At 58.0% G+C, this 65,350-nt stretch overlaps 6 protein-coding genes and 1 long non-coding RNA gene across 18 annotated transcripts; 3 read left to right on the plus strand and 4 right to left on the minus strand.

The window, feature by feature from the left end:
• Window positions 1-4,010: 4,010 nt before the first annotated feature.
• On the minus strand, window positions 4,011-16,199 carry EPHB4 (EPH receptor B4). Of its 2 annotated transcripts, none has more exons than XM_059717829.1 (18): window positions 16,123-16,199; window positions 13,520-13,612; window positions 13,081-13,151; window positions 12,236-12,610; window positions 11,478-11,814; window positions 11,225-11,380; window positions 10,568-10,897; window positions 10,325-10,443; window positions 9,475-9,643; window positions 9,280-9,382; window positions 9,111-9,178; window positions 8,764-8,877; window positions 8,156-8,403; window positions 6,784-7,002; window positions 6,405-6,554; window positions 6,050-6,243; window positions 5,755-5,916; window positions 4,011-5,599 (listed from the first exon to the last, which is right to left on the minus strand). In XM_059717829.1, exons 2-18 carry the CDS (start codon window positions 13,569-13,571, stop codon window positions 5,476-5,478), a joined length of 2,991 nt encoding a protein of 996 aa, XP_059573812.1. In that variant the 5' UTR covers window positions 13,572-13,612; window positions 16,123-16,199; the 3' UTR covers window positions 4,011-5,475. The 2 variants fall into 2 exon arrangements, with proteins under 2 accessions (XP_059573812.1, XP_014464024.1); XM_014608538.3 differs by having other exon boundaries at window positions 11,478-11,850.
• A 2,524-nt stretch (window positions 16,200-18,723) lies between these two features.
• Window positions 18,724-20,191, plus strand: LOC102574501 (stress-associated endoplasmic reticulum protein 1). 4 transcript variants are annotated; one of them, XM_059717901.1, is made up of 3 exons: window positions 18,724-19,162; window positions 19,269-19,341; window positions 19,966-20,050. In XM_059717901.1, the coding sequence occupies exons 1-3, from the start codon at window positions 18,829-18,831 to the stop codon at window positions 19,973-19,975; spliced, it is 417 nt and encodes a 138-aa protein (XP_059573884.1). In that variant the 5' UTR covers window positions 18,724-18,828; the 3' UTR covers window positions 19,976-20,050. The 4 variants fall into 4 exon arrangements, with proteins under 4 accessions (XP_059573884.1, XP_019354340.2, XP_059573885.1 ...); XM_019498795.2 differs by having other exon boundaries at window positions 18,733-19,162; window positions 19,266-19,341; XM_059717902.1 differs by having other exon boundaries at window positions 18,907-19,098; window positions 20,018-20,191.
• Window positions 20,192-20,898: 707 nt separating this feature from the next.
• On the minus strand, window positions 20,899-36,586 carry SRRT (serrate, RNA effector molecule). Of its 6 annotated transcripts, none has more exons than XM_059717847.1 (20): window positions 36,511-36,586; window positions 35,821-35,948; window positions 35,400-35,528; window positions 35,174-35,320; window positions 34,896-35,084; window positions 31,498-31,667; window positions 30,350-30,522; window positions 30,014-30,115; window positions 29,440-29,554; window positions 28,744-28,907; window positions 28,551-28,612; window positions 25,858-25,936; window positions 25,349-25,540; window positions 24,723-24,890; window positions 24,086-24,239; window positions 23,485-23,678; window positions 22,592-22,748; window positions 22,392-22,481; window positions 21,200-21,296; window positions 20,899-21,077 (listed from the first exon to the last, which is right to left on the minus strand). In XM_059717847.1, the coding sequence occupies exons 2-20, from the start codon at window positions 35,937-35,939 to the stop codon at window positions 21,002-21,004; spliced, it is 2,577 nt and encodes an 858-aa protein (XP_059573830.1). In that variant the 5' UTR covers window positions 35,940-35,948; window positions 36,511-36,586; the 3' UTR covers window positions 20,899-21,001. The 6 variants fall into 6 exon arrangements, with proteins under 6 accessions (XP_059573830.1, XP_059573831.1, XP_059573829.1 ...); XM_059717848.1 differs by lacking the exon at window positions 36,511-36,586 and adding an exon at window positions 36,482-36,500; XM_059717846.1 differs by lacking the exon at window positions 36,511-36,586 and adding an exon at window positions 36,175-36,284.
• An 894-nt stretch (window positions 36,587-37,480) lies between these two features.
• Window positions 37,481-43,517, plus strand: ACTL6B (actin like 6B). The gene is made up of 14 exons (XM_019498797.2): window positions 37,481-37,587; window positions 37,781-37,857; window positions 38,212-38,377; window positions 38,853-38,953; window positions 39,594-39,691; window positions 40,219-40,313; window positions 40,516-40,622; window positions 41,025-41,114; window positions 41,216-41,277; window positions 41,344-41,458; window positions 41,795-41,875; window positions 42,175-42,270; window positions 42,726-42,812; window positions 42,916-43,517. Exons 1-14 carry the CDS (start codon window positions 37,563-37,565, stop codon window positions 42,994-42,996), a joined length of 1,281 nt encoding a protein of 426 aa, XP_019354342.1. The 5' UTR covers window positions 37,481-37,562; the 3' UTR covers window positions 42,997-43,517.
• A 1,875-nt stretch (window positions 43,518-45,392) lies between these two features.
• LOC102558763 (zinc finger protein 154-like) lies at window positions 45,393-53,408 on the minus strand. Of its 2 annotated transcripts, none has more exons than XM_059717868.1 (7): window positions 53,112-53,408; window positions 51,980-52,172; window positions 51,661-51,833; window positions 51,089-51,215; window positions 47,579-47,695; window positions 46,876-47,057; window positions 45,393-46,186 (listed from the first exon to the last, which is right to left on the minus strand). In XM_059717868.1, the coding sequence occupies exons 1-7, from the start codon at window positions 53,391-53,393 to the stop codon at window positions 45,539-45,541; spliced, it is 1,722 nt and encodes a 573-aa protein (XP_059573851.1). In that variant the 5' UTR covers window positions 53,394-53,408; the 3' UTR covers window positions 45,393-45,538. The 2 variants fall into 2 exon arrangements, with proteins under 2 accessions (XP_059573851.1, XP_059573850.1); XM_059717867.1 differs by having other exon boundaries at window positions 45,580-46,373.
• LOC132245497 (uncharacterized) lies at window positions 53,277-56,616 on the plus strand. Of its 2 annotated transcripts, XR_009457226.1 has the most exons (3): window positions 53,287-53,361; window positions 54,597-54,771; window positions 56,008-56,616. It is a non-coding gene; the product is annotated as an uncharacterized LOC132245497 (long non-coding RNA). The 2 variants fall into 2 exon arrangements; XR_009457225.1 differs by lacking the exon at window positions 54,597-54,771 and having other exon boundaries at window positions 53,277-53,361.
• A 1,115-nt stretch (window positions 56,617-57,731) lies between these two features.
• LOC132245494 (nipped-B-like protein A) lies at window positions 57,732-59,967 on the minus strand. Its single transcript, XM_059717899.1, has 3 exons — window positions 59,354-59,967; window positions 59,015-59,180; window positions 57,732-57,881 (listed from the first exon to the last, which is right to left on the minus strand). Exons 1-3 carry the CDS (start codon window positions 59,658-59,660, stop codon window positions 57,860-57,862), a joined length of 495 nt encoding a protein of 164 aa, XP_059573882.1. The 5' UTR covers window positions 59,661-59,967; the 3' UTR covers window positions 57,732-57,859.
• Window positions 59,968-65,350: the final 5,383 nt, after the last annotated feature.

Consider the following 65,350-nt stretch of genomic DNA (forward strand, 5'->3'; position numbering starts at 1 on the left):
CCGAAGAGCAGACTGTGATTGTGAAAGCTGAAGCCTTCAGATGATGAACTGGGAGCTGGGATGATGTCCCCTTAGCTGGGGGCAACATTAGCCAGTGCCTTGCTCAAGTCTAAGTGAACCATGTGTACTCTCCACCCCCTCTGTACCAGGCACGGGGTACCCGAAGGCACCACGGGGGGGGGGGGGGGGGGTGTTGGGCATGACCGGGCCTGGGGGGGGGTTCCAGTCCCCTCTCCCCAAAAGGCCTAGGCAAGGCTCCCTTTGGCCCTCCCTGTGGCAGCCCTGGGTGCTGGGCCAGGCCCTGGGACCTCCAGTTCCCAGGCTCGTCCTAGTTACCAACACTTGCTGGTCCCAGTTGCCCCCAGCATGTTTGGCTCAGTTTCCAAAGCTTGCTGGTCTCAGTTCCCTGTCCAAATGTGTCAGTTTCTGCTCAGAAAGATCCTAGTTGCCAACCCCTACTGGTCCCTGGTGCCAGGCCAGACTGGGCCCAGTTAGCAACCCTTATTGGTTCCCAGTTCTGCAGCTGTAATAGTCCCAGTACCCAGGCATACCCTACTGATGACATTCAATACAGATAAATGCAAGGTACTCCACCTTGACAGGGGGTGGGAAACCCGTCTCATGCTTATAGGCTCGGCAATGCTACACTTGCTAGCACCACGGGCAAAAGGGACTTGGGGGCTATGATTGACCACAAGGTGAACATGAGCCACCAATGCAATGTCACTGCTGGCAAACAAAACCCTGGCTTGCCTCTATAGCTGCTTCTCGAGTAAATCTCAGGATGTCATCCTCCCACTGTACTCAGCCTTGGTGAGGCTGCAGCTGGAGTACTGCGTCCAATTCTGGGCTCCGCAATTCAAGAAAGATATAGAGAAGCTTGAGAGAGTCTAGAGGAGAGCCACACGCATGATCAGAGGGCAGGAGAACAGGCCTTATGAAGAGAAGCTGAGGTATGGGCCTCTTCAGCCTGGAAAAGTGCAGGTTCAGGGGTGACTTGGTAGCAGCCTATAAGTACACCAGAGGTGTGCATCAGGATCTGGGGGGATGCCTGTTCACCAGAGCACCCCAAGGGAGGACAAGGTCAAACGGTCACAAATTTCTCCAAGACCATTTTAGGCTGGACATAAGGAAAAATTTCTTTACTGGCCAACCCCCAAGGGCTGGAATAGACTCCCCCCAGAGATGGTGCAAGCACCTCTTCTGGACTCCTTTAAGAAGCGTTTGGACGCTTATCTTGCTGTGATCCTTTGACCAGCTGACTCCCTGACCCCGGGGCAGGAGACTGGACTCGATGATCATCGGAGGTTTCCTTCCAGCCCTAATGTCTATGAAAGTCTATCCTGCCTCCCAGTCCCTCCATCCCAACTCCCAGTCCATCCATCATGCCTCCCAGTGCCTCATCCTACCTCCCAGTCCCTCCATCTCACCCAGCCTCCCTTGGCTGTAACTGCACCCAACACTTTGCTCAAGTCAAGGTGAGCCACATCCACTGCTCTGCACATACCCCCTGCATGAGGTGCTCAGTCCCTAAGGGCCCTGGGGGGGGGGGGGGGCGTTGGGCACGACTGGCCTCGTGGGGGGGGGGGCGGATCCCAGTCCCCTCCTGCCCCGCCCCCTGGCAAAGATGTGGCTCTGGTCCCCACTGCCTGCCCCCCATCCCAGCAGCCCCCAAGTGCCTGCATTATGTGGGCATCACCATGACAACTATCACCGCCAGCTTTGCTGGGCCAGGAGCAGGGGGCGAGGATCATGTGGGGACCTGGCTGGCCCCCAGCACTCTCTAGACAAATCCAATATACTGGGAGTAGTGATGGGGGCGGGGAGGAACTGGGACTAGTATGGCCGGGGAATGGGGACCGGTAATGGTTGGGAACTAGAACTAGTATGGCTGGGGAAATGGGAGCAGTAAGGGGTGGGAACTGGATCAGTATGGCCAGGGAACTGGGACCAGCATGGGCTGATAACTGAAGCAATTAAGGGTTGGAAACTGGGCCTAGTATGGCTGGGGAACTGGGACCATTATGGCTGTGGAACTGGGAGCAGTAAGGGGAGCAGGAACTGGGCTAGTATGGCCAGGGAACTGAGACCTAGATCACCTGGTAACTGGACCAATTAAGGGTTGGTAACTGGGACTAGTATGGCTGGGGAACTGGGACCAGCAAGGGGTGGGAACTGGAACCAGTCTGGCCCAGGTCCTGGGACCAGTAACAGGTGTAATCTGGGACAATGATGCTGGTGCAAGTGGGACCAGTGAGGGTTGTTAAATGGGACCAGATGGGCCTTAGAACAGAGACCAGTAAAGGATTCCTACCCTTTCCCTGCCCCCCCCCCACACCAATGGTGCCCCTCACTCCTGACCTGCAGCCCCCGCCCTGCTCTGCCCGGACTCCTGGGTTCTCTCCTTTGTCTCCTTCCCGTCAGGCCCTTTATGACCCTTTGTGGCTCAGCCCTGCCCCCCCCACCAATAGGGGATGAGGCCAGTTATTAACTGCCCCCCCATCCACTAAGTAACCTAATTAATTGGCACCCTGCCCTCCCCCAACCCAGGAGTCCGGGCTGCAGCCGCTCCTCCCAAAAAATCCAGCCACCCCCCACCCCAGACACCCCAAGCATCCGCCCCCCCCCGCTGCACCCAGGCGGTCTCTGGGGTAACGGGTGCCCCAGGCCAGGCATGGGATGTTTCCCAGCTTAGGCGGGTTTCCCCGTGTGATATGGGGGGCTGCAGGTCAGGAGTGAGGGGCACCATGCAGAGGGGCTGCAGGTTGGGAGTGAGGGGCCCCATCCTGGCAGCTGACAATGCAGGAGGAGGGGGGTGCTGGGACGCCTGGGATCCCTCCCCGCCCACATCTCCCCGACAACCCTCCTGAATGGGGCACAAAAGACCCCCCCCCCACCAAGAACCCAGGCATCCAGGGAGCGGAGGGGGGGGGCTGAGAACCCAGGCGTCTGGGCTGGTTGCCGGGGCGACGAGGGGCTATAAAGCCAGGTCTGGGGCCTGAGTCGGTGGCGCCCAGAGCCAGGACCCTGGGACCCCCCAGCCATGGGCCCCCCTGCCGCCCTGCTCAGCCTCCTGCTGCTGCCCCTCCTGGCCCAGCCGCGGCCCCCCCAGGTAGGCAGAACCCAGGCGTGGGAACCCCCAGAGCCAGGAGAAGCCCCCACCCCCCTCCTAAAACGAGGAGAGAACCCAGGCTTCAGGATCAGCCCAAACCTAGGAAGGAGCCGGGGAGTCTCAGCCGCCCCGCCAGGAGGGGACCCAGGTGTCCAGGATGCCCCCATTCCCTTCCAAGGCCAGGAGGGGACCCAGGCGTCCAGGAGTGGTCCCCCCCCTACCTAGGAGAGGACCCAGGCCCGCCCCCCGTCCCACTCCCCCTTCTAAGACGAGGAGAGGACCCAGGCCTCCGGGTCCTCATCACCTTTCCACCCCCAGGGCCGCCGGAACCCACCCGCCCCGACCCTCCCCAGCCGCCCCCCAGCCGCCGCCGCCGCCGCCCCCCGCCCCTTCCCGGCAGCCCCCGAGCCACGCCGGCCCCGCCCCCGCCCAGCCCCGGCCCCCGCCCAGGGCTGCTTCGGCCTCAAGCTGGACCGGATCGGGACCCTCAGTGGGCTGGGCTGCTAGGCCCCGCCCCCCGCCAGGTAAGTCCCGCCCCTTCCACCCCTTGACTCCTCGCACCATACCCCGCCCCTTCCTCTTTCGGGGCGGGGTCCCATTGTAAGCCCCGCCCTTCCTCACGCTCTTTCCCCAATAGAAGTGAAGCCCCGCCCCAAGACGAAGCCCCGCCCCTGGTGGCTGAAGGACACGCCCCCAAGACGAAGCCCCACCCCAGGGACTGAAGGACACGCCCCCTGCTGGACGCGGCCCCACCCCCCACCCTGGAGTGCGGGCGGGGCCCAGAAGACACCCGCCCCCGGCTCCAAATCGCGGGATTTTGCCTTAATTTATACCAATAAAGGGCCGGCCTCAACCAGCCTCGTAGCTCCGGCAGAACCCAGCCCAGCCCAGCCCCTCGTCCATTCCTCGTTATTTTATTATACAAAAAAAGGCGTTTTTATAATTTAACAGAAAACAGGAGACTTCCCAGCAAACAGGGTGGGGGAGGGGCTCCAGCAGGCCTCACCCCTGCCCCCACCCCCTTTCCCTGGGGTGCCCCATAGGGGCGGTTTGGGAGGCAGGGGGGCTGTGGCTGGCGGCAGGAGTGAGGGGCACAGGCAGGGCTGAGGGGGCGGGAGTGAGGGGCACCAGGGGGTGGGGGTCCCCATGTCCCCCCCTCCGATACAGAGGAAACGGGGGACAACCCACAAAACGCCGATTATTTCAACAAAGAATGTAACTCGCCTTCAATATGAAGGCTTAAAGGTGCTGCTCTGTGATGACATCACTAGATTGCACCCATGATATCACACCCCAGGGGGGGCTGGCACAGCAGGGCCACCCCCCAGTGATGACCTCATTGTCCCTAGACAGCCAGAGTTCCTGGGTTACCCAGGCAATGATGTCACAGCTAGGGATGAGGTCGGTGCCTGATGACATCATTGCCCAGCACCCCGCATAGGGGCGGCTCTTGTGACATCACTGCAGCATGCTGGTGTTCTCCTGCTGATGTCAGGAGTGATGACACCATACGCAGGAGTGGCAGTGTCTTTATGTCCCAGCCCAGTGCTTATGACATCATTGGCATGAACGGGGGATAACATCACAGGTCCCCTCCCCCGGTGACATCATCCGGTGCCCGGAGGGGATCGCAAGACATCATACCTGGGTGTTCCACGTGTGTCACATCACAGAGCAGTGATGACCTCACTGCCACGAGGTCACTCTTTGGCTTTAAGGCAGGGGGTGGAGTCTTAGGTCCATAATAATAAAGCTCCTGCCCCAGGTTTCAAGTAGGTAACATCACTGATGACTGACCAGGTGACATCACTGCCCACCCCCAACCAGGGTGGGGGCCAATAAGGCTTCTGGTGTATGTATGTGGGGGGGAACCCCCACAAGGCAACAGGAAGAGGGCGGCCATCTTGGTGTTCCCAGTGGAGTCCAGCACCATGGTGGCCAATGGGAAGGCCCGAGCACACAGCGGCCATCTTTGGAGATGGGATAAGGGCAGCCATCTTGGACCCCATCTGAGCAGCCATCTTGGGGGCCTTCACCCCCCATAGCAGCCATCTTGGCTGGCCCCAATTGGATGGGGGGGCCAAACAGCGGATGCGGGGTGGCAGACCCAGCCATGCAGGTGGCCATCTTGGTAGTTGATGATGGTGCGGCCATAGTGGACGTCCCCTTCAACCAGCGCTCATCTTGAAAAGATCACCCAAAAGCCATCTTCAATGTCCCTCTGCAATTGGTGAAGGGGAGGGCAGCCATCTTGGGTCCCATTGGAGACTGGCCATCTTGGCAGTTGAAAGAAGGGCATCCATCATGGTTTCCCTCAGGTGGCAACCATTTTAGAGGGGGGCAACAGGGATTTTGGGGGGGGGTCAGAAGCCCCCCCCCGTGGACTCCCCGGCTGGATCTGGCTTGGCCTGGCCCTGCAGGCTCTGGGCACTGGACAGGATCTTCTTCTGGTGCCCAGGCAGGGTCACCCCGACCCGCACCAGGTCCCTGGGGGTGGGGAGAGAGGTCAGGGGGGGATAGAGGGACCCCCAGTGCCCCTCACTTCCACCCGCAGCTCCTGCCCCCCCATGCCCCTCACTTCCACTCGCAGCCCCTGCCCTCCCATGCCCCTCACTCCCGACCCGCAACCCTGCCCCACGCACTGGGCCGACGCCTGGGCCACCATCTCCAGGGACCGTAGGCCACCACGGGCAAAGTCGTCCTCATAGCGCCCGAGCCCCAGCGCCCGCAGCCACTCGCCCACTGAGCCGGGGCCCGGGGCAGGGGCGGGGGGGCTGCGCTGCTCCAGGAGGGGCTGGGATGAGCTGAGGGGAAAGGACGGGGAGAGGGTCAGTGTGGGGGAGTGAGATACAGACCCCAGGCCCAGCCCAAGTCCTCCCCGAGAACCCAGGTGTCTGGGCCCGCCCCAGCACAGACGACCCAGGCACCCGGACTCACGCAGGGCCCTCGGGGGTGGTGACGCGCAGGGCGGCCGGGTGCCGCATCAGCTTGTCGAGGGCGCGGACCAGGTGGGCGAAGCGGGGCCGGGCGCTGCGCTCGCGCTGCCAGCAGTCCAGCATTAGGCGGTGCAGTGCTGCGGGGCAGGCGGGTGGCGGTGGCAGGCGGTAATCCTGCTCGACTGCATTGATCACCTGCGGGGGGTGGGCAGCAGTGTGGGACAGGGCCCAGTGCACCCAGCTCTAGGAGGCCGGGCTGGGTGTAATGGGGTCCGGATGCACGCAGCTCTGGGGGGTTAGGCTGGGTGTAACAGGCCCGGATGTGTGCAGCTCTGGGGGGGTTGGGGGTTACTCACATCCTGGTTGGACATGTCCCAGTAGGGGCGCTCCCCGTATGACATCACCTCCCACATGACGATCCCGTAGCTCCAAACATCACTTGCCGACGTGAACTTGCGGAAAGCGATGGCCTCGGGTGCTGTCCACCGGATCGGGATCTTGCCTCCCTGGGGGGAACGGGGGGGGGGGAGGAGGGGGTGGTCAGGGAGGACCCTGAAATCCGGGCTCCCAGCCCCCCTTGCTCTCACCCACCATCCTCTCCTCTCCCGGAGAGCCCAGGTGTCCAGACTCCCAGAACTGCTCCCCCACCCCGTTTTAGCCCACTGACTCCAGAGAACCCAGGTCCCCTGGCTTGGCGGGGGGAGAAGAGCCCAGGTGTCTAGGGCGGAGGCTCACCAGGGTGCTGGTGTATGTGGGGTCAGCCGAGCTGTCGTCCTCCAGGAAGCGGCTGAGTCCAAAGTCGCTGACCTTGCAGACCAGCTGGGCGCTGAGCAGTACGTTGCGTGCTGCCAGGTCCCGGTGCACATAGCCAGTCTCGGCCAGGTAGCACATGCCAGCCCCGATGCCACGCAGCATCCCCACCAGCTGTAGCGGGCGGAACCGCCCTGCATTGCCCTGTGGGTACAGAGGGGTTAATCCTGGTGTTGGGGGTGCACCCACCTGGGGGGGGGGGTGCAGGGCTGACGGCAACAGCCCTCCAGATGCAGCTGGCTCAGGGTAGGTCATGGCTGAGTGTAACAGCCCCAGGATGCGCCCAGCTCGGGTGTGAGATGTGACTGAGGATAACTGCACCCAGCTCTGGGGTGGGCCATGGCCGAGTGTAACAGCCCCTGGGTCTGGGGTGACTCAAGGCTGAGCGTAACGTCTCCAGGATGTGCCCAACTCTGTGGTGAGTGTAGCTGAGCATAGCAGCCCCCAGGATGCACCCAGCTCTGGGGACAACCCACTGAGTGTAACAACCCCTAGATGTGCCCAGCTGAGGGGTGGAACATGACTCAGTATAACAGCCCCCAGCTCTAGGGAGGACCCAGCTGACTGTAACACCCCCAGGCTACACTCAGCTCTGGGGTGGGTCTGGCTATAATAGCCCTCAGGATGCTCCCAGTTTTGGGGTAGATCACAGCTAAATGTAACAACACCCCCAGATGAGCCCAGTTCTGGGGTGGGTCACAATTGAGTATAACACCCCACAGCCTGCACCTAGCTCTGAGGGGCACCTAGCTAAGCATAATGCTTCCAGGCTGCACCCAGCTCTGGGGTGACTCATGGTTGAGGGTAATGCCCCCAGGTGCACCCAGCTCGGAGGAGGGTCTGGCTATAACAGCTCCCAAGCTGCACCCACCTCTAGGGAAGATCACAGCTAAGTGTAACGCCCCCAGATGCACCCAACTCTGGGAGTCACAGCCAGGGCCATCCCTAGTGGGAGGTGATTGCTTTGGGCCCTGCGGTTTGGGGAGCCACCGCAACTCTGTGCTGCTGCCAGTTTTCTTTATGTCCAGTTGCTTGGCACCCCTCCCCCCCGAATCCAACGCTGAATCTGGGACGTCCAGCTGCTCACCACCCTGCCCTGCTGCTGAATCTGTCACTGGCTTCCTCGCATCCAGGGATGGGCCCCACACAGGCTGATTTGCCCTGGGCCCTGCTCAGATCGTCTCTGGTCACAGGTGAGTGTAACGCCCCCAGGCTGCACCCAGCTCTAGGATAACTTCCAGCTGAGCCTAACACCCCCAGCTGCGCCCAGCTCTGGTGCAGCCCCGCAGCACCGTACCCGCAGGAAGGCGTCGAGGGCGCCATGCTCCATGAACTCAGTGAGGATCATGGCAGGCGCACTGGCCGTCACGACGCCCTCCAGCCGGATGATGTTGGGGTGCTCGAACTGCCCCATGATGGAGGCCTCAGCCAGGAAGTCACGGCGCTGCCGCTCTGTGTAGCCACCCTTCAGCGTTTTGATGGCCACACGCGTCTCACGTCGGCCCGGCGCCCGCAGCCGACCCCGGCACACCTCACCGAACTCACCTGCAGCCAGGGCAAAGGTCATCATGGGGCTGGGGACAGGTTGAGGAGGCAGGGGGCAGGTGCCTGGGGGGCCAGGGGTCAGACGTCAAAGGGTTGGTTCAGGGTTTGTGGGGGATAGGTCCAGGGGTCAGGGGTTGGGAAGGGTGATTCAGGATTCCTGGGAGAACAAGGCAAGGGGGCAGGGGTGATGTTCAGGGTGCCTGGGAGGATAGGTCAAGGGATCAGAGGTCATGGGGGGTGTTGGGGAAAGCAAGCTCACAGATCAGGGTGACAACCCTGGGTACGGGGGGTGGGGAGACATCAAGGTTCCAAGCAGGTCAGAGACCGAGACAGGAGCAGGAGGGGGGGGTCAGGGCTCACCGGCGCCGATGACTTCCTCGATCTTGACGCAGGCCACATCTATCTCTTTGGCAAAGGCACGCACGGCTACACTCGGGTCCTCGTAGGTGAATGGGTCGATGTAGACCTTGGTGCCTGCAGCGGGTGGGGCTCAGACCCAGGCCCCGCCCCCTGGCCCAGGCCCCACCCCCAGCAGCATAGCCATGCCCCCACAGGGTAGGGATCAGACCCAATACTCCCAGCATAGACCATGTCCCATGAACTCATAACACACCCCCGCCCCCGCACAACCAACCCCTGCCCTGGACTCAGGCCCTGCCCACAAACAGTAGGCCACGGCCAGCACCAAGCCACACAGCAGCACTCACCCTGTCCAATGAGCAGCTGCCCTGGCTTGTCCGAGTCCTCAGGGTCGCGACCCCCAGAGCCATGACGCCTGGGAGGGGGTGGAGCCTCCACTCAGCCCCATCCCTAACCCCCCCACCCATAACTGTCCCCCAGCCCCTCCCTCCTGCCCCAGGGGTGTGTGGGGGGTACCTGACACAGATGACAGCCACCACGACCACGGCCACGACTAGGAGCCCCCCCACAGCCGCCGCCCCTGCAATGGCACCCAGGGGCTCTGCCTGCCCGGGGGGGTCTGCAGGGGGGGAAGACAGCGTCAGTGGGGAGGGGGCAGGGGCTGTGTCAGGAGTAAGGGGCACTGGCAGAGCTGAGAGGGGTGTTACTCACCAGTGCCAGGTGTGGCCAGGGGGGTCTCGGCTCCGAAGTCGCCATATCCGGCCTCCGATCGGGCCCGAACCTGCACCCCGTAAAGTCCCCCCCGGCGCAGCCCCCCCAGCTCCGCCCCCGGTGCTGCTGTCTTCACAAACAGGTGGGGCCCACTGGCCCCCCCTGCGCTCTGCACAGAGAAGAGAAAGGCATCTGAGACCCCGAGTGCCCCTCACTCCCGACCCACAGTCCCCTGCCTCCCAGTGCTACCAGTGCCCCTCACTCCCGACCCGCAGCCCCCTGCCTCCCAGTGCTACCAGTGCCCCTCACTCACGACCCACAGCCCCCTGCCTCCCAGTGCTACCAGTGCCCCTCACTCCCGACCCGCAGCCCCCTGCCTCCCAGTACTACCAGTGCCCCTCACTCACGACCCGCAGCCCCCTGCCTCCCAGTGCTACCAGTGCCCCTCACTCCGGACCCACAGCCCCCTGCCTCCCAGTGCTACCAGTGCCCCTCACTCACGACCCACAGCCCCCTGCCTCCCAGTGCTACCAGTGCCCCTCACTCCCGACCCGCAGCCCCCTGCCTCCCAGTGCTACCAGTGCCCCTCACTCCCGACCCGCAGCCCCCTGCCTCCCAGTGCTACCAGTGCCCCTCACTCCCGACCCGCAGCCCCCTGCCTCCCAGTGCTACCAGTGCCCCTCACTCCCGACCCGCAGCCCCCTGCCTCCCAGTACTACCAGTGCCCCTCACTCACGACCCGCAGCCCCCTGCCTCCCAGTGCTACCAGTGCCCCTCACTCCGGACCCACAGCCCCCTGCCTCCCAGTGCTACCAGTGCCCCTCACTCCCGACCCACAGCCCCCACTCACCTTCTCGTAGTACTTCACCTCATAGTCCAGCACACGGGCTCCGGGCGGCACGGCCCACGCCAGGGTCATGGATGTGGGGGAGGCTGAGACTTGTGTCACAGGGTAGACAGGCAGCGGCACTGGGGGGGGAGAGGAGGGATGGGATATCAGCCTGCGCAGGGGCTGCGTGTCGGGAGTAGCATGGCTGGGGGGGCAGGGGGCTGCAGGTTGGAAGCAAGGGGCACTGCGGGGTGGGGGTCTCACCGTCCTGCCCGCTGGTGACGTTGATGGCCTCACCATGGGGGGCACCGGGGCTGAGGCCGGACACACCGTTGGTGGCCTCCACCACAAAGGCATAGGTGAGGTGTGGGTGCAGGCCCAGTGCGGTGACACGGGTCTGTGCCAGGTCACGGGCGCCCGGTAGCAGGCGCAGGCGGCAGGGCCGGCAGGGCGCCCCCCCAGGCGGGCACTCACGGCAGGTCACAGTGTAGCGCAGGTCCTGGCGGCCCCCGCTCTCCAACGGCTCGCTCCACTCCAGCGCTGCCGCCGACCCATTAGAGCGTGCCACCAGGCTACGTGGGGCCGAGGGCGGTGCTGTGGGCGGGGAGGAGGGGGCATCAGGGGACCCGGCCGCCAGGGATGCCTCTTGTGCCCTCCTGGGGAGGACAATTATGTGCCCTTCAGGGGACTCCAACTACATGCCCTTGTGGGGACGTCAGCCCTGTGCAGACCCAGGGATGTCTGCCTTGTGCCCTCCCAGGGACACTGCCCATTCCCTGCCGGGGACGCCGCCTCTGTGCCCTCCCGGGGATGCCGCCTCTGTGCCCTCCAGGGGATGCCAACCATGTACCCTCCCAGGGATGCCAACTATGTGTCCTCCTGAGACGCCAGCCCCACACCCTCCCGGGGACGCCAGCTCACTGGTGCAGGGTTCAGCCGGCAGGTCTGCAGGGGCGCGGTAGTAGCCATTGCGGCAGGCGCAAACTGTGGCCCCGGGTGCCGGTGCATGGCTGAAGGGGGGGCAGGGCAGGCAGGGCCCCTCCCCCGGTGCCGCCTTGAATGTGTCGGCAGGACAGGCTGCGGGGAGGGCAAGGCAGGCATGGAATCCAGGTGTCCAGGGTCCCATTGCTCCTCCCCTCTCCCCCAGAGCCCAGATGCCCCCCCAGCCCCAGACCTGCACAGCGAGTGGCGGCGTCGGCGGCATGGTGACCAGCATGGCAGGCGCAGGCAGGTGCAGGGGGCTCGGCCCAGCGCCCATCCTCCTGGCAATAGAGGGTGGGAGCTGCGCTGGGGCGGGCTGGGGCAGCCTGGTCCACGCAATGCCCAGCAGCCGGCGTCACCAGCCCACGTGGCAGTGTTTCGGGGAAGGCAGCCAGGCCCCGCACAGCACCCGGGCACTTCTTGTGGTAGAGCCGCACGGCCAGCAGCGCCAAGCAGGCCCCCTGGTCCTGGAAAGCCACGTACAGCCCAGCCTTGCTCAGCGGGCCCAGCCGCAGCGTCTTCACGTTCACCTGAGGGGGGGACACGGCCTTGAAAGGCAGCCGGCTCTGGGGTGGAGCGCAGCGAAGTATAACATGAGCTCAACAGGCAGCCAGCTCTGGGGTTAGGGTAGAATGGGGCTTGGATGCGCCCAGCTCTGGGGGAGTCAGGCTGGGTATAAAAGGCTCAGAGGCATCCAGCTCTGGGGTAGAGCATGGGGAAGTATAACACAACCCCAACATGCAGCCAGATCTGGGGTTATGGTAGAACAGGCCTGGATGCACTCAGCTCAGGGGGCTGGGCTGGGCTGGGCTGGGCTGGGTGTAACAGGGCCCAGATGCGTTTGGGTCTAAGGGGTTGGGCTGGGTTGAACAGGCCAGGATGCGCCCAGCTGAGGAGGCCAAGCCGAGTGTAATGAGGCCCTTCACTCCCACCCTGCAGCCCCCAGCTCACCTTGCCAGAAGGCTCGGCACCAGGCCGCTTGCGGGAGAGGTGGTCAGCGGCCACGGTGTCCACCTTGACATAGGGGTTCTCCATCCAGGCGGGGCTGCGCGCTGTGGCTGTGTCACCCTCACTCTCATAGTAGAAGACGGTGAAGGTCTCCTTGCAGGGCCGGGCTGGGCCGGCGCCGCGGGGCAGTGAGGCGCACTCCAGCATGCTGAAGCGCAGCTCCAAGTAGGCCTGCACCGCTCCGCGCCGTGCCACGTAGGTGCTGCGCAGCCAGCTGTTCTGGGGGGGGCCGCCGGGCTGGCCCAGTGGGCCCCCACACACCTCGAAGGTGCGGGCCGAGGCTTGGCGCTCCCGGTCCAGCATGCTCACCTCCTCCCACTGCCAGGGATACGGGGGGTAGGGGGAGGGAAGGTGTCATGGGGCTTCGATGTGCCCAGATCTGGGGGGCTGGGCTGGGTGTAATGGGCTTTGGATGTGCTCAGCTCTGGGCTAGGTACAACGGAGAAGCAACCAGTTCTGGGGTGGGACACAGTGGGGTAGAACAGGCCTGGATGCAGCCAGCTCTGGGGTAGAGCACAAAAAAGTATAACATGGCCCCAACATGCAGCCAGCTCTGGGGTTAGAATAGAAGAGGGCCAGATGTGCACAGCTCTGGGGGACTGGGTTGGGTGTAGCAGGGCCCATATGCGCCGAGCTCTGCTGGGGCCAGGCTGGATGTAACGGGGCCTGGATGTGTCCAGCTCTGGGGGGGCTGGGCTGGGTGTAAAGGGGCCTGGATGCACCCAGCTCTGCGGAGGGGCTGGGTAGAACAGAGGGCCCTGACTCCCGACCCGCAGCCCCCCGCTCACCTGCCCTTCCCCCTCAGGATACACCGTCCACTTCAGGTCTGAGGTCTCCAGCTGCGTGTCCAGCAGTGTCTCTGCGAGGAGAAGGGCAAAGTGAGGCCCTCTGGGAAGGGAGGAGGGTGAGAGTGGGGGGCTTGGGAGCCCAGAGACTCCCCCCGCAGGGGCTGTACAGGGTCTAGGACAGGCGGCGGGTGCGGTTCCAAGGCCGGTTGGAGGGGGGGGGGGGGGGGGAATCGACCAGGGGAGGAAATGGGCGGGTGTGCCAGGTCGCGGCAGGAAGGGCGGGGGCCAGGGGTCGCGGACCCAGGCGTCCGGGCTCCCAGCCCCCTCCTCCTCTCCCAGAAAACCCAGGCATCCTGCGCCAAGATGTGCCTTTAAGACTAAAAACCACTACTTTCAGAAAAACCCAAAATGGCCCGAATTGGCCCCATTCCACACTCACCTTCCAAAGCCAGGATAGCACGGACACAGAGGAAGACAACCCACGGCGCCATCGGCCCGGGGGGGGGAAACTGAGGCAGGCACCAGCCGAGGGCTGTGGAGAGGAGGGGAAAGTCCCCCAAAACCCTCTTTTTCAGCCCAAAAACATCACCCAGATCCAAACCAACCCAATCCCTTTGGGGCCCTTGGGAGAGGGGGATGGATTCATTTCACACCGGAATAATGGGGAGAAAAGTATTTTTTCCAGGAAAATCCCTCCAAAATACTTTTTTTTTTTTAAAGGACCCAGCCCAAAACTGCCCTTTTTCTCCCCAAAATCATTGCCCTGTCACATAAGCCACAGAGCAGCCAGGAATGGGTTAACCCCCCCCCCCTTGCAAAGTACTGGGAAGAGAAAATGTCCCTAAAAGGCTAGTATTCACCCCGAAAAAGGCCCCAAAACCGCCAAGATCATGTGAAATAAACCCCAAATTAGCCTGTATCACATGAGCAAGACCCAAAACACCAAGCAATCACCCCAAATTTCACCTTCTCCTCCAAAAACGGCAAGAACCAGCCCGCCAGGAGAGAAAAGTGGCAGAACCCCCTACCCCAAATATTCTTAATACCTCTCTAAAAAGCCAAAAGCGCATTAACTCACCCCCAAAAATGAAGCCTGCAACAGTATAAAGACCCAGAAAGCCCAGAAATGGCCCCAAAATTCACCTTCTGTCCCCAAAACCACAAGATTTAATGCTTCTAAAAACTAAATCTGGCATCAAAAGTCCCCAATAATATAATTTATAGGCCTCAAAAAGCCAAAATCCCAGTAAATCAACCCAAGAATTGAGGAACTGAATTAAACGGGAAAGCACCAAAGAGCTGAGAAATTACCCCATAATGCACCTTTTCCTCCAAAAACTGCAAGAATCAACCCCTGCAGAGAATCAACCTGACATCAAAAGCCCCCAAAATGTCATAAATTGCTCCCCAAAACCCCAAATCCCAAGAATTAAACCCAAAAAATTAATAGGTATAAAAAATACCAAGTCCTAAAAGGTGAAGAAATCCTGAAATCCACACCCTGCCTTGAAAACCTTGATATTCAACACCTCCACAGTCCACAAAATTTCCCTTAAAAAAGCCCAAATCCCAATAAAATAACACCTGAAAAATAGCAGTCCCAAAAAGTGGAGAATTCACCCCTAAAATTCACATCCTGCTCCAAAAAGTGCAACTTTTTGTGGCTCCAAAATATAAATCTGACATCAAATGACCCCTAAATTACAAGAATAGTCCAAAAATCCCCAAATCCCAATAATTCAATGCCCCAAAATTAATATTTGAATAATAAAAACAGTTCCAAAAAGTGGGAAAAATCTCCCCAAAATTCACATCTTGCTCCAAAAACTGCAATATTTAATGCGTTTAACATACATGTGACATCAGAAGACCCCAAAATGTCATAAATTGCCCTAAAAAAGCCAAAATCCCAATAAGTAAACCCAAAAAATAATACCTGAAAAATAGCAGTCCCCAAAAGTGGAGAAATCACCCCAAAATTCACATCCTGCCCTGAAAAGCTCAATAGCTGGCACCTCCAAAAAATAAACCTAACATCAAAAGTCCCCAAAATGTCATAAATATCCCCCAAATCACGAGAATTAAACCCCCAAACCCTGAAAAATATAAACATCCCCCAAAAGTGGAGAAATCACCTCAAAATTCACATCCAGCTCCAAAAACTAGAATCATTAGTGCCTCTGAACTATTAATCTGACACACAAAGCCCCCCAAATGGTATAATTTGTCCCCAAAATTCTGATAATTAAACCCAAAAATTGAACACCTGAAAAACACAAGCAGGCCACAAAAGGGGAGAAATCTCCCCCAAAAGTTAACAGCCTGGTCCAAAAACTGTGCCTCCAAGTATAAATCTGACTTCAAAAGCCTCAAAATGTCATAAATTGCCCCCAAAACCCAAAATCCCAATAACTGAACCCAAACCTGGAGTCCTGCCAACAGACCACAAACCAGCCCGTTGCCCCCCCAAACTTGGAGCCGAACTTCATGCTCTGGCCCTGAAAGAGCCCCTGAAACCTGGAACTGGCCTCATATCCCCTCCCAGCTGCCAAAAATCCCTACTTTTAGAAAACCTGATTTTGGGCAAAAGGGCTTTTCTCTCGCCATGTCGAAGCTGGAAAAGGCCCTGGAATGTGGGATTTTCCTGGAAAAAAGTAAGGGGAAAAACCCCCTTTCCTTCCTTCTTGGGGAAGGCTCTGGCTTTACCAAAAATCACCACTTTTGGGGGATTTTTTTTTACCGGATTTCACCCCAAATCTGTGTAGGGATTCCTGGGGAGGTTAACCCCTGCCTGGCCACCCCTGGCTCTGGGGAGGGGGACCCCCCCCCAATAGAGGGGTCTGGGGGTGGGTTTGGGGGCAAAAAAGGGATTTTGGGGGGCTGGGAGGGGAGGGGGGGGTCCTTGCCCGGGACGCCTGCGTTCCCTCCTGGCTCCAGGCAGGACAAAGGAGGCTGGGGGGGAGGGGGGGGGCTGGGGTGGCAGGGGGACCCCAACCCCCACCCCCAGGGGATCCAGGAGTCCGGGCCCCTGCAGGCACTTACCCCGGCCGGGCTGGGAAGTTTGTGCAGAGGGGATGGGGGGGCGGGGCGGACGCCTGGGTTCTCCCACCCCTGGCAGAGCCCTCCCACCCTGGGGCTGTGGGTGGGGAGTGAGGGGCACCATTGCAGGGGCGGGGGGAGGGAAAGAGTAGGAAGCCTTTACTGGTCCCAGTTCCCAGGTGAGACTGGTCCCATTTAACAACCCCAACCGGTCCCAGTTGCAACAGCCTAACTAGCAGTTCACAACTGTTGCTGGTCCCAGGTCCTGGAGCAGACTGGTCCCAGTTTCCATTCCTTACTGAGCCCCAGTTCCCAACCATTCATTGGCCCAGTTACCAGTTGATACTGGCCCCAGCTCCCTGGCCATACTGGTCCAGGTCCCACCCATTCTGGTCTCATTTCCCAGTCCTTAATTGGCCCAATTACTAGCCCATACCGGTCCCAGTTTCCGCCCCTTACCGCTCCCAGTTCCAGAACCATACTAGGTCCAATTCTCAACCATTCCTGGTCCCAATTCTCAACTCTTAATTGGTCCAGTTACCAGCCCATACGGTTCCCAGTCCTCTGGCCACACTGCTCCTAGTTCTCCAGCCATAGTAGTTCCAATTCCCAGCCATTACTGGTTCCAGTTCCCTGGCCATACTGCTCCCAGTTCCCACCCCTTATGGCTCCTAGTTCCCCAGACATACTAGTTCTAGTTTCCAACCTTTACTGGTCCCAGTTCCCTGGGCATACTAGTTCTAGTTACCACCCCTTACTGGTCCCAGTTACAGGGTGCTGCAGGTTGGGAGTGAGGGGTACTGGCAGGGCTGGGCAGGGGGGTGGGGCTTGTGGTCCTCACATCTGTCCAGATGTTCCTCATCACTTGCTTGTGCAGGGGAAAGCAAGGAGGGGGGGACTGGGCATCCCTAATTGAACCCAGAGAACCCAGGCGTCCGGGCCCCCCCTCGCCTGCCCCCTCCCCCAAGAGCAGGAGAGAACCCAGGCGGCGCCTCCCAGAGCTGGAGGGAACCCAGGCGTCGGGGCGGGCAGGTCCCTGTGAGGCAGGAAGTGGCTTTGTTCAGCATTTCCCTGGGCGGGGCGGGGGGTCGGGGCAGGATGTGACTTGGTTTCCCGCCCCACCATTGTCTGCCGGGGGCCCGGGCTGGCCCCAAACCACCAGGCGCCACCCCAGAGCTGGGCACATCTGGGACTGTTACACTCAGACTGGTCCCCCAGAGCTGGAAGCATCTGGGCCTGTTACACTCCGTCAGCCCCTCACCAGAGCTGGGCGCAACCAGGCCTGTTACCCCCAGCCTGACCCCCCATAGCTGGACACACCTAGGCCCGTTACACTCAGTCAGGCCTCCCAGAGCAGGACACATCCAGTCCTGCTATACTCAGGCACCCCTCAACAGTGTTGGGCACAACCGGGTCTGTTATACCCAACCTGGCCCCCCAGAGCTGGGCGCACCCAGGGCCTGTTACACCCAGCTCGGCCCCCTGCAGAGCTAGGTGCATCTGGGCCTGTTGGTCGCCCCTGCCCCAAGCTGGGTGCATCCAGGCCCCATTACACCCAGCCTTTAACTCCCTGCAGGGAGGCTCCAAAGAGGATGGAGCTGGGCTGTTCTCAGGTGACAGACAAGGAGCAGTGGACTCAGGCTGACTCCAGGTAAGTTGAGACTGGATATTAGGAAGCCCTTTCTCCACAGCAAAGGGATGAAGCTGGGGCTGGTCCCACTTGGAGCAGGGGGTGGGACTGGATGTGACCCTGCTCCTTCCCTACAATTTGCCACTGCTTCATTACCTTGGTGTCACTAACGAGGACATTCATCCCACGCAGCCTCAGGTGGGGCATCAGGGCCAATTTCACAGTGAGCCCCAATATCGACCCCTCCAGGCTTAACGAATGGGACCCCAGGGCTTTGGTAGTACGGGAGGGCTCGGCTCGGGGCTTCTGTGTGGGGCTGGGGGTGAGACTTTTGAGGGATTTTCAGGGTCTTTTGCAGGGTTTTTATCTCAAGAGGCCTATTCTACCCAGCCTGCCCCCCCAGAACTGGGCGCATCTAATCCCTGTTACACTCAGCCCGGCCCCCCCCAGAGCTGGGCGCATGCAGGGGCTGTTACACCCAGCCTGGCCCCAAAGCTGGGCGCATGTTGGATCACGGCATGGCGAGGTTGCAGGGTCGGGCTGCAGCCTGTGTGGGGTCCGGGTGGGGATTTCCTGGAAGCTGGAAAACAACAGTAGCAACTGGGATGGATCCTGCTGACTCAGGGGCTGGACGTGGGGGATGGGAGGACACCTGGGTTCTCTGGAGGGTGGCAGGGGGGGCTGGGGTCCAGGAAACCTGGGCTCCCTGGAGGCTTGGGGGCCAGGATGCCTGGGAGGGGGTGGGGGCTGGGGTCCTGGAAATCTGGGCTCCTTGGGGGGAGGGGGGGGTTTGCCACAAGTTTGGGATCACGTGACAAGCCAGGGCAGGCTGGGTAGGGCAGGGAAAGATGGCCGCCCCTAGGGAGGCTTCAGGAAGCAGGGAAACCAGAATGGCGGCTGTCACCAGTGCCTCAGAGTCGTGCGCATGCGTATTGAGGGAGAATTTGCACATGCGCCGTAAAGAGAAGGCGGCCTTGCAGCACATGTGCTGGTCGCATATGTGACGTACTCCTCCCCATCAGTGAAAAATATAAACACCCCCAACCCCAAGGGGGGGGAGCTTATTCTACGCAGGCGGAATGAAGAGCCGCTGCTCTGCGCGCCTCGCTTTCAGCCCCGGCGCATGCGCTTTAGCTGGCACTGGCGCAGAGGTAGCCCGGCGCGCGGCCGCAGGCGCATGCGCTGCGAAGGGCTCGCGACCTTCTTCAGGCGTACGCCCCCCCTTCCACACCCACGCATGCGCGGCAGACGGGCGGGCGGCCGTCATGTCCGGGGTGCAGCGTATGAAAGTAGCCAACGAGCGGCACAGCAAGAGCATCACCCAGCGCGGGGCGCCCCACCGCGCCCCGGTACCGCCGCGGGGGGGCGGATACGGAGCCCCAACGGGGCTGGTGGGGGGCGGCCATCGTAAAGGTCCAGTGTCAATGTAGGGGCTGCGGGTCGGGAGTGCGGAACACCATCAGGAACGGGGGCAGCCCTGGTTATGTCCCAGCGTGAACACCCCTCTTCCCCGCAGAAGGCCCCGCCGGAGGAGAAGGCTCCCGTCGGTCCCTGGCTCCTGGCGCTCTTTGTATTTGTGGTGTGCGGCTCAGGTACGGCGCGTTCACCCTGGAACCTAATGGTGGGGCTGGGGGCTAAGCCAGTGGGGGGACCCCGTCCAGCAGCGGGGCAGGCTCTCCCACCCATACCCGGGTGCATGGGGGGGGGCAGGGCTCCGCCAAGGCGACGTTCACTCTGAACCCTAATGGTGGGGGCGCTCGCTCTGGGTGCCGCGCATTGGGAGCCTAGTGGTACTGGGACCATTCACTCTGGAGCTTAACGACTGTGGCGGGGGCCTTTACTCCCACACCTGCTCCTTACAGGACACTGACTGGAACCTAACAGCTGGGGTGGCGGGGGTGTTCGGTCCAAACCGCATCAATTCTTGGTGTGTGCTCACTCTGAAACGCACACCAGTGATTTCTGCACTTTTCAGGTCTAAAAGCCAATAAGGGAGGGGCAGGTGTTGATCCTGGAAGCTAATAATTAGGTGATGGTTTACCCTGGAGCCTAACAAGGACCTGGGTTATGAGCTTGTTGTCCCTCTGTAGGGATAGGGGCTGGCAGGGGTCTCTGCTGGGCATTTACTCTGGAGCCTCTTAATAGTGATAAGCAGACTGGCCTGAGAGTAAAGGGGGGCTCTAGGGGCTATTAACTCTGAAATTTACTGATAACAGTGATGCCTAAAGTGGTGGGGCAGAACTGAGCTCCTAAGCTCTGCCCCCACAGCCATCTTCCAGATCATCCAGAGCATCCGCCTCGGGGGATGAGGGGAGCCCACCACTGGGAGCTGCTCTTCTCAGGGAACTCTGGGATACATCCTGGACCTCCGGCCATCCACGCCCCCCCCCCCGACATAGGTTTGCCGATGGAATAAATGTTTTGTTTGCTTTGTTTTGCTAATGAGCTGGTCTCTCTGGGCGGGGTGGGGAGGGGACCCATGTGTCCAGGCTCCCAGCCCACAGCAGGGAAGGAACCCAGGAGTCCCAGCCAGGATCCCCACCATCCCCAAACCCCCTGCTCAGCCCCCCGGCTCCTCCAGCACCATAGGTTCTTGCCTTGCCTAGAACCTCCAGAGGGGTTGATCCCCTCTAAGCTCTCCCCCAGGCTTGAGCATCACCATGAAGACCATAGAGCATCAGTCCTCCACAAGCCAAAGCACCATAGAGAAGAGGGTGATTTCCCCCAATGCTTGAGCCCTAACTGAGAGACCATAAAGTTTCAGTCCTTGAAAGTGCAAGGACAAACATAAGGGGGTAGAAATAGCCCTAGGGATGGGGACAACTGGAGCCAATGCCCCCCCCCCCAGGGTCCCCTGCTCCTTCATATGCTAGCAGCCATCATTAGGCCCCAGGGTTAACACCCCACAGCCCATTGCATGGCAGCTGCGGGGCTGGTTGAGGCCTGTCTGCTACAGGGGGATCCTAGAGGGATGGTAGGGGGGCATTCACTCTGAACCCTACTGCCAACGAAGTACATCAATCACCCTTAGAAGCCACCCAGGGCAGGGACATTTGCAGGGGGAGACCATCAATCACTCCTCCCCACCCCCTTAGTACCTGATGATAGGCCCTGGCCCCTGACTACCCCCACCCCCTGTCAGCCATTGGTCCGATGGACATAGTTTATTCAAATCCATGACACTGAAATGTACAAAAGAAACCAGGGAAAGAGCAAGGGCATAAAAAAAAAAGGGGGCGGGGTCTGGCTCACTCAGAAGAAGTCCACGTCTTCCGGGGCATCCAGGTCGCGGTACTCAATGATGGCGCGGGGATCGCCACGGACCAGCCTGTGGGGAGAGGGGTTGTTAGGAGTGGGGTTGATGGCTCCCATCCCCAAGCTCTGATTACCCCACCACCGCACACTAGCTGTACCCCCCCCTCCAGAGAACCCAGGTGTCCGGGGGCCCACCTGTTGCGCGGCTTGTTGAGGTACCCGCCTTGCCCTCGGAAGGTGTCGTAGTTGCCCCGCCCGGCAGCGTAGGGGCCAGGGGGGTACGGGGGACCGCCTGGGGGGGGGGGACAGAGGGAGGGTCAGGCACAGGCCACACCACCCCATGGGGCCAAATTCACTCTGAACCCTACTGATAGCTGATGGGGGGGCATGGCCACCAATCCCCAGCCACTTGATAAAAGCACATGGGGGTGTTCACTCTGAACTCTACAGATGGAGTGAGGTAATCAACCCCACCCCCCAAAAAAAGTATTTGAGGTCATTCGCTCTGAGCCCTACTGATGTCAAGAGCTGTCAATCAATCCCATCCAGCCTCCCCTGCCTATAGGAGCACACAGGCCTGTTCACTCTGAGCCCTACTGATGACAGGATGTGGCAGGCACTCCCCCTTCCTATATACGCATGGAGACTTGTTCAGTCTGAGCCCTACTGATGGCAGATGGGTTGTGCAGGACACCCCCGCGACTCCTATAAGGAGATGGGCTTGTTCACGCAGAACCGTACTGATTACAGGATGTGCCCATCAATGCCCCCGTCCCCCTCCTGCACTCCCCTGCCCACAAAAGCAGGTACATTTGTTCACTCTGAGCCCTACTGTTGACAAGAGGTGTCAGTTGATGCCACTGGCCTCCCCTACCTATGTAGGCTTGCTGGTCTGTTCACTCTGAACCTTACTGATGGCAGATGGCCTATGTCATTCCCCTCCCTGCCTAAAAGTCATATAAACTTGTTCACTCTGAATCACGATGTGTCTGCCACACCCCCTTCCCCCTGCCTATATAAGACATGTTCACTTTGAACCCTACTAATGGCAGACAGGCTGTGTCAGTCACCTTCCTGCCCATAAAAGCAGATAAGGTTGTTCACTCTGAACCCTCCTGACAACAGGATGGGTCGTTCACATCCCACCCCTACATAAGCAGAGACTCGTTCACTCTGAACCCTACTGATGGCAAGCAGGCTGTATCTGTGCCCTGTCCATAGAAAAGATGAGCATGTTCAGTCTGAATATGCTCATCACTACTGATGGCAGGAGAGCTGTGCAAGACCTGCCCTGCTCCTATAAGCAGATGGGTTTGTTCATTCTGAACCCTACTGATGACAAGCCAAAGATGTGGGTCTACAGACCCCCTGCTCCCCCACCACTCACCTCCATAGCCCAGGATGGGGGGCCGTGGCTGCCCGTATGGCATCATGCCCTGCGGCGTCTGGGGCGGGTAGGGCAGCCCGGGAGCCAGACCTGGGGACACAGAAGGGGTGACGTTGACCCCCCCGAGGCCCCGGCCAGCCATACCGGTACCCAAAGCTCCTAGGCCCAGCTCCAATCCCCAGCCCCAGGCCCGCACTCACCCTGGCCAGGCCCCGGGGGCTGGTTGGGCTTGAGCTCAGGCAGTGCCGGGCGCTTGGCATCCAGCAGAAAGTTGTTGAAAAAGGCAACTTCTTTCTTCACCTCCTCAATCTTCTCCGCGTGCTTGTTGAAGATGTGCTTGCGCACAAACTCAGGGCCCTGTGGGGGGGTGGAGGAGAATTAGAGGGCATAAAATAAGGTGGAGGGAGAGAAGTAAATAGAGGAGAAAGAGGAAGGAGAAATAATGAACCAGGAAAAGGGAGGGGTAACAACAGGGAGAAGAGGGAGGGGGAATAAGAGGGAAATAATTAGCAAAGGAGGTAATTGGGCAGGACTAGGAGAAAAGTAATTAGGGGGTATAATTAGGTGAAAAGAGGGGATTAATTAGAGTGAGATGGGTTATTAGAACAAGGAGACAAATTAGAGCCATTTGTTTAAAACCAATGGACTCATTAGAGTCAGGGGGTTAATTAGAGCCAGCAGTTTAATTAATGTCAGTGGGTTAGAGTAATTTCCTTAATTAAAACCTATGGATTAATTAGAACTAGGGAGTCAGTTAGAACCAATAGTTTAATTAGAGCCTTAGAGCCAGTGATTTATAGCCAATACTTTAATTAAAACCAATGAGTTAATTAGAACCAATATTTTAATTAAAACCAACAGGTTTATTAGAGCCAATAGTTTAATTAGAGCCAGTGGGTTAATTAGAACCATTTGTTTAATTAGAATTAACAGGTTAATTGTAGCCAATGGTTCAGAGCCCATGGGTTGGAGCCAATGATTTAATCACAGTCAACAGGTTAATCCAAGCAGATCGTTTAATTAGAGAAGAAAATCAGGGGAGAGAAAAGGGTAATTAGCATTGAGCCCTGCCCCTGGAGGAAACCCCACCCACCTTGAACTTCTTGCCGCTGAGGGGACAGAGCCACTTGTCCTTGCCCAGTTCCTGTGTGTTGGCCGTGACAAACTTCTCCACCTCCTGCTCAGGGTCCTTGCGCCCCATCTTCTGCGCTTCCTCCTCTGCCAGTGTTTCACGCACGCTCAGCAGCGGTGCTAGCTTCTCCTCGAACGTCTTCTGCCACTCTGCCACTGCCCCCCCACCATGGTCAGCACAGGATCCAGGTGTCCGTCAGCCCCGCTCTCACCCCCCCCCCCCCAAGGCCCCACTTCCCTGGAGCGCCCAGGCATCCTAACACGCAGGGCCCACGCTGCTACCCACAGGACCCAGGACAGCCTCAGAAGCCCTGCTCTCACACCCCAGCCCCACTCCCCACTGGAGAACCTGGGCAGCCAAACCCCCCATCCCAGAACTAAGCCTCCACCCCTCTCGAAGAACCCAGGCATCCAGGCTCCCCACCCACCCCTGCTGTCACCCTGAACCCTGGGCACCAGCCCCCAGCCACCTACTCCCTGCCCAGAGAACCTGGGCTCCCAGCGCCCCCTGCTCTCCTACCCCAGACTCCCCAGGAGGACCCTGGTGTCCAGGTGTGGCCTACCTTCGCCATGCGTGACGCGGTTAGGTGGCAGAGGCCCGCGCACGTGCACAATGCCACAGCGATTGGGCATCTCATCCTCATTGACGTACTCGGCTGTGTTGTAGTAGTCGACTGAGTGAACGATGCGCAGGTAGAGCAGCAGCCGGTCCAGCACCTGCCCGCAGGGAGGGGGGGATGGGGGTGTGTGTCAGGGCAGGGACCCAGGTGTCTGGGCTCCCCACCCTCTCCGCCCAGCAGCCTGCTTGTGTGGGGAGAGAACCCCAGTGTCCGGGCTCCCAGCCCCCTCCACGTCCTCAGCCCATCTGAACAGGGAGAACCCAGGAGTCTGGACCGCCCCTCCTCTCACCCACCAGCCTCCCCACAACAGAACCCAGGTGTCTGAGCTAACTCTGATCCACCAGCCCATGAAAGTGCAGAAAGAACCCAGGCCTCTGGCATCCATTCCCCACACCCCCTCAGGTACCTGCAGACCCAGGCATCTGAGCCTGCCTCGATGGGGACAGAACCTAGGCGTCCGGGCTCCTCGTACCACATCTTTTCCCCCCTGCCCCGGGAGGACCTGGGTGTCCAGGCCCAGCCCCGCGCGCGCATGCACGCACGCACGCACGCACGCACGCACGCACACCCCCCCCCCTACCTTAAGCAGCTTCTCATCACGCTCCACCGTAACCTCAGCAGGGTTCCCCTCCTTGGGTGGGTCGTCGGGGGCATGGCCTTGGCCCAGGAGCTCCTCCTCCTCTGCGCTCACCTCCTCAATCAGGTAGTCAGTGATGTTCTTCAGGATGGGGTTCTGTGCTGGCAGCGCCTGTGCGGGCGGCAGGGGGGGTGGGGGGGCATGGCTCAGTGCGCCCAGCTCTGGGAGCCAGACTGGGTGGAACGGGACCCTCATGCACCCAGTTGGGGGGGGGGCAGGCGGCGGCTGTGCTGGGTAGAACAGTCCTGGATGCACCCACGGGGGAGGGGGGGGGGGGGTAGAACAGGGCCTAGATGTGCCCAGCTCTGGAGGGCTGGGCTGGGTCAAACAGGGGCCAGGTATGCCCAGCTCTGGAGGGGTAAGCTGGGTAGAACAGGGCCGGATGCAGCCAGCTCTAGGGGGCTAGCCAGGGTGTAACAGTGTCTGGATGTGCCAGGCTGGGTACAATTGCCTTGGATATGCCCAGCTCTGGGGGGCTGGATGGAACAGGCCCAGATGCACCCAGCTCTGTGGGGCCAGTCTGCATGTAAGGGAGCCAGCTGTGCCCAGCTCTAGGGGGCAGCACTCACCGCGCCGGAGGGGCTGTCGCGTGGGGGGCTGGCACCCCACAGCTGGGTGCGGTCGTCCAGGACGTGGATGAGCTTTGCTGCCAGCTTGATATCATTGCGCACAATGGCTTTGTGCTGCGTGATGCCGTTCACATTGCGCACCCGGCGTGTCAGGTCCCGGTTCACTCCGGGGCTCAGCTCGCACTCCCGCAGCTGTGGGGACACAGGCAGCTGCTGCTGGGGTAGGCAGGACAGGGCCCCAGGTGCAGCCAACTCTGGGTGGGCTGGGCTGGGTAGAACAGTCAGACACGGATGCACCCAGCTCTGGGGGGCTGGGCAAGGTCAAAGAGGCCTGGATACACCCAGCTTCGGTTGGGGGGGGGGGGGGGGGGGGGGGGGGGGGGCAGGCGGGCGGGCGCGGGGCAGGCTGTGTTGTGTAAAACAGCCCAGGATGCAGTCAGCTCTGAGAGGCCAGGCTGTGTGTAACATGCCCCAGATGCGCCCAGCTCTGGGGGACACCAAACACTCACCCGGATGTTCTGGAGGCTCCAGCAGATCTCCTTGATGTTGACGCTGCGGTCGAAGGTCACCCAGCCACGGCGGAAGAACCTGAGGGAGGAACAGAACGGGCTCCTTCAGGTCCCCCTGGGGTACCCCTAACCCCTCTCCCCCCACCCAGTCACAGGGCCCTGAAGCCCTGCAGGGTCCCTCCATGCAAGACAGTGGCTGGGGCCAAACTGGGTTGTGGCAACAAATCTGCCACAAACAAAATTAAACCCCACTATGGGCTACAACCCACACAGGCGTCGAGACAGCGGAGCTCATAGCACCCCAGCACCACCGACCCTGATGCCCTCAAATAATAAAAGTGACAGTTTCTCTAAAGGAAAATTGTTGCCTAAGACCCGACACATTAGCTCACATACGTGTGTGATGAGTGTAACTAGAGAAGGCAAGGAAATGACATAAGGGATCCAAACTCGCGGCAGAGGTGATATAATTTATTAAGCCCATGAGAAACTTGCAAAAAATCCCGATTTCTTTTTATTGCAAAAAATTCTTTTAATTACTTTTCTTACATAGCCCATCTGCTGTCCTTGCAAGCTTCTGGGCATATGCACCCTTCTTCGGGCATAATGAGACAAGATTTAGTTCTTGTTATGCCTGAGGAAGGGCACATGTGCCTGAAAGCTTGTAATGGTGGCAAACAGGCTAGGCAAGAACAGCAATTTTTGCAATTAAAAGAAACTAAAAGCAGTTTTTGCATTTTAAAGCAATTAAAAGCAATTTTTGCAATTAAAAGGAATTAAAAAGAATTTTTTGCAATTAAAAGCAATATTTTTTTTGCATGCAACTCGGTGTGGTAACTCATGACAAAGGTGATATCTTTTATCACGCCAATGATATACATAAAAAAAACATGCTTAATTGCAAAAATTGCTTTTAATTACTTTTCTTGCATGATCTGTCCGCCATCTTTGCAAGCTTACGGGCACAGACACCCTTCCTCGGGCATAGCAAGAACATGATATTTTTTCGTTATGCCCAAAGGTGCACGTGCCCAAAAGCTTGCAACAACGGCAGACGGGTTATGCAAGAAACATAATTTTTTTTAATTAAAAGCAATTAAAATATGTTTTTGCAATGGAAAATTATTAAAAGCAATATTTTTTGCACATATCTCGTTGGCGTGAGAAAAGGTGTCACCTCTGCCACAAGCTTGGATGCCTTTTGCCTCTGAACCCAGACGCTGCACCCTGGATACTGGGGAACAACGTATCGTTTTCAAGTGAACGAGTAACTAACAACAACAAAAGAGGAAATATATGTTTCAAGCCAAATCACAAAAAGACTAGTTGAATGCAGGAAAGGTGTTGTGTGTGAGATAAATATAACAACACAGCCTCATGGTTTTTAAAACAGGCCTACGATGTTGAAGTTGTGACAAACGTCTCAATCGTTTCGTGTTTTTAGGGGTGTCGGTTGTAGCCGTGGTGGTCTGAGGACATGGGCAGATGAGGTTCTTTGGGTAAATGCAAGATCTTTTATTAGACCAACGCAAATAGTTTGAAAAACTGATTTTTTCCAAAATTTCTCCAACTATTTGAATTGGTTTAATAAAAGATGTCACCATGCACCCTGGGCACTTGGGCTGTGTATATATGCATGTGTCCCAGGGTGTCGGTTGCAGCCATGGTGGTCTGAGGACATGGGCAGACAAAGTTCTTCAGGTAAATCCCATATCTTTTATTAAACCTACTCAGATAACTGGAAAAACTGAGTTTTTCAAAAAAACATTTCCAATGATTTGACTTGATTTAATAAGAAAGATGGGATTTACCCAAAAAACCTCATCTGCCTATCTGATATCTTTTATTAGACCAACTAAACAGTCAGGGAAATTGAGTTTTTCAAAAAATGTCCAACTATCTGACCTGGTTTCATAAAAAAATTAAGATTTACCAATCTGATATCTTTTATTAGACCAACACAAATAACTGGAAAAATTGAGTTTTTCAAAAAAAATTCCAACCATTTTCCCTGGCTTAATAAAGAAAAGATGATTTACTACTCTGATATATTTTATTAGACCAACTTAAATAGTCAGAAAAGGTGAGGTTTAAAAAAAAAAAAAAAAATCAACTACTTGATTTAGTTTAATAAAAAGCCTTGCCTGCCTACCTGAAACTTTTATTAGACCACATACAGAGTCAGAAAAATTGACTTTTTCAAAATCTTTTCCAACTATTTAATTTGGTTGAACAAAAAAGATCAGCTTTACCCAAAAACTTGTCCTCATCACACACTGTCTGTAAAGCGATCACCCCTGCTACAAGCTACTGCAAATTTCTGCCCTATTGGTGAGCCTGGTTGGGTAGTTGGTGCCTCTGGGCATCCACTCGAGACCTGCTGCATTTAATTGACCTCTAATTTTAGTTGCTGCGAGAAACGCACATTTTCACAACTGAACAAATGCAAGAATAAGGAAAAATGTCTTTTTCCATCATTTAGTCTTGTAGTTTTTTGGTTGCTATTAAATCAAAACTTCCTGCTGCTTGTCAACCAAGGGCTATGTTAGTTTTCAAACCTAGTTCTTGAAAACTTGAGTTTATAAGTGCAACACTGGAGGGTCCCGGGTCAGGGGGGGCTGGGGTGGTAGCTGTTTGGGGAGATGTCCCAGCCCTGAATCGGGGGGGGGGGGGGGAACCATGCCTCGACTTACCTCCTCTCAGGCTGGGGGTCCGACAAGGCAACGCGCATGAAGCCGGGGTAGCGCTTGCAGAGCTGGGGGGGGGGGGGGGAAAGAGAGTGAGACCCTGCAGAGACCCCCCAGATCTAGACCCTTCTGTTCTCAGCCATAAGATGCACCCAGCTCTGGGGGGCCTGCCGCCCCCCCCCCCCGCACCACCACTCACCGCTACAATCTCAGCCTGGGAGATGTTGGGTGCGATGTTGCGCATGAAGAGAGAACATGTCTTGTGCAGGGGGCGGGGCTTGGGCTCACCCTCCTTGGCCTTTGGTCCCGCCCCTGCCCCCTCCTCCTCCTCTCGCCCCTTCTTCTCCTCCATCACCTTCTCTTCTGGGGGGGCGGGGGGGGGGGGGAGGGTGTTAGCAGGAGCAGGCTTGGGCCCCTGGAGTACCCTCAAGCCTGCACCTAGTCCTGGCTGCAAAAGCAAGCCCCACCTCCAGCCCATCCCCCCAGAACTGGGCCCCTAGTTGGCCTCCACCCTCCCAGACGCTACCCGAGTCTCCCCGCCCAGAATCAGACCCTCAGAGTCCCCATCCCTATGATAGTGCCTTCAGAGGCACCGCCCCCAGCTCCCACCAGGATTCAGGAGCCAGAAGCCCTGCCCCCTCCCCTCAGGCCCCACCCCTAGCTCTTCCCCACAGGATCAGGCCACCAGAAGCTCTGCCCTCTTTTCCCAGGCCCTGCCCACCCCAAAAGCCCCGTCTCCACCCAGAACCCGGCTCCCTCAGGCCCCTCCCCCACCCAGGACCAGGCTCCCCGCAGGCCCTGCCCATCTCTCAAGCCCCACCCCCAGCATGGGGCACCTGCTGCCTTCTACCCCCCATCTGGCCACTTGGGGAGCCCCAGAGGCCCCAGGGCTCACCCTCCTTCGGGTCGTCACCAGGGCCGCTGTCATCACCAGAGTCAGACTCAGAGACGCTGCCATCATCATCGCCGCTGTCCTCACCGCTGCGCTTCCGCTTCCGCTTCTTGCTTGCCTGGCGGGGGTGGGGGGCACATCAGGGTGGGTGGACCAAGTCAGGGGGTGGGGCCTGGAAAAGGCTGTAGGGGAGGGGGAAGAGCCTAGCAGAGCAGGGCAGGGCCAAAGGGGTGGGGCTTATGAAATCAAGGGGTGGGGCCAAGTGCAAAGGGGCAGGGCATGGATGGAAGGGGTGGGGCCTAGCAAATCAAGGGGTGCATTTAAGTGGGAGGTTGAGTCTTGGGGGCAGGAGCTGGAGAGGAGGGGTGGGGCCAAGCATATCACAGAGGTGGTGCTGAGTCTAAAGGGCCAGGGCTATCTCAAGGGGTCAGGGCCTGGGTGGGGATAGGCAGAGCCCAGTACATCAAGGGGCAGAGCATGGAGCAGAAGGGCAGCCAGGGGGCAGGGCTGCAGGAAAGGGGCGCAGCCCAGCATTGTGGTGGAGGTAGGGCTAAGGGACAGTGGGGGCAGGACCCACCTTCTTGGGCTCTGCCTCAGGCTCCTCCTCCTTCTTGGGCAGCTGCTCCTCGGGCTCTTCCCCCTTCTTGACCTTGTCCTCCACAGGCTCCTCCTCCTCCACCTGCAAAGAGGGGTGTGGGCAGGGCTTTCAGTGCTGATGCAAGCAGGGTCCACCCCCCATTAACCTCTTCCCTGCCACCACACTCCTCCCTACCCCCTGCCCATTTCCTGAGTCCTAGGGGGGAAACTGAGGCATGTTGCCCAAAACAAAACCCCTTGAAGGGGGCAGGGCCTGGTCTCCTGGGTCCCTGCCTTTGTCCCCATCCCCTCCATTAATCCTGCCCCTGCTGCCAACCTTTTTGGCCTCGTCCTTCTTGGCCTCATGCTCTGGGCCCTTGCGCTCGGGCTCAGGGGGGCGGGGCTCCTCCTTTTTGGCCGCCTCCCCCTTCTCTGTCCGCCCTTCCTCCTCCTCCTCCTGGTCCAGGATCTTCAGGTCATTCTCCGTGCCACCCTCCATCTTGATGACAGCTGCAGGGCAGCGGGATGAAGGGATCAGATGTGGCCAGTATGAAGCCAAGAATTTGCCCCATTTCCACCCCCCCCCCCCCGCAATATCCCAGGAAAAAGCAAAACTATAGAGGATAAAAGCCCTAATACTGCTGCTGCTAGGTGGGTATCCCCCTTCATAGCTAGATGGATGCCTCTGGAGTTTCCACTCCCAGGGGCAGATAAGGCTGGGGTTTTGTCCCCCCTGCAGAAGTACCCCAAAAGGGGTAAAAATTAGGCTAAAATATGGAGGATAAAAGCCCTACTACTCCTGCCAACGGAGAATCACCCCCTGTAGCTCCCAGCTCTGGGTTGGATGGTGATGGGCACCTCTAAAACTGGCCCCTGTGGTGGACAGAGCTGGGTTTCTCCCCCTAAATTCCCCAGAAAAGGGCAAAACAACTGGATCAAAGCCCTACTACTGCTGGAAATACAAAATCACACCCTGTAGCTCCCAGCTCTAGATTGGGTGGTGAATGGACACCTCTAAAGCTGTCCCTAGGGTAGATGGAGCTGCGTTTCTGCCCTAAATACTCCAGAAAATGGCAAAATGACCTGGATAAAAGCCCTACTACTGTTGTTGTATAAAGGAACAGCCCCTGTAGCTCCTAGCTCTGGATCTGATGGTGATGGATGCCTATGAAACTGCCCAAGGATGGAGAAAGCTGAGTTTCTGCCCCTAAACACCCCAAAAGAGAGTAAAACAATCAGGATAAAAGCCCTACTACTGCTTCTGATAGAAAATCACCCCCTGTAGCTCCCTGCTCTCCATCAGATGTTGAGAGATGCCTCTGAAACTGCCCCCAAGAGCTGGGCTCCTGCCCCCAAATCCCCCAGGAGGGGGCAAGGCCACCTGGATAAAAGCCCTACTGCTGCTGCTAAAGGTTCAGAGCTCTGCCCCCACATTTTCAGAGTCCTAGGTGGAAAAACTGAGGCTGCCCCCAGCCCCCCCAGTACCAGCGTCAAGGGTCTTGATGATGGCGCTGGCCTTGTCCATGTCCAGCAGTAGCGTGTCAAACCAGGCGTTGTCCAGCAGGTACAGGAAGACGCGGAGTCGGTTCTGCAGTGCCCCCTGCGCGTCCTGCTTGCGCCGCCCTGCCTCGTCTGGGTGGTATTTGGACCGGAACCTTCCAGGAGGGCGGGGGAGGGAGGGCAGAAAGAAAGAGAGGCTGTCAGCAGCGGGGCAGGGGCACGGGGCTTCAGACATGCAAATAAGGACTGGGGGGATCCCACTGGATGGGATGGAAGAGGGGTCGGGGCTTTGGAGAGGGGGAGCCCCTCTGCAGGGAGGAGGGTTGCCTGGATGCCTGGCTTTTTCTGTTCCCCAAGGGGGGGGCGTGAGGAAAGGACCCAGGCGTCCGGGCTCCCAACTCCCCCCCCCCTCTCTGAAGGGGGGAGAGGACCCAGGCGTCCGGGCTCCCAGCCCCCCCCCCCCGCCCCCTCCCAGAGAGGCCCCCAGACGCCTGGGCTCTCTATCCTTGTCTCCTCCCAGCTCCTCTACACCCCTACAGCTCCCAGATGCCTGGGTTCTCTCCCTCTAGAGCCCTTCTCTTGCCTCCCACACTGAGAAGCCCCAAACACCTGGGTTCCCTGCCCCCCAGACTCCTTCTCCTGGGCTTCCAGCCCTCCTGGACACCTGTGTTCTCTACTCTCAGATCCTGTCTTCTGGTCTCCCGAGCCCCAAGAAGCCCGGGACACATGGGTTCCCCCGCACTCTGCCTACAAGTCTCCCAGCCTATCAAATGCCTGCTTCTCAGGGATGTCCTTCCTATTCAGTCCCACGTGGGCGCAAAACTGCCCCACGGAGCTGAGTTTCTGCCTCTAAATACCCCAAAAGAGAATAAAACAACTCGGTTAAAAGCCATACTGCTGTTGCTCATAAACGATCACCCCCCTATTGTTCCCAGCTCTGGATCTGATGGCAACGAACACCTCTACAGCTGGGTTCCTGCCCCTAAATTCCCCAGAAAAGGGTAAAACAACCCAGATAAAAGCCCTACTACTACTGCTAATAAAGCATCACCCCTTGTAGCTCCTGGCTCTGGATCTGAAGGTGACAAATACCTCTGAAACTGCCCCCTAGAGTAGATACAGCTGGGTTTCTGCCCCTAAATACTCCAGAAAAAGGCAAAACAACCCAGATAAAAGCCCTACTACTGCTGCTGGGTATTCCCCACTCCCAACCAAGAGAGGGGGCAAGGAATTACCCTTAATAGGAGCTGGGAGGAACCATCCATTATTTAAAAAAAACCCCACTGGAAGGGGGGCCTCGCCCTTAAAAGGAGCTGGGAGGAGCAATCCATTTGCAACCCCCCACATGGAGGGGGGCAGCTGGGGGCGGGGCTTTGCCTTTAAAAGGAGCTGGGCGGGGCTTGCGGACGAGCACATCCCGACTCAAAAACGCTCGCCGGAGACAGGCCGGAGCGAACGCAGCGAGAGAACGACGCGGGTCATACATACACGTGGCTCCGACTCCAGCCCGGGGCCGCTGGCTTTTTTTTTCCGGTGGGTTGCGAAAGAGGACCAGAAACACAAAAAAACCCAAAAACGACTCCAAAAAGCCCCCAGTTTCAGGGGCTTTTGGGCTGGTTTCCTCCTTCCCGGCGACTCCAGGAGACAAAAAAAAAAAAAAAAAAGACCCCATCCGGGAAAAAAAAAACAAAAAAAAAACCAAACACGCAAAGGAAAATAAAAAAAGACCCCGAAATGCCGGGTTTTTGGGCAAATTTCCCGGCCTCTCTGTCTAATTCCTGCCGACTTTTACGTAGTTCTAAGGCACCACATTGTGCGTGGTGGGCGGGCCCTGGCTGTCTGGCTAACGAGGGCCCGGATGGGGAGGCAGCCGCCGGGAGTCGGTAGCGCCGAAAGCACCGGGATTGGCACCGGAAAAAAGAAAATAATGGAAAAAAAAACGGCTATTTTTGGTCTCTCCGCAGGCGGGCAGCTTAATTGGCTTCTCTCCTTTCTGGCTGGGAACCGGGTGGAGGAGGACGTGGGGGGGGGGGGAAAAGAAGGGTGAGTTATAATTAACATCCACAATGGAACGGAGACGGACTCGTTAAGAGAAAAAAGTCAAAAGCTAACAAAGGGAGAAGAATTTAAAGGGAAAAATGCAAGAATTGGGGTTTCAGGTATAGATTGGAGTTTGTGGTTTGTTTGGTTTTTTTAAGGAGGGGGCTGTCAGCTTGCAGGACGCCTGGGTTCTCAGGGTGTAACAGGGCCCCCCTCGGAGCAATGGGAGATGCAGCTTGTTCTGGGGAGGGGCGTGGATAGGTGGAACAGGCTTGGATGCACCCAGCTCTGGGAGAACCAGGCTGGGTAGAACAGGACAGGATATGCATAGCTCGGGGGGTGGGGAGGGTGTCAGGCTGGGTGTAACAGGCCCAGGTACGCCCAGAGGGGCATGGATGGGTAGAGCAGGCCTGGATGCGCCCAGCTCTGGGAGGCCAGGCTGGGTGGAACAGGACGCGGGTGCTATAATGTGGCTACCTCGGAGTTGGGGTTTACACTGAGATCTATACTGGGACCAGTCTGGAGACAGTCCCCAGGGCCTGTCTGTTACTGGGGAGACTGGGCGGTGGGGCTGCGAGAGTAGAAGGAACCCAGGAGTCCGGCATGGAAGGAGCCAAAGAACACAGCAGGGGCCGGGCTGTACATTGGGGAAGGGGAGCACTGGCCCCACCCCCAATCTCCTGCCCTTAATTGGGACCAGTTTCACCCCGCTGCTGGTTCCCAGGTCCCATACCGAACCCTGGGGGGGATGGGGGTGAAGAGAATAGAGCTGTGGGTGGTCTGCACCATTCCTCATTCTTCAGGGGTGGGGCAGCTGTGTGGGGGCACACACACATGATTCTTCATCTTTGAGAGAAATGAGATGTACCATTGCTCATCCTGATGAGAAATGGGACATACCATTCTTCATCCTCAGCAGAAATAAAACGTGCCATTCCTCAGATCTCTGAGAAATAGGACACAGCACTGCTTGTTCCTGGGGAAGGGAGGAATGGGAAATACCATTTCTGATGAGGGGGGGACATGACAGGATGTACAGTAACTCCCCACTCTTGGTGGGGGGGAGAATGGGGCATACCATTCTCCACTCTTGGGGGGGGAATGACATGCCACTCCTTATTCTTAGGGGGTGAATAGGATGCACCATTCCTCATTCGGGGCGGGGGGGGCGGGCGGACGGGATGGGACATGCCATTCCTCATTCTTGTACGAGGATAAGAAAAAAACCATTCCTGATACTTGTGGGGGACCAAGACGTACTATTCCTCACTATGGTATGGAAGGAAACACACCACTTCTCACTCCTACATGGGGACCGGGACTCCAGGGGGGGCGGGACGTACCATTCCTCATCCTTGTGGGCCAGGAAGAAGTCCTGCATCTGCTGGCGCCGGAAATCCAGCTTGTAATCATTGTAGCGCTTCACAGCCTCCGTCTCATCCACCGAGTCGTCCAGGGACAGCAGGAACTCCTTGAAGCTCTTCATCACAGGTGGCGCCATGCCCAGGTCCACCTCCGCGATGTTCCCCAGCCTAGTGGGGGGGGCAGAGATGTCGGGGTAGAAGCTGAGGACAGGGCAGATGGGAGTTGGGAGGTTAGAGGACAAAGGGCACACACTTACCTTGCCTGGATAGGCAAGATGTGATGCTGCATGACATGCATGTCAGGGTGTGCCCAGGGCTGGGGGGGGCCGTAGGCTGGCCCGGCGCCCCCCCCGCTGTAGGGCATCTCGTAGCCGCTGTGGTAGGGGTCCCCGCTGTGCTCATCCCTGCAGGGAGAAACAGGGGTGTCAGAAGCGGTCAACCCATGGGGGGGGGCGTGGGGAGGGATGAGGGGGTTGGACTCACCAGTCCCGGCGCATGCGCTTCTGTGGGGGGCTGAGCTCATGGCGGGGCGGGGAGAAGCGCTCCCGCCGGTTCCGGTCATAGTCTCGGTACTCGCCCCGGCTGCGGCGCTCCCGCCCACGGTCCCAATCCCTGCCAGATTAGGGGAAGGAATTAAAGGCACGGGGGCAACATCTCCCTCTGCTGTCCCCACATACCCCCTCCCCAGGGCTGGGTGCATCCAGGCTTGTTCTACCTAGCCTGGCCCTCTCCCTCTCCCTGAGCCAGCTGCACTTTAACCCCGCTTGCTATACCTCCCTGCTCTTCCCACCCTAGAGCTGGCTACATCCCTGGTGCTGTTACACCTGGCTGTGCTCTACCCCAGAGCTGGGCGCATCCCGGCCCTGTCACCCCCCCCAGCCGGGCGTCCCGGCCTGGCCCCCACCGGTCGTTCCAGTCATCGCGCCGCCGGTCGTCGCGCTCCCGCGAGCGGTCGTAATCGCTGCGCTCACGCCGGAACTTGTCGCGGCGCCGCCGGTCGTACTCATCGTCGCTGTCTCCCATCGCTAATGCCTGGGGAAGGGAGATATCAGCGGCTGCTCCGGGGGTCCAGTCCCCCATCACCCCAAGCAACTGTTGCCATGGATACCCCAGACCCCTCCCACACCCTTCGTTGCCATGGCGACCCCCACACCCCCTAAAGCCCCCACCCGCTAAGGCGCCCCCCTCCCGTTGCTATGGCAAGCCCACCCCCGTTTCCATGGAAACCCCTCCCCAGAAGCCCAGCGCCCCCCCGCACCTCAGGGGTTGAGGGGGGCCTGGGGTGACACTGGCTCCGCTCGGCGCGAGGCGACCGCAGCGCGCGCGGCGGAAGCGGAAACGGGGCCGCGCCGGAAGCGCGTAGAGGTGGTGGCAGGGGGCGGGGGACGCTCTAACCACGCGCCTCTCCGGGCCGCGGCCCTAGCTGGCGTGGAGGACTCGCTGGGGACTCTCTAGCCCCAGCCTCTGGTGCGGAGGACTGACTAGGTCTCAGCCCTCTCTAACGTAGAGGACTCGCTAGGGGCCGGTCTAGGAGGTGGGACTCTATGGTTCGGAAGACTGTCTACCTCCCGCCTCTATGGTGCAGAGGACTCACTCAGGTCCAGCCTTCTATGGCGTGGAGGACTCGCTCGAGGGCGCCCAGCACAACTGAGGGTGGGGGGAGGGCTCGGAGAGACCAAGTCACTGGATCTGGGGGGAGGAGGTGGGTGATACCAAGTCTCGGTGTAGGGGGAGTTGAAGAGACCAATTCCCTATAGCGGGAGAAGGGGTGGGTGATACCAACTCTGACTGCGGTGGGAGGAGATGGGAGAGACCAATACAGTAGCTATGGAGGGAACAGGTAGAGGGGTGGGTGATACCAACTGTCTCAATGGCGGGGGAGGTGGGAGTGGGAGAGACCACTTCACAGGGTGTAGGGGTGGGTGATATCAACTCTCTTGGTGCTGAGGGGCGGAGTGGGAGGGAACAACTCACTGGGCATGGGGGGATAGGTGATACCAAGTGGGGTGGAATGAGAAACACCAAACCCAAGATAAGGGGGGGAGGGTGATACCAACTCTCTGTTCGGGGAGGGGGGGAGAACGGGAGAGGCCAACACATTCCTAGCGGGGGTGGTGGTGGGAGGGGACTAGGATGGACCAGACTAACTAGGTGGGGGAACGTGGGAGAAACCAACTGCTTTCATGAGAGGGGAAGCAGGGCGATACCAAATCACGCCCCACCACACCCAGCCTGAGAAAGAAATAACCCCCCCAGCACAGCTGTGGTGCAGTCCAGGCTAAGGCACCCCTTCACCTCACCACCCCTAGCCCCGCCTCCCCCGTGCTGTGATTTGCATAATTAGCCGCGCCTCCATCCCATACCCTAGCCCTGCCCCGTTCCAGCCTGCATCCCATGCACGTGCTCCCGGGAGCTCGGGGAGAACCCAGTCGTCCGCCCCAGCTCAAAAAAAATCTCCCGCCTGCCCCTTTAAGAAGCAGCTCAATTGTCACTCATTGTCTGCCCGGCCAGCCAATCGGGAGCTGCGCCGGGAGGGGACGGCCCTGGGATTGGCTGCGGCCGCTCTTCCTCCCCCGCCCCCCCGGACGCTGTCCGTCGCCGCGGTGCTGAACCAGCCGCGCCGCTGGGACCTGCTGCCGAGCCAGGATGAGCGGAGGCGTCTATGGGGGAGGTGCGGGGGGGGCACCCGTCCGGGCCCCATAGAGAATGCAGGGACCCGGGACCCCCCGCGAGAGACAACCCAGGGGCCCGGGACCCCCTATCGAGAACCGAGGCATTCTGTCATTCTACCCAGTCCGGCCCCCCCCCCCCCCCCCCAGGCACAGCTGCATGGGGAGGGGTCTCACGTGCTGTCTTCTCCCCAGATGAAGTCGGGGCACTGGTCTTTGACATCGGCTCCTTCTCGGTCCGAGCCGGCTATGCAGGCGAGGACTGCCCCAAGGTACGCGAGTCCTGGATCAGGGCCTCTGGGCTGTGGGGTGGGGAGTAGGTTTGAAGGTGAAGCCCCCTCCCCATCCCGGGTTGGGCCCTCTGAGGGATGTTGCATGCTCTGCATCTAGCATGGGGCCAGGATCCGGGCTTGGGGGTCAGGATCGGAACTGGGGGGCTGGGGTGGGGTCTATGGGGCTGGGATCTGGGATCAGAGGCTGGGATGGGGCTGGGGTCCAGGATTGGGGATTGGGGTTCATGATTGGGCCCAGGGGCTGGGAGTGGGAAATGGGGGCCAGGCTCGGGGATCAGATCGGGGATTGGAGCCAGGATCAGGGCTGGGGCACTGTGCTGACCCCCGCCCCAGGCGGACTTCCCCACCAGCGTGGGGCTGCAGTCGCACGAGGAGGCAGTGCTGGAGCTGGACGGCGACAAGGACAAGAAGGGTGGCAAGGCCTACTACATCGACACCAATGCACTGCATGTGCCCCGCGAGGCTGCCGAGGTCCTCTCCCCTCTCAAGAACGGCATGGGTGAGCCCTGGCCCTGTCCCCAGGCCGCCAGGCCCCACCCCCATAGGTGGCTGCCCTGGGCAGGAGCCAGGCTATGCCCTCCTAGGCCCAGGTCACACCCCCTTGGCTCTGGTCACACCCGTACCTAGCCCTGCCTCCCTACAGGACTGGCCACACCCCCTTGGGTCTAGCCATGGCTAAACCCAGCCACACCCCCTTGGCTCTGGCCACACCTGTACACCCCACCCCCACAACCCATGCCCCACCCCCTAGGCTCTGACCATGCCCAAACCAGCCCTGCCCCCTACAGAACAAGCCACGCCCCTGGCTCTGACCACACCCCCTACATCCTAGGCCATGCCCCCACCCATAATAGCAGGGGGGCAGAGGCCCCACCCCCACCCCTACCCTGTGGCCACACTCCCTGACACCCGGTGCTGCACCTTGTGGTGCAGGGGGCAGGGCCAGTCAGCTGACCCTGCTCCCTGCCCCCCAGTGGAGGACTGGGAGTGCTTCCAGGCCATCCTGGACCACACCTACAGCAAGCACATCAAGTCGGAGCCTGGCCTGCACCCGGTGCTCATGTCCGAGGCGCCGGTACGTGCCCATCGTCGCAGCAACTGCCCCCGGCAACTGCTCCATGTCCTCCCCATGGCAACTGTGTGTTCCCCCTCCCCCCATCCAGAAACCACCACCCCATCTTCCCCATGGCAACAGCATGTGCCCCCGGCTACCACTGTCCCCATCTGTGTGTGCCCATGGCAACCAGGCCCTGCGTGTCCCATAGCAACTGGGCCCCTATCTTCATAGCGACCAGGCCCTGCATGTACCATAGCAACTGGGCTCCCATCTCCAAGTAACTGGACCCCCCCCCACCTGTTCCATAGCAACTGGAATCTGGGCTCCATAGGAACCCGACCCCCTGCCTGTCCCATAGCAAACACAGCTCCCATCTCCACAACAATAGGGGCTCTGATCCCCATAGCAACAAGGGTGTGCATCTCCATAGCACCCAGACCCCCTACATGTCCCATAGCAACAATATCCCTCTCTCCATAGTAACTCGGCCACTTGCCTATCCTGTAGCAACAGGATCCCATCTCCATAGCAATCGGACACCCCTGCATGTCCTATAGCAACCAGGCCCTGCATGCCCCATGGCAACCAGGTCACCCCCCCATCCCCATGGCAACTAGACCCCCCCCATTGCCCTAGCAAGCGGCCCATGTCCCCGTAGTGGAACACGCGGGCCAAGCGGGAGAAGCTGACGGAGCTGATGTTCGAGCACTACAACATCCCGGCTTTCTTCCTCTGCAAGACCGCTGTACTCACCGCGTATCCAACCCCCTGGAGACCACCACCCCCAGACTCTCTCTTCTTCCTCTGCAAGACCGTCGTGCTCACTGCATATCCCCCCCACCCCTGGGACACCCCCTGGGACCCCTCATAGCCCCCCAGAACCCCTGCCATGCTCACCTTGTATCCCCCTGGGATTCACCCAGACCACCCCCTGGGATACCCCCAAACCCTTGGGACCCTACCTTCCTCTGTACGACCACCATCCTCACTGCATATCCCTCAATGTCCCCCCTGCTGTGCTCCCCAAGTATGTCTCCCCAGACCCTCCTGGTCACAACATACTCTATGGAGGAAGGGAGTGGAACACCAGGACACCTGGGTTCCAGTCCAGGACCTCCCCTCCAGGGGCCCCAGCCCCACCCCCGCACCATGAGCTCAGCATGTATCCCAGACAGCCTCCCCCCATGCCCCCCTGGGCCCAGCAGAGAACACAAGCATCCAGGTCCACTCCTGCCCAGGGCAGGCAGAGAACCCAGGTGTCCAAGCCTTGACTCAGGGGTCAGCTTTGCCAATGGGCGCAGCACGGGGCTGGTGCTGGACAGTGGCGCCACCCATACCACCGCCATCCCGGTGCACGACGGCTACATCCTGCAGCAGGGTGAGATCCCCCACCTGGACACCTGGGTTCCCCAGGGGGCACAGAGGAGGCAGCCTGGATGTCTGGGTCCCCTCTGGGAGCCAGAGGGAGAGGTCCCCAGATGCCTGGGTCCATTCCCTGTGCTTTGAGAAGGGCGAACTCTGAGGGGGGGAGGGGCGGGGACATGGCTTCACATCTCCTGGGGGTGGGGGGACATTTCCAGGCATCGTGAAGTCGCCGCTGGCCGGGGACTTCATCTCCATGCAGTGCCGGGAGCTCTTCCAGGAGATGAACATCGAGATCGTTCCACCCTACATGATTGCTGCCAAGGTGGGAGGGGCCAGGGGGCTGGCGGGGTCAGGAAAGGGTCAAGGCAAATGGATGGGAGCAGGGCTTTGGGGCTGGTGCAGGGTTATGGGGCAAGGAGAGGTTTAAGGCAAATGAGTGGGGGTGGAGCTTTGGGGATCTGGGCAGAGTTATGGGGTCTGGGGGTGGTGCTATGGGGCCAGGAGAGGGTTCAGACAAGTGGGTGGAGGTGGGGCCTGTGGAGAGAGGGGAGGGGCACTGGAGCAGGGGGTAGGGGAAGAGGAGCAGGAAATTGGGGAAAGGGGTGGAGCAAGAGGGGCAGGGCCTCAGGGGGCATTAGGGCAGGGAGTGGGGCAAGAAGAGCAAGGCATGGGGAGGGGGGAGGGGGCTCGATTTGGGGCTCAGACCCCTCCCTTGCCCTCCCAGGAGCCAGTGCGGGAGGGAGCCCCACCCAACTGGAAGAAGAAGGAGAAGCTGCCACAGGTGTCCAAGTCCTGGCACAACTACACCTGCAACGTGAGCCGGACACCTGGGTTCTCTCGGGGGTGGGGGGGGCCGAGACTGGGACCCCAGATGCCTGGGTTCCCCATCACACCTCTCCCTTCCCCTCCACCCAGGAGGTGATCCAGGATTTCCAGGCTTCGGTGCTGCAGGTCTCTGACTCCCCCTACGATGAGCAGTGAGTGGGCTGGGGGGGTTGGGGGGTGCTGGGCGAGCTGCCCCCCCTAATCCTCCCCTCCCACAGGGTGGCGGCGCAGATGCCCACAGTGCACTATGAGATGCCCAATGGCTACAACACGGACTACGGGGCTGAGCGACTGCGCATCCCTGAGGGGCTATTCGATCCCTCCAACGTCAAGGTGCCTGGGGGAGGGGGAAGGGACCCAGACGTCCGGGTTCCCGCCCCCCCCCCCCCCCCGAACACAGACATCTGGGCTCCCACTGCCCCCTTCCAGAGAGCCCAGGCATCCGGGCTCCCAGCCCCCCCACCTCCAGGCAACCCGGCTCCCAGCTTCCCACTCCCAAAGAACCCAGGCATCTGGGCTCCTGGCCCCACCATCGCTGTACCCTTCCCACCCTGCCCCCAGAGAACCCAGGTGTCCGGGCTCCCAGCCCCCCTGCTCTTACCCCTCCACCCCATTCCCAGAGAACCCAGGCATCCAGGCTGCCCCCTGCTGACCCCCATGCCCCCCCAGGGCCTGTCGGGAAACACCATGCTGGGCGTGGGGCACGTGGTGACGACCAGCATCGGGATGTGCGACATTGACATCCGCCCGGTGAGTGACTCCCCACCTTGCCCCCCACCCTGGACCCAGCTGGGGGCAGAGAACCCAGGCATCTGGGCTCCCGGTCCCCTGGTCCCTCCCCCCAGCCCCCCTCTCCTCCCCTCCCAGAAAACCCAGGTGTGTGGGCCTTCAGCACCCCTTGCATTCACATTCCAGTCCCCACCACCCTCCCAGAGAACCCAAGTGTTTGGGGATGCAGCAGGGAGGTGGGGGCTGACCTTGGCCTATGGTGGAGAGGGAGGGGTGGCGCAGGGAGTGGAGGGTTGTTATGGTAGCAATCATCTCCCCAGGGTCTCTACGGCAGCGTCATTGTCACCGGGGGCAACACGCTGCTGCAGGGCTTCACCGACCGCCTCAACCGGGAGCTGTCGCAGAAAACACCCCCGGTGAGCGCATGTGTGAGTGCTAGCACATGCATGTGTGTGAGCATGAGGATGTGTGTGAACATGCACATGAGTGTGTGCGCGTGAGGGAGGGCATGCATGTGTGTGAGCGTGTGCCTGTGCAAGCATGGGTGGAAGCATGTGTAGGCTTGTGCATGAGTACATGCAAGTGTGTGTACGTGCGTGTGAAAGCGTGGGCACCTGTGCAGGAGCAGGCCTTCTCTCCTACTTCAAGCGCATACAAGCCTGAGTGTGCGAGGGCACACATGTGAGCCAGTGTTGGCAAATGTGTGCATGTCCCCCAGATGCTCGGGGGGTGTGTGTGTGTGTGTCCTGGACACCTGGGTTCAGAGAGTGTGTGCGTGCCTGAGCGGTGCCTCCCCCACTGCTGCTGCACACACGTGTGCATGTATTGCACACATGTGTGAGCTCACCCATGTGCCTGCCCCCTCCTGCAGAGCATGCGCCTGAAGCTCATCGCCAGCAACAGCACCATGGAACGGAGATTTAGCCCCTGGATCGGGGGCTCCATCCTGGCCTCCCTTGTGAGCCCCCAGATGCCTGGGTCCTGCCCTGCTTGGGGGGGGGGGGGGGCGGGGCTGGGAGCCTGGATGCCTGGGTCCCCCGCTCAGCCCGCTCTCCCTGCAGGGCACCTTCCAGCAGATGTGGATTTCCAAGCAAGAGTATGAGGAGGGGGGCAAGCAGTGTGTGGAGCGGAAGTGCCCCTGAACCCACCCCAGACCCCTTCCAAGGGTGGGGCTGAGCCTACACTGGCCCTTTCCCCGCCCCCCCCACCCACAGGCCATGTGTGGTGGGGGTCATGGTGCTGGGGCAAGGGGGGGCATTTTTAATCCTTTCCTCTTGTCTGCTCTTGCCTCTCCCAGAGCTGGAGAGAACCCAGGCATCTGGGCCTGTCTTCTGCACCCTAGCCCCGCTCCCCTCCGAGGGGGCCCAGGTGTCCAGGGCTCCCAGACCCCACCCCCACTTTGGCCCAACCAAACAGCCCCCCTCCCTCCTGGAGAACCCAGGCATCTAGCCTCCTAGCACCCCCCCAGACCCCACTTCCTTCCCAGAACTGGAGAGAACCCAGGCATCCAGGGGTCCAGGTCTGGCCTAAAAGGGGAGGGGGTCTCATGAACTGGTGGGACCCCTCCCCTTGCCCCAGCACCCCCCACCACATGGCTACCTTGTCCCAAAATGTCACCATTTCAGCCCAATTGCAGAAACATTAAAGGCAAAGGTCAGAGAAACTCAGGGGTCATGTGATCCTGAGAGGGGGTGGGGGGAGCTCAAGGAACCCAGGCATCCGCTGGGGAGGGAGGGGGCTCGACTGTCAGCGGGGGGACCCTGGAAGCACTCCAAGCCCCACAGGGGTCCAAGACCTCCATTCCCCTGGAGGGTGGAGCGGTGCCGTGGCAGGTGCTGCTCGCTGGCCTGCTCTTGGCATGGGGAAGGGAACGCCGTGGGACATGCATGGCCATGGGACCCAGAACACACACACGCACAGAACCCAGGCATCCAAAACACACACACACACACACACACAAACACACGCATGCATGCACACCCACCCAGGCCCCCAGTGTGCACACCCATGCACAGAATCCAAGTGTCCAGGACGCGCACACATACAGTGACCATGTCCCCTGCTCTGGGTGCCTACCCGTCACTCACCAACCAGCCGCAGCTGACACTCCCAGCCTGCGCTGCATCACTGTGCCAGCCTCTCCCTGCCTGTCCCCAGCGCAGCTTGGCCCTGGAGCAGGGCAGCAGCAGTCGGGCCCATGGGAGGGGCACTGGGCTCTGCAGTGTGCACAGGGCAATGCCATTCATTCTTAAGTGGAACGGGGGGCAGACCCAGGGCCCTCAGCTCAGCACTTGGTGCCCTTTGTTACGCCCAGCCATGATGCCACGCCACAGAGCCAACCACACCGCTGGCTTCTCTCTTGCACCGTGGCAGAGCTGCCAACCTCATTCCTTATGGGAATTAAGATGCAATGAGCAGTTGCAGGCAGGGGGCAAGCGGGGAGGTCCCAGGTGACCTCCGCGGAAAACACCGGAGAATTGCCCCCCCCCCAAACCAGTCAGACAAAACCCATCCCACCTGGCACTTGGCACAGCAGGGGGTTGAGCTGCAGCTGGCTCTGGGGTGGGTGACGGGGCTGGATATAACAACCCCCTCGATCCCAGGCTTCTGACCCTGCTCCAACCCACCAGTCCCCACTCCCCTCCCACAGCTGGAAGAGAACCCAGGCATCTGGCCTGCCAGCTCCCTACCCACCATTGCTTATGAGCACCAGGGTGGCTTCTTGTCCTCCTCAGCAGGTGTCAGAAGAGGTGGTGTCCCGGACCCCAGAGTTCCTTGTCCCCAACCCTAGAGCAGTTGAGGCTGGCAGGGAGCTGCAGGGTCACATCCAGTCCAACTGCTGCCCTTGCCTCCAGCAGTCAATTATATAGCTGAGAGGTGGGCAAGAAGGGAAGCCTTGCCCCAGCTCCTTGGAAACAGCCTATCTGAGCACCCAGCTGGGCCCTTTCCTACTGGAGGCTACCCAATAAGCTCAGTGGGCAGCTCCCCTTGGGGTTCTACCTCTTTCCAGTCTGTTCCTGCCCCACTGCTCGAGATGGATTCACCCCAATGAGCCCACAGGGAGGAAGTGCCAAACCAGCCAATTGGACTCCCCGTGGCAGCAGGATCTGGGGACAGGACAAATCCACAGCCTGGCCCCAGACCCTGCCTGTGGGGGTACAGGGAAGCTGTGGTTCCACTTCCAGGTAACGCCCCACTGTGGCTCAGCCCCTACCCACGGCTTGCTCCCTGCCAGTGGCCTGGGACCCGCGCACTGCTGGGAGAACAATGAAGCCATGAGTAGCTGAGGCCATTCCTGCCAGCCATCACTAAACTACGTATGAATTATCACTTAACTGTTAACCTGATATAACTAGAAGAGGTTAAAACGACATTTTAAATGATATCCCTAATTGCAACCAAACCTGCCAGAGGGAAAGCAGGGAGAGCCACAACAAGGAGAGATTCCAGAGCCCAACACTATTAAGTCTAGAAAAGAGACACTCAAAGGGCAGGGACATAAGAAGTATTTACAAAATAACACAGCAAACAGGAAAGAGAAAGTCCATAGGGATTTATTATTGACCATTTCCCCCCAGGCAAGAACCAGGGGTTGCAACAGGAAATGAGCAGCTTGTCAGCTGAAAGCTAATGAAAAAGTTCTTTTACACCCAGCCTGAAACTAAAGTGTGGGACGTGTGGCCACTAGATGTGGTGGAAGCTAGGGTTTAGCCAGATACTCACAGCACTATTGTGGCTTCTCCCCTGCATAGATACGCTGGTGATTGGCCAGGCTGGAAGAGTAGGTGAAGCTCTTCCCACACACAGATCATTCATGTGGCTTTTCACCTCTGTGGATGCCTTGATGCCGGGCCAGGTGGGAGGATTGGGTGAAGCTCTTCCCACACTCAGAGCACTGATGTGGCTTCTCACCTGTGTGGACACGCTGGTGCCGGGCCAGACTAGAGTACTGGGTAAAGCTCTTCCCACACACAGAGCACTGATGTGGCTTCTCCCCTGTGTGCATGCGCTGGTGTCGGGCCAGGTTGGAGGAGTGGGCAAAGCTCTTCCCACACTGAGAGCACTGATGTGGCTTCTCCCCTGTGTGGATGCGCTGGTGGATGGCCAGGCTGGAGGAGTCAGTGAAACTCTTCCTGCACAAAGAGCACTGATGTGGCTTCTGCCCAGTATGGATGGGCTGGTGCCGTGCCAGGTGGGAGGACCGGGTGAAGCTCTTCCCACACACAAGGCACTGATGTGGCTTCTCTCCTGTGTGGATGCGCTGGTGCTGGTCCAGGTTGTAGGACTGGGTGAAGCTCTTCCCACACACAAGGCACTGATGTGGCTTCTTCCCTGCGTGGATGCAATGAGACTCATCCAGTTGGGAGGACAGGGTGAAGCTCTTCCCACTCCTAGGGCACAAAAGTGGCTTCTCCCCTGCATGGATGTGCTGGTGCTGAGCCAGGTCAGAGGAGTGTGTGAAGTTCCTCCCACACTCAGGGCACCAATCTGGCTTCTCACCTGCGTGGTGGCACCAGTGCTGAGCCACGGAGAAGAAATGGGTGAAAGTCTTACCACACGTGACACAGCGGTACTGACTCTTCCCCCTATGAACATGTTGGTTTGGCCCTAGGTCCTGAGGGGCATGCAAAGCTCCTCCAATATCTGGTGAAGTGGTGGGGCAGCTCTCTAGAATGGATTTCAGGGTAAGGAGCCAGGGTCGAGAGGCAGGTGAAGTCCCTCCTGCACTTGGTGCATAGGTGGGGCTTCTCCCCAGTGTGGCTTCTCTTGTGCAGAGCCAAGAGTGATGGGCAGCTGAAGGTTTTCTGGCACTCAGGGCAGGGGTGGGCTCTGCCCCTGGGCTTGGCAGGGAACTCCCACTTCCCTCCAAGGCCCTCCCCACTGGCTCAGCTCAGATGCAGGGTCTCTCTCCAGTGAAATTTTACCTCATAGCTCTTCAGCTCTACAAATCCTTCCCTGTGCCCAGGGCTCTCTCTGAGTTCTCTCCCTTCTCCACTACCACACCCAAGGGGACATGGTACCTGGTTTGCTGCTTTCTCCCTCTGCTTTTGGGGCCTCCCCTGACTCTTGAGCCATTGGTCCTCCTCAGGTCTCAGGGACTCCATCATGCCACAACTCCCTGAGGAAGTCCAGGTTGGCTCCAGGTTTGCTGGCCCTTCCTCACGACCTTGCTCCTCAGCTCTGCTCAGCAGCCAGGCGCCTCCTGCGTGGGGAAGAGAATGTGGCTATTCCCTCTGCTGCGATGGGGCTGTGAGCGCGACTGGACCTTGGCACTTGCGTTTCCTTAAGAGAACAAGGTCCTTCTGCCAAACCCCAAGTGCTCGAGGTGAGGGTGGGGCACGTCCCTGTGCTAGGCTAATGTTTCTTGCTTGAATTAGGCTTTCTAAGGCCTTCTGTCCTACAGCAATGGCGGCTCCAGGGGGAGACTGAGCTGAGGCCTCCACCTGGATGGGCTGACATGCTCCAGAAGCCAAAGTGCAGCATCTGTTACCAGGGTGAACAGCCCCATGATGGATTTCTGGGGCTCACCAGCAGTCAGGAGTGTGTGGGGAGCATGGCCTTACACTAGACCACCTGCTTCTCCTTGGTACAAAAAGCCTCTGGTGATGAGGCCCAGGTGGCCTCCACATCACCAGAATCTGCAGTGGGACAAAAGCCCCCTGTCACTCTGGGCATGGAGCATTTCTGAGAGGGGGGTTAGGGGAGGGGACAGCCACAACTCACCTGGCAGCAAGACCTCCAACCCTGAGATGTCCCCACGTTCCTCATCGTCACCAACCCAGAGCTCCTCTTGCCCTCGCTGGATGCGGCAGATTAAGTTGGGTGTTGGACCTTGATATCCTGTTTAATGCAGGGGTTAAAGACAGTTAATGACTGGGTACTGGACAAAGAATAAGAAACTGAGATTTAGGGTATGGATACAATAAACTCAAGGGCTGTACTGAGTATTGTCACCCAAGCAGGAGTACGAGGAGGGGGGCAAGCAATGTGTGGAGTGGAAGTGCCCGTGACCCCACCCCAGAGCCCTTGCAGAGCCTGCACTGGCCCCTTCCCCTGCCCCCCATCCACAGGCCATGTGTGTGTGAGGGGGGTCATGGTGCTAGGGGGCAAAGGGGGGCACTTTTAATCCTTCTCCCTTGTCTGCTTCTGCCTCTCCTAGAACTGGAGAGAACCCAGGCATCCAGACCTGGCTTCTGTACCACAGCCCCACTCCCCTCTGAGGGGACCGAGGTGTCCAGGGCTCCCAGACCTATCCCACCCCCACTTTGGGCCAACTAAGCAGCCCCCCTCCCTTCCCGGCGGGGGGGATGGTCATAGGAAACAAAGCACCGATCACTCTGAGATATAAAAAATGACCTGTGATATGGTAAAGAGCAGAAAGACAAAGCTTTCACTATTTACAAGGCACTAAAACGAAGAGACACTAGGCACACTGGTGGCTGGATAACACCTGTCTTATCAGTGTCATTCCAGGCAAAGGACTGGGAGTGAGTTTCTTTCTGGGAAGGTTTCAAGCAAGGCCTGGCAGCAGGGAACAGAATTCAGGACAGATGGCTGACCATAACACTTCTCTCTGGGAGAGAGGGCCATTCCCCAACAGGGTGGAGGAAGGGAACATTTCTAAGAACTTCAGTGGCAACAAAAGCAATCATCCTATCCAGCAGGAGGACTGTCCCAGAAGGGAGATGATCACAAGGTGGGCAAATCCTGCAGAGTTTGAAAAAAGATCCGGGGAGTTCTGGGTATGGACAGCTGAAGGCAGAAGAAGACACCGTTTATAGCACATGAAAGCCTGTAATGCAGGACCGGTTGACATAGTCTTTGCTGAGTTAGAGGAAGACCTGAAGCCCTAAGGAAGTCCTTCGGGGGAATTGGACGGAAAAGAAAGCACCAGAAAGGCAAGATGACCTTGCAGAAGGAAAGTCCTTCAGCCCTGTCCACAAGCCAGAACAAGCCCTGTATCAGAGACCCTCTAGAAATGACAATGGGTTTTCACCAGCTCTGCACCAAGTGCACCCTTTTTTATCGCCACAATGGATGTCTGACATGCAGAGGGATTTTGGGAGGAGGACGAGACACCTGAGAACAACAGAGCGAACTTGGGAGCAGGTCTTCAAGTAAACACAGCCAAGCCAGAGCCTGCGGCCTCTGGAGATGAAGACTTTATAGATTCATAGATGTAAGGGTTGGAAGGGACCTCAACAGATCATCGAGTCTGACCCCCTGCATATGCAGGAAAGAGTGCTGGGTCTAGATGACCCCATCTAGATGCTTATCTAACCTCCTCTTGAAGACCCCCAGGGTAGGGGAGAGCACCACCTCCCTTGGGAGCCCGTTCCAGACCTTGGCCACTCGAACTGTGAAGTTCTTCCTAATGTCCAATCTAAATCTGCTCTCTGCTAGCTTGTGGCCATTATTTCTTGTAACCTCTGGGGGCGCCTTGGTGAATAAATACTCACCAATTCCCTTCTGTGCCCCCGTGATGAACTTATAGGCAGCCACAAGGTCGCCTCTCAACCTTCTCTTGCGGAGGCTGAAAAGGTCCAGTTTCTCTAGTCTCTCCTCGTAGGGCTTGGTCTGCAGGCCCTTAACCATAAGAGTGGCCCTTCTCTGGACCCTCTCCAGGTTATCCGCATCCTTCTTGAATTGCGGCGCCCAGAATTGCACGCAGTACTCCAACTGCGGTCTGACCAGCGCCCGATAGAGGGGAAGTATCACCTCCTTGGACCTATTCATCATGGATCTGCTGATGCACGATAAAGTGCCATTGGCTTTTTTGATGGCTTCGTCTGCATGGGTCACTAGAGACAGTTGAGAAAATTAAGTCCTGGGGGTCAAAGCAGCAGAGGCTGATAAGACTTCTATTACCTTCTAGTGGATCGTAACTGAAGGAGAAAAGGGTTTTTATACAGCACTGATTGAGCACGCTCAGAGTCTTATACATGCGGCACAGGACTCACTAGGCAGGACAGGGCGGAAATCAGAAGCATTCCCGAAGGAACAGCTGGCAGTGAATTATTCTGCCCAAGGGGTTGGAGTTGACATAACCATGCCAAGAAGGGAAAGGGAGATCCCCTCACCAAGACAGGTTGGATATGAAAGCACCAGGGGTGACAGGAACCAGGGGAAGGTGGCTGAATGAAATGGAGCAGGATGTTGCACCAGTATTGGTTTATTTGTTTTTAAACTAGTTTGCATCTGTTTTGTTTTAATAATATTTAGTTTTAATTAAGCTTTAGTATAAATCAATAATATTTAGCATGAGTATAGCAGTCATTTTATTTTATGCTTTAATGTAGTGATTTTAAGTTGCTATTATGAATTAAGTTTGTTATTGAATCTTTATCTTTTGTTATTTTGTTCTTATATATATTTGGATGTATGGATGAATAAATGAAGAGTGAATGGTAAAGACAGAGTAAGCTATATATCAGCAAACAAGTTGCCAAATGGTGAATGATGTTGAAGTGGCTGAAGAATCCAGTCTGTACCAGGCAAGGAATAAAGGTAAACAGAAAAGGTAAGACTGAAGACAAGGTCTGCAACATCTCAAAACTAGAGACTCCGGACACACCCTGCACCAGCGATAATGGAAGAGTGTTGTAAAGACACTGATTGAAGAGCAACACCTAAAGACAATGATGCATGAGCCTAACCAGTTGTCAGAATGGAAAAGTACTGAGATTTTAGACAAAGAAGCTACAGCATCAGGAAAGGCAGACCAGTCACTCAACACCAACTTGATAACCCCTGTAAAGGAAAGAGACTTAGCAGCAGGAGGTGGAGACTCTGTGAACTTCACTGGAACACATCTGTATTCCCCATTCCTGATCTCATATTAACTAGGCTGCCCACCTAGTGTATAGTATTTGAGCAACACACTTTCGTAACTATAGCATCTGCAGAGTAATTGAGAGAGAGAGAGAGAGAGAGAGAGAGAGAGACTGTGTGTGTGAGCGCACTCTTTTGAATACTATAATCAATAAATGTGGCATTTCGCCTTATCCTCCTCATAAAGTCTCATTCATTATTTGAGCTAATTGGTAATTTGCGCAACAACGAGATGTCAGTATGAAACACGAAAGACACCTGATCACGCAGGGAACCATGGGGAGGATGTGGATTTCAACCCTCAAGGGAAGGCTGACAAGGTCAAGAGTGCAGAGAGACAGGGAGAAGAAAATAAGCGTCAGCACTCACATGGCTGCAGGGAGAAGGAGGAAACAGCTTTACCCAGAGAAATGAGGGCTCGGCAGTTCCTCAGCATCTGGTACCGATAAAGCCCCTTCTGTGCATCCTCCAGCAGCTCCCACTCCTCCCGCGTGAAGTACACAGCCACATCCTCAAAGGCCTCCCAGAGCTGCAGGCAAAAGCATTACCCCATGTGTCTCCTGTTCCAGCTGCCTCCAGTCTGTGCTGCCTGTTTCTGGGATCCCTCTGCGCGACAGTTCTCTGCAGGCTGCTCCACGACACGCTGGGTGCAAAATCCCCCCTCTTCACTGACACGGGATAAGACTGCAGCCGTGGACATAGGGGTCCATGTGTCCATCCTGGCACAGCTTATTTGGTTCCCTGTGCTCAGCACTTTGAGGCAGCTGAGGCAGCACCTATACAGCCACGGGCTATCAGCACTGGCAGTCAGTCCTCGCAAACACTGGCTGGGTGCAGTTGCAGCCCCTATCACCAGAGGCTCATCACTCCTCCTCTGTCTCCACTTCCCAAATTCTTGACAGTGCCCCTGACTCCTCCCAGACACAGCCCCAGCTGCTTTTCCCACCCCCAGCTGGAGCTGGTGCCCTGCTCACCTCCATGCTCTCTCCCCGCCTTGCGAACCTGCCCTGCCCCTTCTGCAGCTGGCCCCGCTCAGGGCTCAGGGCACCCCGCTCCCCCGGTCTCCCTGGGGAAGTCCTCGGCAGCTCCAGGTTCGCAGACCCTTCTTCAGGAGGCTGCTGCTGAGCTCTGATGAGGGCCGCTGCACCTGCGGGAGGAAGAGAAGGCACAGGTCAGGCCTGGTGCTGCTGGCAGGGGAAAGCCCTGCTCCTCTCCCCTACGGGCTGCGGCAGCCAGAGCCTTCAGCGTGTGGGAGAGGGGGGAGATGGAGGACAGGCACTGCAGTACCCAGACCTTCATCTGACTCTGCGTCTGAAACGGGCTCCTCTCTGGCACCATGAAATTGCTGATCTGCAGGCCCTGGGCTCTCCCTCTGTGCTCCCTCCTCTAGAGACATGTCCACAGGCTGGGCCCGTGGCTGTTCCAGCGCCCCGTTGGGCTGCATCCTGTGTGAGGTGACCTCCTCGACCTTCACCCTCACCGTGTTCTGGGGACGAGAGGGACGTGTCATTGGGGAGCTGGGACTAGGAGGCAGGGCCGCAGGGAACATCTGCCAGGCTCACAGACTTGGGAGCAGCAGCAATGATTCTGGTGAAATGTGAGCACATGGAGTTTCTCAGCCTCCGCCAGCCCAGGCTGAAACCCCGCGGCCAGGGTCACCGCCTCGGCACACGTCTGCACCCTGCGCCCCCACCCCGCGTCTCTTGGGGCAGCACGGCCAGGACCTGCTCCAGCACCACCCCGTGCCCCTGCTGCGGTGATGGCAGAGCTCCCAGAGGTGGCTGCAGACCTCGCGTGGGCCCTCAGCCTCCTGGCAGCGCAGGCCTCAGCACCACGTCCTGGCCGGGGGAGCTCGTTCCCTGGTGCCAGCGGAGCGGTGCGGTGCGCGAGGGCCCCGCGGGGGCTGCTTCACCTCCTGCCCCCGGGCCCGCTGTGCTGGACCAGCTCCTCCTGCAGCTGCTGCTCCACTTGCTGCGGGCGGGCGGGCGGGCGACTGTCTGGGGGCCGCCCCCGGTCCCGGCCGGGGCCGCACCAGGGACTCGTCCCGCTCCTCCGCTCCCGCCGGACACGGCCGGGTCCTGCTCCTCCGGCTGCGCCGGGCTGCGAGGGGAAGGCCCGCGGCTGCCAGGGGCTCCAGCGCAGCCGCCGCTTCGTCCGCCCCACAGGCCTCGTCCCGGCCGGGGGCTCCGCTCCGCTGCCGCACGGGTCTGCGGGGCCGCCTGCGCGGCAGGAGGCGGCGCGGATCGGAGCAGGTGACGGGAGACCCGGGACCGGGACCGACCCGGCCCCAGCCCCACGCTGCCCCGCTCCCGGCAGCCCCGGCACGGGCAACGGGGCCGCCGCCAGGGACACCCCGCCCCCACTCACTCCGACTCGCCGCGGGATCTCCCCCCAAACCTCGGCCCGGCTGCGCCTGCGCACTCACTGCTCTGCCACTTCGCGCCCTCTCCGCACTGCTTCCGCTCTGAGCATGCGCAATGAGTCCCCTTCCCCAGGGCTCCCACCTGTCGGCAGCGCATGCGCAGAAGGCGCTAAAGAAGACACCTCCTCTGGCCGCGCTCCCACCTCCTTCCAGCCGCTGGGGGCAGCAGCGAGACCCGCCGCGTGGTGCACTGCTGGCTTGTCCTGGGGACCCCTGGGGTGAGACGACTGGGGCAAGAAAGGCCAAAACCTCTGTGCGTGTGTTGTACACTATATATTTCTGCATGTATATCTTATTTGGTGCGCGTATGTGTGTGTGTTGGTGTTATGTTTGCACGTGTATGTATGTATGCATCCGAGCATTTTATACATCTCTATCCCTCTATGTGGTTGTTTATATGTATGAATTTGTGTGTGTGTGTGTGTGTATACTTGTATGTGTTTATATACGTGTGCATATGTGCACATACAGAGGGGCATGTTATCTATACATGCATGTATTCTTTGATGCGCACGTGACATCCCAGGAGACCGGCTGGGTGAGGCAGCTAGGACCCGGGGGCCGCACTTCCTGGACACTGTATTCCCAGGAGCACTTGCTGTCTGTCACACAATTGCCCGTGACCCTAGAGAAATCGTTTTCTTTTGCAATTTCCAAGGCAAAAAAAAAAAGTGTTGGGGACGTGCAGTATGCGATGCAATACGGTACGCCTGCGAACACGCAAGCGTGGGGCTGGGAGCACGCGAGACGGGTTTCCCAAGGTGGGCCAAAACTGGTTCCAAGTCCATGCACACATCAGGCCGTGCAGAAAGGTGGTGACTGGCAGACCTGACCCTGCATGTACTTAAGGAAACCTACTATTGGTTATGTTAATTCTAATAGCAATAGGAATACAAATAATATTTTTGCTACCACTACTGCTATTACTACAAAAACAAAAATAATAGTAGTAATAATACGCAGAGTAGTAGCAATAATATTATACCTACTAGATCTATTACTGTTACAATAATAGAAATAGCAAGAGTAGGAATAAGAACACCACTGCTACTGCTACTCTTGGCATTGCTGCTACCATTGCTACTATCATTAGAGCAGTAATAATAGCCATAGGAGAATCATTGCTATGATTGCTATAAGTAATAACACCACCATTCATAACAACAACAGTAGCAGTGATTGCCACAGTCATAATGACTACTACTAATTTTACACAGAGGCCTGTCCCAGCCTATCCAGACAGGCTCAGCACAGCCCTGTGCCCATACACCCACTGCCTTGGAGAAAGGCTTAAAAACAGGACACCCCCCCAAAACACAGCACAAGTGGGCAGGATCCCTGCCCAGCTCTGTGTGGCAACTGGCAAAGCCCAGAAGCCTGGAACAACCCCGAGCAGAACGCAGGCATAGCTACGCCCGCGTCACCCCAACTAGTGGCTGTGCAGCCTCATGTCGAGGCCCCACGTCCCCACACTGGCATTTCTTTCAGGAAAGCTTTGGAGGTGTTGCTCCCCGCGAAGGATCCAGCCCTGCGACCCCAGCTGGAGAGCGATGCTGAGGTCCATGGAGAACCTGGAGGGTGTTTGGTACTGGACAAGAGAGGAAGTGGGCTTCCCTGGACCAGGAGAAGGGGACATGCGAATCTAGCATGTACTCGCGCCCATGTGCGTCTGCCCTGCCCTGGGGCCTGGCTCTCTCTCTAGTGAGGAGACAGAGGCAGCTTGAGCTCTGGGTGGCTGGGTGTTGCAACCTCGAACCAAACAGGTCTCCCAGTCTGCCTTTCCAGCTGACCCAGCACCCCAGAGGGACCTGCTTCTCTGCTCCCACCCAAGGCTGTTTGGGACAGGCAGCAGAGGTTCTGCTAGCAAAGCTGGAGCTGGATCCCAGGGTCTTAAACCTAGGATGTCTCTGGGGGCTGTATTTTATCTGGACAGGAACAATAGAAGCCAAAGCAAGCTCCTCCACATGAGACACAGTGTATTTGGATACTAGCAATCAGGGAACATTCCCCAGCCATGACAACATCCTGCATTTGACCCAGAGGATGTCCTCATACTCTCTGCACTCTTCCCCAGGAGAGGCAGGACCTGCCGTAGACTGCCCCTCCTCCCTGCTGCCCACATTTCCCCCAGAAAAGGTACTCTACTGGACCGTGACTACAGGCTCCTTCCAAAGGGCAGGGGCCTTTCTGCACAGCAGTACATGGCAGTGAGGCCTCGAGTGCACAGTTCTGGAGAGGATGAGTAGCAAAACCTGCCAGGCTGGGCTCAGGGTGGAAGCAGCAGCTGCTTGCAGACCCTGATGGGCAGGGGAGGCCAAAGACAGGCCCTGGGCAAATTTGGAGCCAGGTGTCTGGGGGAGGGCACCCCACTGGGAAGGCACTTCTTCTTCCCCGGGAGCACTGGCTGCTTTCACAGACTGATGGGGAAGGCACAGGCTCCAAGGCTGATATAAAGATTGCTTCTTGGCCCCTTGAAGGCTCAGGACAAGTGGAGTGGTTCCTTAACCTGGCAGGGGAAATACCTTGTATCAGTGTTCATGATGGCAGTTCTGAACTGTATCGTGAGAGAACTGCTCTTCTGCCGTGGTTCAGCACCCGCTGAGGTGTAGCGACTTTAAGCCCACTTTATGACAATGGGAGTCTCTTCCCTTGCTTGCTCCAAGGGCCTTATGGGTAAGGGCAAGCAAAACTCGAGGGCATCTGAACCCCAAGCCTCCAGGCTTCAGTCTGCAAATAGGATACCCCCCAAAGGATTTGGAAACATCTGAAGCCCCAGGTGTGGGTGGAGGATGCTTGCTGGTAGTAGGGCCACTTATGGTTCTGGACTCTTGGATTTGGAATTAGTTTTGGTTAATTTGGCATCAGCTACAAATTCTTATTACAAAAAGTCTCTTTACAGGTTGCCCCAGCGTCTGGGCTGGCCTCTGCCCAAAGTGTTTCCTCTGGCTCCTCCCCACAATCAAACCTTGACAACCAGCCTCTGGATCCTTCTAGTTCTGGGGTGCCCCACAAGGCCTGAAGGCTGCGTGAAATCTTTCTGTACTCCAGCAGGAGCCTGCTTGCCTGAATTCAGCCACCAGCGGGAAGCAAGAAGGTAGGCATCCCCAAGCCTTCCCGGCACTGCTGTCAAAATTATGGATGCTCCCGGGTGTGGATGCGCTGGTTTTTGCCCATGGTGGAGGACTTGCTGAATCTCTTCCCACACACAGAGAACTGATGTAGCTCTTTCCCTGTGTTGATCTGCTGGTGCTTGGTCAGGCTGGAGGATTCGCTGAATCTCTTCCCACACTCAGCACTGATGTGGCTTCTCTCCCATGTGCATGCGCTGATGGATGGCCAGGCTGGAGGAGTGGGTGAATCTCTTCCCACACTCAGAGCACTGATGTGGCTTCTCCCCTGTATGAATGCGCTGGTGTATGGCCAGGCCAGAGGAGTCGTGAAGCTCTTCCTCCAAATAGAGCAATGATGTGACGACTGGGTAAATATCTTCCCACACTTTGAGCACTTACATGGTTTCTTCCCTGTGTGGATGCGTTGGTGCTGGGCCAAGTTGGGGGGGCCCTCTGTTGTTGGGGCCTCCCCTGGCTCTGGGGCTATTGGTCTTCCTCAGGACTCAGGGACTCCTTGTTGCCAAAACTCCCTGATCAAGTCCGGGCTGCCTCCAGATTTGCTGGCCTTTCCTCAGGACTCTGCTCCTCCGCTCTGCTCAGCAGCCAGGCACCTCCTGCATGGGGAAGAGAAACTCAAGGTTACACCCTGCCCTGCTGGCACAGGCCAAACACTGCTATTCCCTCTGCTGCAATGGGGCTGTGAACACCCCTGGGCCTTGGTACTTATGTTTCCTTAAGAGAACATGGTCTTCCTGCCAAACCCCAAGTGCTGGGGGTGAGGGTGGGCGCATCCCTGTGCCAGGCTTATGTTCATTGCGCCATGGAGGTCAGAGACACCCTCTCATCTGGTACTAGGGTGAACAGCCCCACAATGGATTGCTGGGGCTCACCACCAGTCAGAGATGTGTAGGGAGCTACAGAGAGCTTTGACCCACCGTGCCAATTTCCATGGGGGACTACAAATGCCATCGTGCCTTGGGACAGGTTGTTACAGAGGTCTGGCTACCTTGGGGTGGGGAATCAACTCTTACGCTGCTGAATGAAGATGGATATCGAAGATCATGGTATCCCAGGGAAACGAGACCTGTGCCTAATCATCAAGACAGCAAACTCGCCCATCCCCTAGCACAGGGGTGGGCAAAATATGGCCGAGGGGCTGGATACGGCCTGGCAGGCCATTCTATCTGGCCCGCAGGGCCCCTAAAAAATTTAGAAAATTAATATTAATCTGCCCTGGGCTGCCTGTCATGCGGCCCTCAATGGCTTGCCCAAACTCAGTAAGCGGCCCTCTGCCCAAAATAATTGTCCACCCCTGCCCTAGCAGCTGTAGTTAGGGGGAGAAGGGGGGAACAGCTGCTCATCTCCACAGGTTGGAATTTCAGTGCGTGGAAACAACACCTGCCTGGACACACGACAGCAGAAGCTATTTGAGGTCAGCACCTGCAAGGGCAGCGCAGGGCAAGTCTGCAGGCTCCAGGCACCCTGTCGCTCTAGGCAAAGTGCATGTCCGAGAGGGGGGTCGGGGGAGAGGACCGCCACAACTCACCTGGCGGCAGGTCCTCCAACCTGGAGATGTCCCCACAGTTCTCATCATCACTGACCCAGAGCTGCTCCTGTCCTCGCTGGATGCGGCGGATTAAGTCAGGCATGGGACCTCGATATCCTGTTTGGGGCAATAGTACAAGAGGGCTCGTGACTGAGTACTGGATGCAGAATAACTCAGATCTGGGGAATGGATGCAATGAACCCATGGATTTTACTGGGGCCTTGAAGAACAAGGGAGGGTGGACATTTAGCATGAAAGAGAAGGAGTTGCAGGGAGTAGCCATCAATAGGTGGATAGGAAGGGAAGATTTTATAAGAACTATGGTGGCAACAAAAGCAATGATCCCATCCAGCAGGAGGATCAAACAAGAAGGGGAGTTGAGCACACAACACTTGGCAAATCCTGCAGGGTTTGAAACACATGTCCCAGGAGCCCTGGATACAGACAACAGAAGGCAGGAGACACCTTTTATAGCACATGAAAACCCATAATACAGGGATGGCCAATATGGTCTTTGCTGAGCAACAAAAAGTCTTGGAGCCCTTCCCTAAGGCAGTCCTTTGGGGGAACTGGAGGCAAAAGAAAGCACTAGGAAATCAAGATGACCTCGGAGAAGGTAAGTGCCTCTGTCCTGCCCACAAGCCAGAACAATGTCTGGAAACAACAGTGGGTTTTCATGGACGGAGCCATGCGGAGCATGTGGATTTCAAACACCAAGGAAAAGTCTGTGAGGATGAGAGTGCAGAGAAGCAGGGGGAAGACAAGGAAACGAGAGCTTGGCAGTTTCTCAGCATCTGGTCCCGGTACAGCCCCTTCTGCGCATCCTCCAGCAGCTCCCACTCCTCCCACGTGAAGTACACAGCCATGTCCTCAAAGGCCTCCCGGAGCTGCAGGCACAAGCGTTTCCCTATCACTGTCTCCTGTTCCAGCTGCCTCCAGCCCTCACCTCCCTCTGCGATCCCTCTGCGCGACAGCTCTCTGGCTGGGCCATGGCACACTGGGTGCAAAATCCCCCCATGTTAAGTGACACGGGAGGTGGGTGCAGCCATGGACATAGGGGTGCACATGTTGGCCCTTGCCTGGTTCATCATGTTCTGTGCGTTTGGCCCTGTGCTTGGTGAATACCAGCTGGATGCGGTTGCAGCCCTCTCCTCACCCCCCAAACTTTTGACAATGTCACTGGCTCCTCCCAGGCCTAGCCCCTGCCCCAGCTGCTGTCTCTCTCAATCTGTAACTGGTGCCCTGCTCACCTCCGTGGTCTCCCCCTGCCTTGCCAGCCTGCCCTGTCCCTTCTGTAGCTGGCCCTGCTCAGGGAACCCCTCTCCTCCGGTCTCCCTGGGGAAGTCCTTGGCAGCTCCAGGTTTGCAGGCCCTTCTTCAAGAGGCTTCTGATGAGCTCTGCCCAGGGCCCCTGCATCTGCGGGTGGAAGAGAAGGCACAGGTCAGGCTTGGTGCTGCTGGCAGGGGAAAGCCCTGCTCCTCTCCCGTATGGGCTGGTGACTGCAGCAGCCGGAGACTTCAGCATGGGGGAGATGGGGGACAGACACTGCAGCACCCAGACCCATGCCCATCCAGCACCTGGACACTCACCTGGCTCTGGGTTGGGCAGGGGCTCTTCTCTCGGTCCAAACGGTTGCTGGTCCTGAGGTCCTGGACTATCTGTGTGTGCTGCATCCTCCAGAGACACATCTGTAGGTTTGGCCTGTGGCTGCTCTGGCCAGGAATCGCCTGGCTCCTGCAGCATCCCAGTGGGCTGCATCCTGTCTGACATCCCCTCTTCCACCTTCATGCTCACCATAACCTGGGGACGAGAAGGAGATGTCACTGGGGAGCTGGGACTGGGAGAGACGGGGTGGCAGGAGACACCTGCTGGCACACACAGACGGGGCGGCAGCATCGATGGTGAAACACTCACACATGGACCTTCTCGGCCTCAGCCCTAGATGAAAAGCCTGAGCCTGGGTCAGCACCTTAGTGCAGGTCCCCACGCTGCGCAGCACCTGCGCCTGCCTGGGACCTGCCCCAGCGCCCCCAGCTCCACCGTCGGGTCCTGGCTGCCGCGTTTGGAACTTCAGCCGGCACCAGCTGAGCTCCCGCCTGTGGGGAAGGAGCCAGCGCTGATCGAAGCAGGTGATGGGAGACCTGGGACTGACCCAGCCCCAGGCCAACGCTGCGCCCTCCTGGCAGCCCTGACATGGGTAATGGGGAGGAACACCTCCCCCCCTTGCATCTCCCAGCAGCTCCCGTGCCTCCATCTGCTCCCTGCCCCCCCCCACCAGTGCCCCTCACACCTGACCCCCCCACACCCTGTTCGGCTAAGAACAGGCTGCGCCGCGGTGCCCACGTCAAAATGGCAGGTGGTGGCTGGCACCAACCCCACATCAATAAGTGATAGTTTCCCTCTGTTCAGCACTGAGGAGGCCACATCTGGTGTCTTGTGTTGAGTCTGTACCCCCTCTACAGAAAGGTTTCATAGTTTCATAGTAGCTAGGGTCAGAAGGGACCTGAGCAGATCATCAAGTCTGACTCCCTGCCACAGGCAGGAAAGGATGCTGGGGTCAAACAACCCCGGCAAGGTGATTATCTAGCCTCCTTTTGAAGACCTCCAGGGTAGGAGCCAGCACCACTTCCCTTGGAAGTTGGTTCCAGATCCTAGCTGCCCTGACTGTGAAGTAGTGCCTTCGGATGTCTGGTCTGAATCTACTCTCCCTCAACTTGTGGCCGTTATTCCTCGTTACTCCCGGTAGTGCTCGGGGGAACAGGGACTCTCCCATTGCCTGCTGGTCCCCCTTGGTCCGTTTATAGATGGCCACCAGGTCCCCCCTCAGCCTTCTCTTGTGGAGGCTAAATAGGTTCAGGTCCCCTAGCCTCTCATAGTTTCATAGTAGCTAGGGTCAGGAGGGACCTGAACAGATCATCTAGCCTGGCCCCCTGCCACAGGCAGGAATGAATGCTGTGTTCACAAGACCCCAGACAGGTGATTGTCCAACCTCCTCTTGAATTTGGCCAAGGTCGGGGCGAGAACCACTTCCCTGGGAAGTTGGTTCCAGATTGTGGCCACCCTAACTGTAACATATTGCCTTCTGATCTCCAACCTAAACCTATTCTCCATCAGCTTATTACCATTGTTCCTCGTCACCCCAGGTGGTGCTGGGAGAAAAGGGCTCTATCTATTTGCTGTTGATCTCCCCTGATGAGTTTGTAGGCTGTTATTTCTCGTTACTCACGGTAGTGCTCAGGGGAACAGGGACTCTCCCACTGCCTGCTGGTCCCCCTTCATCAGTTTATAGACAGCCACCAGGTCCCCCCTCAGCCGCCTCTTGCTGAGGCTGAACAGGTTCAGGTCCTTCAGTCTCTCCCCATAGGCCCTGTCCTGCTGCCCTCTCACCAAGCGGGTGGCCCTCCTCTAAACCCTCTCCAGGCTGGCCACATCCCTCCTGAAGTGCAGCGCCCAGTACTGGACGCAATACTCCAACTGCGGCCTGACCAAAGTCGCATAGAGGGGGGGTATCACCTCTCTGAACCAGCTTGGGATGCACCTTTGGATGCATGACAAGGTATGGCTGGCCTTGCTGGCTGCAGTCTGGCACTGGCGGCTCATGTTCATCTTGGAGTCAATAACGACTCCAAGATCCCTTTCCGCCTCTGTGCTTTCAAGAGGGGAACTCCCCAGCCTGTATGTGTGCTGTGGATTCCTTCTCCCAAGGTGCAGCGTCCTGCATTTGTCTACACTGAACCCCATCCTATTCTCATCTGCCCACTTTGTAGTCTGTTTAAATCTAGTTGCAGCCTCTCTCTCCCTTCAAGTGTGTCCACCTCGCCCCACATCTTAGTGTCATCAGCAAACTTGGACAGTGTGCTTTCCACCCCCTCATCCAAGTCACTGATGAAGATGCTAAACAGTGCGGACCCGAGGACCAAGCCGTGATAATTGGGGCCACATTAGCCAGTTTCCAATCCCCCGGCACCTGGCCAGATGACCACGAATGCTCATACAGCCGGGCCAGGGGCTCCGCAATGACCCCTGCCAACTCCCTCAACACCCTTGGGTGGAGGGCATCTGGACTTGCAGATTTAAAAATGTCCAGCCCTTCCAGAAGATCCCCAACTACCTCTGCGCTGACTGAAGGCCTGACAGAGCTATGCCAAAGATTGTCTCTACCTCTGGCAGGAGGGATGTCCCGGTTCCTGTTCAAGAAAACAGAGGCAAAGAAACTGTTAAAAATATCATTTTTCTCATCTGGTGTAGCCACAAGATTACCGTTTGCATCTTGCAGGGGCCCTACATTGCCTGATGCCCTCTTCTTGCTCCCAATGTACTTGAAAAAGGACTTTTTGATGTCCTTAATCCTGGACGCTAGCCTGAGCTCCATCTCTGTCTTGGCCTTCCTAATAGCCCTCCTACACTCCCAGGCCGAGGAGGAGTACTCCTCCTTGGTGATAGCTCTTCCCTTCCACTGGTTGTACGCCCCCCTTTTAGTCCTCAGGCATTGCTGAATGCCCTTGCTGAGCCAAGGAGGTTGCTGAGCACTCTTACCCCCCTTGCTTCTCTCAGGGACTGTTATCCTTTGAGCCTGGAGGATCGCCTCCTTAAGGTACGACCATTCCTCATGGACTCCCATCTCCTCTACCTTCTGGGCCCTCAGTGCCTCCCCCACTAGTCTTCTAAGCTCATTGAAGTTGGCCCTTCTGAAGTCAAGGGCTTTAGTTTTGGTGTGAGCCCTAGATGCCCTGCGTTGGATAATGAAATCCAGCAGGTGATGATCGCTATTGCCCAGGTGGTCAAGGACCTGCAGTCCCCTCACCAGGTCATCCCCCGTGGCCAGGACCAGGTTCAGCAAGGTGTTACCCCTAGTGGGGTTGTGCACTTCCTGGATAAGGTGAAGGTCCTGTAATACAGCCAGGAACCTACACGAGTGGTCAGACCTGGCTGTCTGCTCCTCCCAGCAAATGTCTGGGTAGTTTAGGTCACCCATGACAATAACATCCCTTGACCTAACCACCTCCATAAGCTGACTGGATAAGTCCTGGTCTAGCTCTTCCCCCTGGTTGGGTGGTCTGTAGTAGACACCCACCGTAAGGTCCCTTTCGCCACGCCCCCCTTGTAGTTTGACCCATAGTGTCTCTGCCCGACCCTCCTCTAACCCGAAGCTAATCCTTGATGATGTGAGGTGCTCTTTGACATAGAGTGCAACCCCCCACCTTTCCTTTCTGTCCCGTCTCTCCTATATAAGGTGTATTCCTGAATGCCCGCCACCCAGTTGTAGGTAGGGTCCCACCAGGTTTCTGTGAGCCCTATTAAGTCTGGGTTCTTACTCACAATCAGGAGGCATAGTTCCTCCTGCTTACACCCCATACTACTACTGTCCTCGTAGGGCCTGCCCTGCTGCCCCCAGATCATGCGAGTGGCCCTCCTCTGGACCCTCTCCATGCTGTCCACATCCCTCCTGAAGTGCGGCGCCCAGAACTGGATGCAGTACTCCAACTGCGGCCTAATGTCACATAGAGGGGGAGGATCACCTCCTTGGACCTGCTCGTGATGCATCTGTGGATGCATGACAAGGTGCTGTTAGTTTTCCTGACTGCATCTGCACATTGTCGGCCCATGTTCATCTTGGCATCAATAATGACTCCAAGATCCTGTTCTGCCTCTGTGTTGACGAGAAGGCAGTTCCCCAGCCTGTAGGTCTGCTGCTGGTTCTTCCTCCCCAGGTGCAGCACCTTGCACTTGTCAGTATTGAAACCTATCCTGTTCTCATCCACCCACCCTTGTAACTTGTCCAGATCTAATTGCATCCTGTCCCTCTCCTCCAGCGTGCCCACTTCTCCCCACATCTTAAGTGTCATCCACAAATTTGAACAAGGTGCTTTTCACCCTCTTGTCCAAGTTGCTGATGAAGATGTTGAACAGTGCAGGCCCGAGGACCGAGTCTTGGGGGACACCACTACCCACATCCCTCCAAGTCAAAAATGACCTGTCCACCACCACTCTCTGGGTGCAGCCCTCTTGCCAGTTAGTGACCCATCTGACTGTGTAGGCATCAACGCCATTAATTTTTTAATGAGAATGGGGTGACAGTGTTGAAGGCCTTCCTAAGTCCAGAAAGACTACGTCCACTGCGACACCTGCGTCCAAGGATCTTGAGACCTGGTCATAGAAAGCCACCGGGTTGGTCTGACAGGACCTGCCTCTAATGAACCCCTGTTGGTTGCCCCTAAGCATAACCTCCCCTGCTGGCCCCTCACAGATGTGCACCTAGATAATTTTCTCAAAGAGCTTCCCCAGGACCCAAGTAAGACTGACTGGCCTATAGTTTCCTGGGTCCTCCTTCCTCCCTTTTTTTGAAAATGGGGACCACATTGGCCCTTTTCCAGTCCTCTGGCACCACACCAGAGCACCACGACTGCTCATAAAGCTGTGCCAGGGGTCCCGCAATGACCTCTGCTAATTCTCTCAGCACTCTGGGGTGGAGAAGATCATCAGGACCTGCTGTTTTAACATGTCTAGTCCCTCCAGAAGTTCCTTGACTAGGTCCTCTCTGACCCTGGGCTGGGCTGTGCCTCCCCTGGGACCGTCGGGGATCCTGGTGGGGGGGATGACCTGATCCCTGCTCAGAAAAATGTTGTCCACAAAATGTTCTGGACAAATTAGAGAGTCTCCAGCAGATGAATTTAGGACAGGGCTCAGTGATGTTTTTGGCTGGAGTGCTGAAAAAACCCACTGCGGACCAAGATGCTGCAGTGCCGGCATAAATCCAGGCCGGAGGGGAGTACAGGGCAAGACACCCTGCATATTAATATAATTAACAATGATAAATGTTGCCTTTTTATGCTAAATACCAGGTTTTCTAAAAATGTAAAACTATTTACTACTATTTACTACTGTTTATTGAAATTTATTTACTGGTGACAATAAATAAAACTAAACAAGAACAAAGGTATTATTCATATAATATGCATATGTTGTAATGAGAGACAGAGAAAGAGAAAAGAGAGAAAGAAGAGAAAAAAAGTGAAAGCGAAAAAAGAGGAAGGGGGAGAAGAGAAAAGGAAGAAAGGAAAAGAGAGAGAAATAAAGGAAAGAAAGAAGTTGTGTCCCTCACTGCCAATGTCTCCCAGCACTGCTGGCTGTGGCTCAGGCCCACTAGTTCAAGGCACTGTCCCACGGAGGAAGGCAGTGACACCCCAGCAGCAACCTCCAGGGCCAGGGCACTCAGGCCGACGGACAACCCATCCCATGCAGGCAGGTGCAGCACAAGGGCACCAGGGCCAGGTGCTCAGGGCAGGGGCCAGGCCATGTGGTGGGAGGTGCCACGGTTAGGTGGCAGCCAAAGGAGAGCGGGACCAGGCGGGAAGTGGGGCTGCCCCAGGAGTCTGCAGACTCAGGCCGGTGGGCAAGCAGGAATGCCCAGTGGTACCCAAGGTGGGACCCAGCCCGGTCCACCCATGCAGCTCCATAGAGATGCACCACAGTCACCCTGCCCACCAGGAGATGCATCCTGGCCTGGGCAGGACTCTGGGCTTGGGGAACTCCTGGCTCACCATCCCTCTGCACTGGACATGGCACGAGCAGGGCAGAGCCACCCC

Source organism: Alligator mississippiensis, chromosome 15, assembly GCF_030867095.1.
Source record: "Alligator mississippiensis isolate rAllMis1 chromosome 15, rAllMis1, whole genome shotgun sequence".
NCBI classification, from domain to species: domain Eukaryota; kingdom Metazoa; phylum Chordata; order Crocodylia; family Alligatoridae; genus Alligator; species Alligator mississippiensis.

Excerpts from the sequence above, each read along its gene's own strand:
- EPHB4 (XM_014608538.3), bottom strand. The coding sequence starts at position 13,571 with ATGGCGCCGTGGGTTGTCTTCCTCTGTGTCCGTGCTATCCTGGCTTTG. Across the intron at positions 8,404-8,763 it reads CGAGGAAGTCATCGGCGCCG|GTGAGTTCGGTGAGGTGTGC; the intron begins GTGAGCCCTGAC and ends CCCTGGCTGCAG. Across the intron at positions 6,244-6,404 it reads GGGACATGTCCAACCAGGAT|GTGATCAATGCAGTCGAGCA; the intron begins GTGAGTAACCCC and ends CACCCCCCGCAG.
- LOC132245494 (XM_059717899.1), bottom strand. The coding sequence starts at position 59,660 with ATGCTGCCGCCCCGTCTGTGTGTGCCAGCAGGTGTCTCCTGCCACCCC. Across the intron at positions 59,181-59,353 it reads CCTGCCCAACCCAGAGCCAG|ATGCAGGGGCCCTGGGCAGA; the intron begins GTGAGTGTCCAG and ends TTCCACCCGCAG. Across the intron at positions 57,882-59,014 it reads GGCAGGGGGAGACCACGGAG|GATATCGAGGTCCCATGCCT; the intron begins GTGAGCAGGGCA and ends TGCCCCAAACAG.
- SRRT (XM_059717847.1), bottom strand. The coding sequence starts at position 35,939 with ATGGGAGACAGCGACGATGAGTACGACCGGCGGCGCCGCGACAAGTTC. Across the intron at positions 35,529-35,820 it reads CGCGATGACTGGAACGACCG|GGATTGGGACCGTGGGCGGG; the intron begins GTGGGGGCCAGG and ends CTAATCTGGCAG. Across the intron at positions 25,937-28,550 it reads GACCCCCAGCCTGAGAGGAG|GTTCTTCCGCCGTGGCTGGG; the intron begins GTAAGTCGAGGC and ends TTCCTCCCTCAG.
- ACTL6B (XM_019498797.2), top strand. The coding sequence starts at position 37,563 with ATGAGCGGAGGCGTCTATGGGGGAG. Across the intron at positions 41,115-41,215 it reads GGCACAACTACACCTGCAAC|GAGGTGATCCAGGATTTCCA; the intron begins GTGAGCCGGACA and ends CCCTCCACCCAG. Across the intron at positions 41,876-42,174 it reads GCGACATTGACATCCGCCCG|GGTCTCTACGGCAGCGTCAT; the intron begins GTGAGTGACTCC and ends TCATCTCCCCAG.
- LOC102574501 (XM_019498795.2), top strand. The coding sequence starts at position 18,829 with ATGAAGAGCCGCTGCTCTGCGCGCCTCGCTTTCAGCCCCGGCGCATGC. Across the intron at positions 19,163-19,265 it reads GGGGGGCGGCCATCGTAAAG|AAGGCCCCGCCGGAGGAGAA; the intron begins GTCCAGTGTCAA and ends TCTTCCCCGCAG.
- LOC102558763 (XM_059717867.1), bottom strand. The coding sequence starts at position 53,393 with ATGCAGAAATATATAGTGTACAACACACGCACAGAGGTTTTGGCCTTT. Across the intron at positions 51,834-51,979 it reads AGACGCAGAGTCAGATGAAG|GTGCAGCGGCCCTCATCAGA; the intron begins GTCTGGGTACTG and ends TTCCTCCCGCAG. Across the intron at positions 51,216-51,660 it reads GGCGGGGAGAGAGCATGGAG|CTCTGGGAGGCCTTTGAGGA; the intron begins GTGAGCAGGGCA and ends TTTTGCCTGCAG.